At 42.3% G+C, this 72,089-nt stretch overlaps 1 protein-coding gene across 1 annotated transcript; it reads left to right on the forward strand.

Annotated features, from left to right (window-relative positions):
- The first annotated feature begins 3,869 nt into the window (after window positions 1-3,869).
- On the forward strand, window positions 3,870-47,852 carry LOC126204101 (odorant receptor 42a-like). Its single transcript, XM_049938518.1, has 4 exons — window positions 3,870-4,681; window positions 35,884-35,944; window positions 45,287-45,388; window positions 47,658-47,852. Exons 1-4 carry the CDS (start codon window positions 3,870-3,872, stop codon window positions 47,850-47,852), a joined length of 1,170 nt encoding a protein of 389 aa, XP_049794475.1.
- Window positions 47,853-72,089: the final 24,237 nt, after the last annotated feature.

Raw genomic sequence — 72,089 nt, forward strand, 5'->3', positions numbered from 1 at the left:
CAAAATTCAGATCTCTACATGTCTTCCTGAAACATTCTCCTACGATTTTCTAAGCCTTTGAGCCCCAGTGCATTCTGCCTAAAATTATTAATTTTTTTTGAAGTACCAATGCCTTTCGCATCAAACCACCGACGTTACTGCAAAACAGAGACTTCTAGTGGTACACTGAGGTGCTTCTACGAATATAGTACATTGTAGCAGTCAGTGTTCAAGCAACAGTCGGCGAGGAGATTGTGTTACGTGGCTGTAGGAGATCCTGACACGCATTTTTTAAATAGTGGCCATATTGAGGAGATCACTGACAGTGAAAATAAGTGTTTCTAAGTTACTGTAACGCAAATTTGAGTTTGTATTACAACTTTTACGAGTGTTACGGAAACGGAACGATTGGGACACCATGTAATTGTGATACTAAATTTGTTAATTTTTATGCGCATTTTTGCTTTTTATTTAGGATTGTCATTTGTGTTAGGCGTTATGAGTTCATGGACATTTAGAAGCGTGCGATTTTGTCTAGGAAAAATGCAAATTTGCTTTCAGATGTATCACGGTGAATGATGGGTGGTTCAAAACTGTACGTCCCAGTGGTTTCAAAATGAAATCGCCTCCTTAAAACAACTGATGATTTATCTTTTGCCAATTTAGTCTTATATTTGTTGCTTACAATGGTTACAAATATTCATTTTGCCAAAAATTTTACGTTTATATTCCAAAGTGCAACCTTGCATTTTCCCAATTTCCCTTTGTATTCATAGCTCACTGTGATAAAAACGTTATTTATGTAAAAAACAATAAACTATATATTTTTAATGGTGGTACTCAAAGGGCTAAATGATCTTGAATGATTGAGGGTACGGTCATATGTGTCTCTCGATCTTGTTGTGATTAATAGCCATGCTGTGGGTGAAGTAAGCAGAAGTTGAACAGAAATGGAATGAGACGAACAGCTGGCTATGTGTGTGTGTGTGTGTGTGTGTGTGTGTGAGAGAGAGAGAGAGAGAGAGAGAGAAAGAAAGAAAGAGTGGGCAGTGTGGAGGGGCAAGAAATATGAGATTCTCTAGAAATCATGTACTCTTCTGTAGGTGCCGGTTCACAGCTACATAAAAAATCGTCAAGTTGCACCTAGCAACATCTGAAAATATTTCGTTGCTTTCTGTTATTACTGCCGTCTGATTTGCTTCTTAAAAGGCACCGATATGAATATCCGCGTAAAGAAACAAAAAGAAGGAAGGAAGAGTAAGACTTAATATGCCTTAGATAACGAGAACGTTAGAGACCGAACACAAGATTCCATCGAGAAAGGGTGTCTGACGAAATCGACCGTTCCTTTGACATGGGGACCAGCCGATAATTTGCCTTAAAATGGCTTGAACCTTCGTGCTCCTGAATCAGAGTCCAGTAGCTTAATCACTTCACCACCTAGCGCGGTATAATAAATGACTGAGTTACTAGCCGACCAGATTTCCAGCTACAAACGATTTCCACTGAACACGTGAATAACGCTACATTATATCTTTAGTTAAATAAATCTGTGCAGTTAGATGGAGCAGGTAAACAAAAGAATAACATTTTATTTAGCTAACTCGTAGCAGTCCTCCATTATGTCCACATGATCAAAGACATGAAATACTTTCACTGAGAATATGGATTACTTTGTTTCTGAGTAGCTCCAATGCCCGGAGCTGCCCAGGATATCTCATGTCTGCCTCACGAAGTAATTATCCCAGTGCCTCTTTGATACTCATAGCGAATGCAAGCCGCATGGAAAACTGCAACTGCGTTTTTTTTTCTTTTTCTTTATTGCATTTCGATCCCTCCCTCCCCCCCCCCCCAAGAGGGGGGCGGCGGGTTGGCAGTGGTATAATACGCCGCTCTGCAGCCTACAGAAAAGTTAAAAAGCTGGATTGGGAGATATCATAACAATAAAAGCAGGTGAGAAAACGGTGACAGTTAAAAACTGAAACATGGCGAAAAAGTTGCGAAGAAAATATAAAAACAAAGGGTCGATGATGCTCATTAAAACACATAGCAAATAGACAGGAACAATTAAAAAACACGGTGACAGTCTGGTTTCTGTTCGCAACAGTTAAAAACACACATAGCGACAGTACGGTGGCAACACTTAAAAAGTGGACGCACAACACTGAAAACTCACGGAAAACACTGCGCTAGAGAGTACAAATCCATATGGGAGGGGGGGGGGGGGAGGGAAAGGACCTGGACAGAGGAGGGGGGAAAAAGGGGGGGAACCGATGGAGGAAGAGGACACAGAAGAAAAATAAAAAAGGGGGGCAACTGCGTTAAATCGAAGGGCATATTTAATCACTGTGTATCAACGGAATGCGAGGATAGAATACACTTTCACCAGAGGCATACCTATTGATGGTAGTGGCCGCTATATATGTTCCGTTGCATATTTAACAACGGCAACTAACCAGTAAGTAAAAGTCTGCAAACATGTTTCTGTCAAATTCTCGCTATCTAGTGACGTCTGATAGTACTATCTTCAAGATCGGTCTCGCTGCTGTAATTTATTCTCGCGACATGAATTACAGTCAGTTTACCACGATATATTCTTCTTTTAATTTTTCATTCATTTTCTTTAACTGGATATAGAAATTTGAAGTAAATCGGCCGAGAACATTGAAGTACATCGGTCAAGTACTTTTCGAGAGTTTTGGTGACAACGTTTCTCCTGTTACATTGTGTATATCAAACTATATATTTGTATAAAAGCTGGGGCATACTGTGCGCGGTGGTTAAGTGTTGTGCGTCTTTTCCTAAGTGTTGCGAACGGAAATCATACTGTCGCTGGGTGTGATTTTTATATCTCTTGAGAGCAGAAACCAGAGTGTCCCCGTGTTTTTATAATTGTCTGTCTATTATTTTGCCTGTCTGCTTCCTGTGTATTTTAATAGCATCGCCAACCCTTTGTTTTATGTTTTAACTTCCATAATTTTCCGCCATTTTACAATTTTAGTCACCGTTTTTATCGCTTGCTTTTAATGTTTATTATCTTCTTCTTACGGTTTAAAAATTCTGTAGGTTGAAGAGCGGCGTACTAAGCTGCTGCCAGCCCGCCCCCTTGGGGGGAAATCGAAACTCAATAAAGGAAGAAAAAAAAATGAGCGAGGTGGTGCAGTGGGGAAGCCCCTGGAATTGTTTCCGAGAGAAACTGCACTCACATCCCCGTCCGCCTATCCAGAGTTTTCGTGGTTCCCTTTAATCGTTTGAGGTCAGTGTGAGAATAGTGCCTACTAAGAGCCTGTGCCGAAAGGGTCGTCCGACCCCTCTTCAGTATGAGCGTTTGCTCCGTCTTTAATGACAATCTTAATTTATTCTTTACAGAATACTGTTAATCCGTACCATACTCATTTCATATTGGTAGCGAAATGCAGGAATATGTGCGTATTTCTTGAGATGGCCGAAAATTTCTCCTTTATCTGTTATGCAGTTACGTAAATTGAAATGTCGTAATTTTTAAAGATCGCATGCAGCGACCATGTTAAATGAAGTATCGAGGTACTGTAGAGTCTCGATTATTTACTTTTATTGACTTCTTGCGTTTGTTTATATTGTGTAACCAAGAGGTAAATATGCGAGAACGTCAGCTTTTGACTAACGCTGGGCCACTGTATAATTCACGTCTCGCGACGATAGCTACAATTTCAGGTGAAAATTTAAACTGTTACTTCCATATTTAATTACACGCTACATTCGACACGGATTTCTTAAGAGAATCCCGTGGCCTTGTGCCGCCTATCTCGCTAAGATCTGGACCCTCTCGTTTCGGCACTTTCGCAACTCCAAGACAGCAGTAGGTCTGACGGCGCCATTCGTGTTCGGTGGTACGTGGAATGCTCGGAGAGATGGAAGCAAACGGCTGGGAAAAGCGCCTATCCTGGCAAGATAGTGGACGATCGGTGCTCAAGATGAGCATCCGATTGTTGTTCCTGGGAGGGGTGTGGCCACTCAACGACTCGTGGCTCTTCCGAGCATATGGCGCCGTCATCTTCTCAATGGGCTTGGCGACCTGTGTGGACGGTGCACTGGCGGTGTATTTCACCTGGCGGCAGATGGAGGAGACGACGCTCGTCTTGACCAATACGTTCACGATCGGCAGCGGTGTCATGAAGATGGGCCTCTTCGTGCGAGACCGAAAGCTCTACAGCGCCCTGGTGCGCCGGCTGGATGCGCTTGTGTCATCGCAGGATGAGTACAGCGGTAAGGACCCACAGCTGGGAAAAGTCCTCGAGGACTCGAAGAGATACGCGGTGCGCTTCCCGCTCTCCGGCTTCCTCTTCATGCTGGTGCAGGCGTGCCTCTGGCTGCCGATGCCCGCCATAGCCTACCCCGGCCAACACCGCCTGCCATTCGTCCAGCACGATTGGTCGGGCAATGGCAGCTACCGCTATTACGAAATGTCCTACGCTCTCCAGTGCTGCTCGGCCTTCTGGCTGGGGAAGATCAGCATTATTCTCGACTGCCAGTTCGTGGCCATAATGGTGCTAGTCACCGCACAGCTCAAGATTCTCGCGGTACGCATGGAGAATCTGAGAACTGAGGCAAAATCAATAACAGAGTATCGTATCTGTAATGACAAGTCGCCGGAGGTCGAATATGACTGTAAAATGTACAAAGATTTGCGCTGGTGCATAGAAAGTCATCAGGAAATCCTCAGGTACGTAAGATACTGTAGTACAATTATACTGTGAGACACGAAAAGTTAAAAATGCAGCGTTAAAAATCCGCAAGTATGCAATAAGGATCCGGTGACCTCCACTGCACCTCAGATAATTAAAGCGCCCGATGGCTATTCACATACTGCGCATGAGCAGTGAGAAATTTCCTTTTGCCATCCAGGTTAATATTTTCTATGTTTCTCCAAAATAGTAATACGTTCATGAAGGAATATCATTCTAATAAAGCTAGTCGATCTTGATAATGTATTTGTAGTCCTCCTCCAGTTATATCGACGATTCCTCACAGGCAGAAAAAAATAAAAATAAAACAACTTGAACATTTTTTCTATGTTTCTCCAAAATAGTAATACGTTCATGAAGGAATATCATTCTAATAAAGCTAGTCGATCTTGATAATGTATTTGTAGTCCTCCTCCAGTTATATCGACGATTCCTCACAGGCAGAAAAAAATAAAAATAAAACAACTTGAACAGATTATTTACTGTTATTTGCTTCCCTTGCCTGTCAGGGCGAAGCTGGGTTAGTAGAGGTTGAACTGTCGCTCTTCAGCAGAATTTTTTTTCCAAAAATATTTAAATATAGTTTCAAAATATAAATATGATAAAATAGTACGTGTTTTTAAAATTATCGAATAAAACGTTGTACTATGAAGATTTTCGAAATTGTTTGTGGTCTTTTAAAAATTAAAATAAAAAAACTAATGGTATTCTCGTAATAAGAACGACCCACTGCACTTCGATGCAGTAACTAGTAGCAATGTGCACTGGGAAAGGATAAATTTTTAGTAGCAGAGTTAAATGGTTCAAATGGTTCTGAGCACTATGGAACTTAACATCTAAGGTCATCAATCCTCTAGAACTTAGAACTACTTAAACCTAACTAACCTAAGGACATCACACACATCCATGCCCGCGGCAGGATTCGAACCTGCGACCGTAGTGGTCGCGCAGTTCCAGACTGAAGCGCCTAGAACCACTCGGCCACACCGGCCGGCTAGCAGAGTTACCTGGTTCTGTGGTAACGGGCTTGGTGGATTGATATGTGGGAATGTGTAGCGTGAGTAAGTAGGGTTGGAAAAAGGGATGGTGAGGATGGACACCAGACCATGGTTATGTAGGGGAAAGAGAAGGAGAGAATGTGAAAGGAGGAGGGAGCGTTGATGTGAGAAACAATAACAAGGATTGGAATTGTCCTACAGAAGGAATACGTGAGGGACTATATTTATTTGTCTGAGGGGGAAACGCTGCGGCAATTGCTTTAGGAGAAGCCTAAAAGGTTTGTAGGTGTGTGGTTGGTGGGATGTAACATGCGGTAACGTGCCGGGATTGGTGGGTGGCAAAAGGGAAGGTGGGAATAGGATTGTTAGAGTCACATTCGGAGTAGGTGCGGGACATACAGATGTGTCCGACGTAGATGAGGAGGGGCGATAAAGTTCATGGTTTGGTAAAGTATATTTGATTGGTATGCGAAACTGCCTCATAGTGTTGTAGTACAGTATCGAAATGAAGTAATGGAAGCAGTCAGAAACGTGAATACATAGGGTTACCATTTTGTATGAAACTACTTCATTATTTTAGTGTGGACAATTAGAGAAACGGTGAGATTCAACAAAAGAATCTTTAGGATTTGTAAATTATTCACGAAGGTTTCGAAAGTACGTTCAATCTAGACTGCAAATATTTTTTGTCAGTCTTAGACTTTACCGAATTCGGTTAACGCAACACAATAGAATAAGAAAAGAGCTATTCGAGTAATCATAGGTTTCTTTACGAAGCGGGGGAGCGTTAAGGAAGTGCTCAAAAATCTACAGTGCCAGACAGTGTAGCAAAGAGACTGCATATTACTCATAAAACTCTTAGCGTATATTACACAGGCTAATCAAGGTACGTTGTTTCGTCGTTTAATACTCTTCCCATTCATCACTATTCGCGAATGGAAAATGGGGTGACGTGGAGGGGGGAGGGGAGGAAAAGGGCGGGGAGTGGGTAATAGTAACTGTACGTAATATACCCTCTACCACATATCTTGCCACAGCAATCGAAAACTTGTATGCATGTTATGGCACTCAGGATAACACTGTCAATCTTTCAGGAATGACAGGATGTAATCATTTCTGATTTCGTGTAAAAAATTTTGTTCATGAGACGTCTGCAAGGCCCTCAGAATGTTTGACAATAGTTGAATACGAATTCTATTAATTAAAGACGTACTAGAATAAATTTACATTGGAAATTCCAAAAATCCCCATTACATGTTTGGTACGTTCGCAGCATAGATCAACCAACTTCTTCAGGCACAACAAGTTTGTTTCATGCCATGAAATGTGTCACAAAATTGGACAATCAGCTACGCTTTGATGTCAGTTGGAGTAATGTGTACCAACCTACTGGCATGTATCCACAGAAAAATGAAATGAAGCATCGTTAAATCAGGCGTAGTCGCTTGCTACGCAACAGGTCTTGATCGACCTATCTAATCTTAACCAGTTTCAACTGTTCGCTGTGTTCGCGTGTACTTTTTGTGATGAGATGCTGAAACTCTCAATAGAAAAGATATAAAAATCTATACTGACGAAGTGAAAAGAGTAAACTGTCAGTACAGATTTTAGACTTATTGGAGAGTAAAATATTAAGCTATGTTAGTTGATGCACTAAGTACGTAGAGGACTTTGCAGAAACTGTGCTCAGTGATGAGTGCTCCTCCAAAATCTGGAACAGACCATTTGGACATCTAATCGCTGCAGATAAACTATATAATGTTCAAAGAAAATGAGATAAGCTATCACTCTCCAGAAGAGTGCCAAATAAGAATAAACCGATTCTAGAAAACATAGCACACACAACTTTTCAAGTATTGTCAGATAGTCTCACTTTGGCTTTACAGAGAAGAGACTCAATTCATTACAAGAAAAGCGATGGTGTGCGATAAGGATATGAATGCCTAATACAGAAACCGTAAAAATGTAAAGACTCTTATTTTTGAAGCTATCCACAGGGTGAGAGGGGCGATGTAAAATGCGTGAGAACTGTGTCATTTATTGTAGTTTTCCACAACGTGTTATTGTTGAATTGGGCTAAAAACAATTTTTGAATGAAATTACACAGTTATGTACTGTATTGCCTAATGACGACATCGGCTTCAAAAAATCTGTGCAATTACATGAGAATACATAATGTATTTACTGTGTAACGACAGGCAGTTGGACATTACTTTCGGTGGTGGTTGAGGGCAGGTGGAGGTCAGTATGCTGAGAACCACCACCCCCGAACGTGGGTGGATAGTCACTTGGTTCGTGGGTGTGTGTCTGGCGCCAAGTGGGCGTTAGTACAACAGTGTTAAAAAAACCAAACATTTATTGTTCAACAATACAAAAATGCTGAGATAATGTTTTTGGCTGCCCGCTGCGACAGGGCGGAAGCAGTGTATGCCCCACCAGCAATTCGCTGACACCAGGCCGTGTTCCGCGTGGACGCTGCAGTGATGACAAGGTTAGCAATAGGAGCTAAGGTGGCGAGACGACTCCGTACGTTAGCTATGCAGCCAGAGGCAGCCATCAGCCCAGTAGTAAGTGTGTGGAGCCACGCTGAGCAACACTACAACACCAGTGGAGTTTACCCACAGGAGCAAGAGGGGGGTAGTGGTATCTGAACGCCCTCATGGCAATGGATGAGCGATTGTAAGTCTGGGCCCATAAGGTAGGCCATAAAGTTACCCACTGGCTGCAGAGTCCTTCCCTTCAGACTCGGCGTGGGTGGTAGTACCATGGCTACCAGTGTGTAAGTCCCCAAGGAGGGCAGCACTGCGGCTACCAGCGTCTAAGTCCCGAGGGAGTGTCGAGCCTGCACACAGGAGCAGGAGATGGGCGGCAGAGACTGCACGCCCACATGGTGATGCGTGAGCAGCTGCACATCTGGGACGTAATGTAGGCCATCAAATTGCCCACTGGCAGCTACGTCCTTCACATCAGACTCGGCACAGATGGCAGTGCTGCAGCTACATCTAAGTCCACAGGGAGGGCAAATACCCAGGGAGGGCAGCGCTGTGGATTTTCTTTTTTTGGTCATCCGTCTACTGACTGGTTTGATGCGGCCCGCCACGAATTCCTTTCCTGTGCTAACCTCTTCATCTCAGAGTAGCACTTGTAACCTACGTCCTCAATTATTTGCTTGACGTATTCCAATCTCAGTCTTCCTCTACAGTTTTTGCCCTCTACAGCTCGCTCTAGTACCATGGAAGTCATTCCCTCATGTCTTAGCAGATGTCCTATCATCCTGTCCCTTCTCCTTATCAGTGTTTTCCACATATTCCTTTCCTCTCCGATTCTGCGTAGAACCTCCTCATTCCTTACCTTATCAGTCCACCTAATTTTCAACATTCGTCTATAGCACCACATCTCAAATGCTTCGATTCTCTTCTGTTCCGGTTTTCCCACAGTCCATGTTTGACTACCATACAATGCTGTACTACAGACGTACATCCTCAGAAATTTCTTCCTCAAATTAAGGCCGGTATTTGATATTAGTAGACTTCTCTTGGCCAGAAATGCCTTTTTTGCCATAGCGAGTCTGCTTTTGATGTCGTCCTTGCTCCGTCCGTCATTGGTTATTTTACTGCCTAGGTAGCAGAATTCCTTAACTTCATTGACTTGGTGACCATCAATCCTGATGTTAAGTTTCTCGCTGTTCTCATTTCTACTACTTCTCATTACCTTTGTCTTTCTCCGATTTACTCCCAAACCATACTGTGTACTCATTAGACTGTTCATTCCGTTCAGCAGATCATTTAATTGTTCTTCACTTTCACTCAGGATAGCAATGTCATCAGCGAATCGTATCATTGATATCCTTTCACCTTGTATTTTAATTCTACTCCTGAACCTTTCTTTTATTACCATCATTGCTTCCTCGATGTAAAGATTGAAGAGTAGGGGCGAAAGGTTACAGCCTTGTCTTACACCCTTCTTAATACGAGCACTTCGTTCTTGATCGTCCACTCTTATTATTCCCTCTTGGTTGTTGTACATACTGTATATGACCCGTCTCTCCGCTGTGGATATCAGTGCGTAAGATCCTAAGATGGATTGAGTCTGCCCACAGGAGCAGGAGGTGAGGGTGAGCAGTGGAGACTGCAGGCCCCCATGATGATGGATGAGCGGCTGCACGTCTGCGCCGTAAAGTAAGCCACCAAGAGACCCACTGGCGCCCAAGTCCTTCCCGTTGGACTGTGTGGGGATGGCAGTGCTGTGGCTGACAGCATCTGTGCCCCTGGGGGGGTTTTGCTCTTCCATAGTTGCTTATAGACAACTGGATGAGAAAATGATAGTCCATTATAGGTTCCTCCTGAAGGTTGCTCGGCTGCAGGCTAGGATATGTCCACTGAGAAACAAGCAGTATTTATATGGGATGGCCCATGCTTATTGTGCTGCCATACTGGTTTCATCGTCGCAACTCATAACGTCTCTGCGACATGGGCATGGGGAAATCAAAGGGCACCCGAATCTTAGCTGCTCTGTCTTTTTCCTGCGTCCGTAATTTGGCTCCAGGATTTCCCAGCTTCACTGTGGTGTGAGATAACGGGCTCGTGTTGCACATGTAATGTCTACAATATCAGCGGACTCCCCTTGCGCAAATTCCGTCCAGCTGTTACAGCCTGACCCTCATTCCTCTGTTTCTTGCGTTGCCAAGTAAAGTATCTGCATTTTTATTTGGCTGCAACAAGTACATTATTTCATGTTGCAATAAATCCTAGGCATGGAAAGAAATTAAAAGAAACCATTGTAGCTTTTTTGGTTCGTGAGGACTCAGAGGAAGCTTCCTGTAACAAGAATAAAACAAAGAGGATTGAAATTTTAGTAAGGAATAGGATGAGGTGTAGAGTAAGGAAAGGTAAAAGAATAACTGGTAAGAGAGAGAAAAATTAAAAAAAAACTGCGTAAATGTTACAGACTAAGAGAAACCGTGAACGAACTATGTGTTTCAGAAAGCAAAAACGCGTATGTATATTAATGTGAGGAATACGCTCAGAATACAGGAGAAGGTAAGACTGGTAAAGCTGCTCTCAACCCGTAGACTAGTTTGAATGTCACAGTGCTTTAGTAGGTATAATTTATATTGGAGATGTTATGCTACAGCCTTCCTCTGACTTTTCATCTGAGCAATAAAGTCAATTATAGAGGGACCTAACAGTTTCACGTTGACTCTGTGCCACTGTGGATGGTGCTGTTTTCACAGTAAAATAACCATCGCCAGAGATTGACTGGCAATACCCAAGGCCCTTTGCATCTTTTAGTAGAGCAACAAAACCACCCGCTTACCAGATGAAGAAATAACAGGGGAAACTCAAGAAACCCAACGACATATTAAACAAAATAAGAGCTTTTGAAGCACTTTTTCATATGTTTTGTGTTATGGAATCAGTAAAGGAAACGTACGGGTAGCGTCTTTGACTAGTAATCAAAACGTCACGATTTCACGGTTCGAATCCAAGCTGTACTTAAATGCTGAATAAGAATCGTCAACAACAGCGGCCGAAGACGTCCGACACTAGAAGTCACCCTGGTTCTCCAAAAGGCCTTACCAAATCGTGCGGAGAAGTGGACAGAGGTTCAAGGCACTCTATTGTCCTTGGTCTGGGAGACTGCCCCAGAAAGGCGGAAGAATCATTAATCATCAGCATGAGAATGCAGAAGACAGAGGAAACAACTGCTTTAAAGACACATTATTTGTATCCACAGAACATGTGGTCTGAAAACGGAAAAGTTTCGTGATGATCTCTCCATTGGTAAAAGATTCCAGATTACTTCCCCATTCGGATCTCTGGAAGAGCACTGTCAAGGGAGAGCTGACCATGAGAAAAATGTGGACAGACCAACGAAGGGACCACAGTCTACGAACTGGAGCATGGAATGTCGGAAGTTTGAACGTAGTAGGAAAGTGAGAAAATCTGAAAACGGAAACGCTCAGTCTAGATATGGTGGGTGTCAGTGAAATAAAACGGAAAGAAGATACGGATTTCTGGTCAGACGAATATAGGGTAATATTAACAGCACCAGAAAACGGTATAATGGGAGGAAGATTTGTTATGAGTATGAAGATAGGACAGAACGAACGAACGAGACTGGCTTCATTAGGGCTCCCCGTCCCATTGGTATTGTATTGTATTGTATGTTAACCGGAGACCTAGAAACGACGGAGAGGCTCCGTCCCCGCCATAGCTGCAGTGGTCCACAACCCCACGACGACTACCGCAGTCCACTTCACCGCTCCGTCGCCCCACACCGAACCCAGGGTTATTGTGCGGTTCGGCCCCTGGTGGACCCCCCAGGAAACGTCTCACACCAGACGAGTGTAACCTCTATGTTTGCGTGGTAGACTAATGGTGGTGTACGTGTACGTGGAGAACTTCTTTGCGCAGCAGTCGCCGACATAGTGTAACTGAGGCGGAATAGGGGGAACCAGTCCATATTCGCCGAGGCAGATGGAAACCCGACTAAAAACCATCCACAGACTGGCCGGTTCACCGGACCTCAACAGAAATCCACCGGGTGGATTCGTGCCGGGGACCAGGCGCTCCTTCCCGCCCGGAAAGCCGTGCATTAGACCGCACGCCAACCGGGCGGGCCGTCCCCTGGGTAGTCGAATCCTAGTAGGCTGTTCCTTCTTTGCCTCCATGTCTTCTGTGGTATGTGTGTGTGACGTTGCTTCCCTTGGACTTCGTGTTGCGTTTTTTCCTTTCTCAGGATTCATTTCTTGTTTGCTGCCTGCGGTGTAGTCAGCTGTGGCGGCCCATAGGCTGACATCGCTGCTTCCGGCGCGGACGGCGTTGGGAACGCTTTACTCCGACTGCTGCTGGGCAGCCGCGGGCTTGGTTGTCGGCAACTGTCTGCAGCATTTCGGCCAGGTGCGAGATCTTTTCGATTACTGCAGAGAGTGCGAAGACGAATGCAGACAGCTCTCCTCGCTCAACTGTTGCTGTGCCGTAGCTCTGCCGGCGTCGCCCTCGAGTTTGCCGGACTCCTCGCCGCCTGTGCGCCTGGACGCGGACGGTGGAGGGCGGTCGGCAGTCTCCTTTGCGTGTGGTCCACGTTGGCGAGCAACTGCGGCCCTAACGACTTCGCAGACGCGGCAACTCGCCACATGTGGGCCTCCACAGTTCGCACACTTGGGTGTGTGTGTCCTCGGGAGCAGTCAGCTGCTGCTGGCATGGGCGCCTGCGCACTTCACACACGTATCGGGCAAGGAGTAATGGCGAACCACAAGGCCCATCCCCTGACAGGAGAGTGAGCTAATGCAAACGATTGTTCTCATCAGACTCGATAACAATCCAACGCCGACAGCGATAGTTTAGGTACACATGCCCGCTCCGCAAGCAGGAGATAAGGGGATGGATAAAGGATGCGATAGAACTGAACGAGTAATTCAATATGTAAAGGTAGACGAAAATCAAGTACAGAGAGTTGGAAAGCGTTTTTAGGGGAAAGGGTTACGGGAGAATATAGTCTAGATAGTAAGAAGGAGAAAGGAGAAAGAGTAATTTATTGAGTTCTGCAATAAATATCAAATCGTAATAACGAATACTCTGTTCAAGAATCACAATAGGTCGCAAGAGGAGACACGGGAAGGTTCCAGCTGGAATACATCATGTTCAGTCAGAAATTCCGAAATCAGATATTGAATTGTAATGCATACAGAGAAGCAGATATACACAGATCACTTTTTAGCAATGGTGAAAAGTAGACTGAAGTTTGAGAGAATCGTAGGGAAGAATCATTGCGGAAGGAAGTGGGATACTGAAGTAGTGAGGAATGATGAGACGCCTTGGAGGTTCGCTGTGGGTAAGGCGATATGGAATGTCGCAGTAGGCAGTTCAATTGAAGAGCTGTGGACAGCCCTAAGAATGGTGGACACAGACGTTGCACAGTCAGACATAGATAAAAGAAAGATAACTCCACATAAATCTTGCTAACTGAAGAAATACTTCAGTTGATCGACGAAAGGAGGAAATACAAAAATGTTCTAGGAAACTCACGAATACTGCAATGTAAATCACGTAGGAGCGAAACAGATAGAAAGTGCAGGGCATCCAAGGCGAAATGTAGGTAGGAAAACTGCGAAGAAATCGAAAAAGAAATGATCGTCGGAAGGACTGAATTAGCATACAGAAAAATCAAAACAACATTCGGCGTAGTTAAAAGCATGGACGGGCACATTAAAAGTGCAGTGAGAGCTCCACTCTTAAACCCAGAGGAAAGAGAGGATGGGAGAAGAGAGTACACTGAAGGCCTCCGTGAAGGGAATAACTTACGTGATGGTTTGATAGATTAATAAACTGGAGTCGATAAGGAAGTCATAGACGATCCAGAATTACAGTCAGATTTTAATGATTTATTTAAGATCAAATGAAGCAGAAGTAATAGATAACATTCCATCAGAATGTCTAAAATCATTGGGGGAGACGGTAACCAAACGTCTATGAGAATGGTTTGTAGATTCTATGAAGACTAGTAACGTACCATCAGACATTCCGAAAAATATCATACACTTAATTCCTATGACAGCAAGGGTAGATGAGTGCGAAAACCATCACAAAATCAGCTTAACATCTCGTGCATCCAAGGTATTGACAAGAATAACATACGAAGAACGGAAAAGAAAATTGATGATCTGTCGGATGACGATTAGTTTGGCTTTAGGAAGATTTTTCGACCTATAAAAACGTATGACAGTGTGAAACGGTGAAAGATGCTCGAAATTCTGAGAAAAGTACGAATAACTACAGCGAAAGACTGGTGATAGAAATTATGTACAAAAAACAAGACGGTGTCTTCCTCTCCAGTTTTTGCCATCGACAGCTCGCTTTAGTACTATGGAAGTCATTCACTGATGTCTGAAGAGATGTCTTTTCGTCCTGTCCCTTCTCCTTGTCAGTTTTTTCCACATATTCCTTTTCTCTCCGATTCTGAGCAGAACCTCCTCATTCCTTATCCGTCCGCCTAATTTCCAACATTCGTCTGTAGCACCACAGCTCAAATGCCCCAATTTTCTTCTGTTCCAGTTTTACCAAAGTCGATGTTTCACTACCATACAATGCCGTGCCCCTAACATACATTGAAAGAAATTTAATTCTTAAATTAAGGCCTATGTTTGATAATAGTAGTATTCTCTTGGCCAAGTATCCCCTTTTTGCCAGTGACTGATTTTGATGTCCTGCTTGCTCCATCACTCATTGGCTATTTTGTTTCCAAGGCAGTAGAATTCCTTTAACTTCATGTACTTCGTGACCATAACCATAAATAGTGATGTTAAGTTTCTCGCTGTTCTCATCTGCGCTACTTCTCATTACTTTCGTCTTTCTACGTTTTACTCTGAATCCTTATTCTGTACTCATTGCATCCTAAACTACAAACAACCAATGACGGACGAAGCAAGGAGGACATGGAAAGCAGACTAGTACAGGCAAGGACAGTATTCCAAGAAAAGTCTACTAATATCAAATATCGGCCTTAATTTGAGGAAGAAATTTTTGAAAATGTAAGTTTGGGCCACAACATTATATGGTAGTGAATCGTGGACGGTGGGAAGGCCGGAGCAGAAGAGAAGCGAAGCGTTTGATGTGTGGTGCTGCAGAGAAACGTTGAAAATAAGGTGGAATGATAAAGTAAGGAATAAGGAGGTTTTCTGCAGAACCGGCGAAGAAAGGAACGTATGGAAGAACGGAGACTAGGACAAGTGTTAACAAATCAAGGAATAACGTCCATGGTCCTAGAGGGAGCAGCAGAGGGTAAGACTGTAGGGGAAGACGGGGGCTGAAATACGTCCATGAAATATCTATTTTTCCTCTCAACAGCAACTGAATCAGAGATATCAGATGTGCTAGCGAAAGAACGCACCTGTTGACACGGCAAATACAATAGTCTGGTACGTCATTGAACCTGCAGTATGTATTGGACGTCGGAGTAGTAGTTTGGTGGAGAATTGGCAAGACTTGTGATATCAGCGCAATTGATCGAGAATGGCCAATGTATGAGGTACAGTGTTTCCCACGTGTTATAATGTCAAAGTTGTTCCGTGGTTACCTCTATTTGGTGAAAGCCGTCGTCACCAGAGCCATCTGCCATGGGCAACAGCGTGTTGGTGAGAGGGGACGTCATGGAATATTACGAGTTGTAACAGTGGGTAGATGGGTCACGCAGCAGAAAATTAGTCGACAGTTCAGTGCTGGACGAATGGACGGTGAATATTCATATCATCCAAAGCAGTTCCAGACCATGGAGCACAGAAGACAATGTACGTCAGATTTACACTGGGTTACTGAACGAAACGAGGTTCAGGCAGTATAATACGGACAAAAATATCGCCAGTGAACTCTTGAAGGATGGAAAAAGTTTTCCGGATTAATGAAGCGCTGATGGTCGGATACAAGTACCTCACAAACCACTCAGTGCACTGTATTCCTCTTGGTAATACAACGTAATTAGTCCATAGCTGTGAACAAGATGTTTACATTTGACGACATGTAGATCATGATGCATCTGCCATAGTCCATTACTGATGAAATATGCAGAATTAAGAAATTAATCAGCTGAACGATAGTGTTTATTAGTTCGTTCGCCTGCTGTACTGATAACGCAACCTTTACTTTCAGCAACACAATGTCCATTCCCCAGCCATTTCAATTGTGTCGTAATATTTAAGGAAAATTCCACGAATGTGAATGGATTTTTGTAGTCTCTCACTAATTTCCTTAGGTCACATGTCATCAAACGTACCGAGGACTTCTGGACTGCCATCGAACGAGATATGAAATTGTTCTAAATACCTAATCCGACAGCTACCTCGATCAGTTAATTAGAGAATAGACGCGTGAAGATAACGCCTTAGAACTGCTGGTGACAGAGACCCGAAATTTTCTACTCAGTTCGCGCAGAACATGCAATGGTCATAAGGCCATTACAAAGGCCAAAGTTCAAGAGCATTGTAAAATATGCTTTAGTCAGATATGTGCCGAGCGAAGTTGTGATTGGTAGAAAAAACCCACCGAAGTCGACAGCCGTGTTAGAAAGCTGCTATGACAGCAGAGTTTCACAGAAAAAATTAAAAGTAGCCAAAGCGCGACAGACAAAGAAAATTTAAACGAACTCAAAATCAGTATATGGAGTGCCATGCGTGAAGCATTCGATGAATTTGAAAGTGAAATTCAAAGAAGTTTTGGTCTTATGTGAAATCAGTAATCGGTTCAATGCAATCTGTCCAGACACACTGCGACCATACTTTCACTGAAACGGAGGATGATACCGAAAAGGCCAGAACACTAAACGTCCTCTTGAAAAACTGTTTCACAGGAGAAGATCGCACTCTACTACCCCGTTAAAATCGTCGCAAGAACGACAAAATGGTTGTCATTGATTTAATGACCATGGGACAGAGAAGCAACTGAAATCGCCCGACAGAGGGATGCCACTGGTCCTGACGGAATACCGTTACTATTCTACATAGAGTATCAGAAACAATTTGCCCATTTTCTAGCAGCAGTGTGCCCACGGTAGCGAAGTGTTCCTGATGACTGGCGAAAAGCAGAGATCATTCCCGTTTTCAAGAAGGGTCCTCGAACAGACCTGTGAAACTATAGGCTTGTATCTATGATGTCGGTCTGCTGTAGAATTATGGAAAAAGATTTATTTTCGATGCTCTCGTATTATGACACTTCCGCAGACCGAAATTCCCCTCTGTCGGAATCGTCATAGTTTCCTAAGACAACGATCACTTGAAACCCAGGCTCCTCTTTTCGTCCACGGGACCCAGAAGACGGTAGATGCCGGCTCTCAGGTTGATGCCGTGTTCCTTGACCTCCATAAGGCATTCAATATCGTTCCGCACTGACACCTATTGAATATAATGCGAACGTACGGAGTATCAGACCAACTGTGTGACTGGATTGAAGAGTTCTAGCAAACATAAAAGTAACTCCGGGTGTGCCCCAAGGGAGTGTCACAGGTCTATTACTTTTCACATCATACATGTAAATGACATAGTAGACAACTTCGAACTTCCATGAGGCTTTTAGCGCACGATGTTGTTTTATAAAGAGATGTGAAACGCTAGAAAATTGTAATGAAATGCTGGAGGACCGCCGGCCGAAGTGGCCGAGCGGTTAAAGGCGCTGCAGTCTGGAACCGCAAGACCGCTACGGTCGCAGGTTCGAATCCTGCCTCGGGCATGGATGTTTGTGATGTCCTTAGGTTAGTTAGGTTTAACTAGTTCTAAGTTCTAGGGGACTGATGACCTCAGCAGTTGAGTCCCATAGTGCTCAGAGCCATTTTTGAGCTGGAGGACCAGCAGAGCGCACAACATAAACAAGTGTGACATACTGCGTATACATAGACAGATAGGCTCTTTATTGTATGATTAAACGATTGCAGAACAGTCACTGGAAGCAGGTACTTCCATAAAATATCTAGGATTATGCATGCGGAGTGATTTAAAGTGGAACAATCACGGAAAACCAATAAGGCAGATGCCGGACTGATATTCACTGGACGAATCTTCAGGAAATGTAGTCCGTCAACAAAGGAAGTAGCTTACAAAATACTCATTCGACTAATACTTGAATGTATCTCATCATTATGGGATCTGTACCAGACAGGACTGATAGAGGACGTAGAGAATATCCAAAGAAGAGCAGAGCATTTCGTTACAGATTCATTTAGCAACCACGAAAGCGTCACTGAGATGATCAACCAACCCTTGTGGTAGACGCTGCTAGAGCGATGATCTGCATTATACAATGGTTTACTGTTAAAGTTCCGGAAACAAACGTTCCAAGAAGAGTCAGCCAATATGTTGCTTTCTTTTACGTGTACCTCGCGAAAAGACCATGAAGACAAAGTTACAGAGATTCGAGCCCCCACTAAGACTTACCGGCAATCGTTCTTCGCGCGAACTATTGGCGGCTGGAGCGGGAAATGGAGGAAGTGACAATGGAACACGGAGTACCCTACACCACACACCTCATGCTTGAAGAGCATGGACCTAAATGTCTGCGCGACTTGGGCTCATCTTTCACCATTGTGCGTGGGTTGTTTGCGATGACTATTTTCTCATGTATGAGGATTGACCCCGGACTGTTTTGGTATCTTGTGCAGTTCATGATACGTAGATGCTGTCATCAGGACGAAACAGGATTACTAACGGTTGCTGTGTAGGTGTCACTACTTCACTTATTCCCATCTTAGCCTATGTATAGCAAGCTCCATCCTGTGTGCTGGTGCTCGACTCGGAGGTAGCCTGTCCGAATCTTGTTGGTGAAGGCAATTTCGACCACCAGTATTTGACCACAAGGGAAGAGGAGGTGGTGGCGTAAAGGTATGGTCGCCAAACTTGGCACCAATGTCCTGTATCAGATTCGTAACATCTACGCCGAGTCACGAGACGCGAAGGTATGTGACAGTGTTGAAGTTGATCCGTCCATGAGATGGGGGTGTTAAGCCAGGTGATCCCTTTGATCAGCGTGCAATACAAACGCGGCATCATATTACACTGAGCAGGTATAATTTAGGACATCATTCTCACAGTTAGAAAGGACCCATTGCGTGCAGAGAAAGAAAACCCCTTCTAGTTAGGTGGCTGAAGATACCCCTCAGGATCCACCAGCTAACAATTCTGCACGATTTTTTTCTTTCTTTTTACTGATACTGGTGCTGTGGAACTGCACTTAGGCGTCCAGGTTTCAATTGAATTAAACCTGTGAAGTTCTAGACTTCTCATAGATTTACCTATCGATCATCTAACCATTCCCAACAGAAATGTACTCTCGATAGTTAAGCAGTATCGCACAATGAGAGATGGCTTAGCATGACCAGTAATTAGACTACCAGTTGTCTGATATGCTTGTGCCAAGTTAGCATCCTGTGGAAGCTGATACCCAGATATCTGGCAGTGTTTCTTCATTCGAGGCTGCCACTCAGCACGTATATCTGACGCAAGCCATCAGATACTAGGCATTTTGTCAGAAGGAGTGATTCTTCTTTTTATTGCAGGTCAACGTTCATTTGATCTCCCACGACACTAGGCAACCACTGGTGATCTAGAGCCAGTGCAGGACAAGACTGGCCCAAGGAGACATGAACTCATGAACATGTTGGCAGATGAGCTGTGTACAGAATGCAGATCTGGGGAACGAACAACAAACGTTGTGGGACTCCTGCTGTGATCCTACCCCCTGAAGATAGCAAACGGAATGTGTTGTGCTCCATTTAGTGTTACAGGAGATGCAGATTCGCCTCTGGAATCTGCAGCACAAAGAGTTGGTAAGGTAGAACGTAATGTTACAATGAGTCGGAAGCCACTGCCGCGAAGAATTTACAACATTCAATCAGCAGACAACTCCCAGGAGCTGTTGAGTTATGGTGTCGGAGGCTAGTAACTGTTGTGATAGCAAATATAGGTCCTAGGATTCCAAGGCCTCACTGAACATGAGATAAAGCATCGTACTAAAGCACGTCGATCTTAGTTTATTAAGATATCAGTATGGCTGGTAGAGTAATGGAGGGATAGAGATGCTTGAAGAATGCGAGACACCTTAGGTGCAGTGTGTGGCCGAAAGACCCTGGAGAACTCCTTGCATATATTCTCTGTGTCGTATCAAGTATCGAAGGGTATAAAACTGGAGCCACAATGCGGAGCTCTGTCGGCGTAAGTCGGCGGAGAGACATGAGTAGGTTCCAAACCGGAGCAGAAAGGGGTGTGAATGCGATAAGGGGGATTTCACTTGTGATATTTGTGCCACAATCCAGTTTTAGCGATGAAGGTGAGACATCGGTGGCGATGTAGTTTGTATCTTCGCTGGGCAGTGATTCATAAACAGGAACACTTACCCGTCCGCTAGGCAGTGATACAGAAGTGAAGGCCACAGTTTGCATTAGCGGGCGCTCCGCACGTAAGTTCAGCTAAAAAGGAAGTCAGAGCAACGTGTCGGGCAGATTTTTTGTGAACGAGTCCCAATGAGGTTGCGAATTCAGGGTAGCAACATCTGTTCGCATACGCCTATGAACCTTATAATTATGCATCGTGGAGGTATTGTGTTGAGGATTTCGCCTTGTTTTCGGATTTCGAATTGGATACAATTGGGCACTCTGTGCGTCGTTGAGGATGACCTAGATTGTCGTCTATGAATAGTCTGGCTCGCAAATACCATCGTGGTGTAGCTCGCCCCATTATTCAACCTGGTAATAAGTTTGAACGTTACCACATTTTGGGCGTAAACGCTCACCGGCCAGTCAGTCATTATTTGTAGATTTGTGTACTTCATATTGAGCTCTGGTTTGCGAGATTCAGTCTTGATGCGAGTAGCGAACGACTTACATTAGTATATTAGTTTCTTAGGAAATACTAAAGAATAACCCTAACGGATCGCCGAAGTTTAACGTGTACTGTGCTGTCGGCTGTTGCAAAATGTTCGTCAGCCAATGTAGCGGACAATGACAGAACGTTATAACGAGAGGCAGTAGGAATCTGCTGTTATGACTGCCTTTCCACCCAAATGTCACCGATAACATAAAACTGAAGGAGCGACGTCGAACAGTGTGATAAAAGTAACTCTTCGGTTGTGAGTAGAGCCGTGGAAGAATGTTTTGTGGAATTAGTGAGAAGCAATACATGACGTGGCACTCGAACGGCATGCGTGGATGTAGCGAGCTGTATAGTACTTCACGAAACGTTTTATCTTGGGCTATGCTGCTGCAGAATGATCTCTAGAGTCGTGAAAATATTTTAGTAATCAGAAAGTGCCACGACTGTCCCTATAATTCGAAATATGGCACCGAACGATGTGGCTTAGTGGTAAGATAATGGAGTTGCATTTGGTAGGACAGTAGTTCAAATTACCATTAGACCATCCAGATTTATTTTTAAGAAAAAGAGTTCTGGTTGCAATAAATCAAACAATAATTATAGCAACCAAGACTGCTGTACCAGACAGCCATATGGAGTGGGACAAGTTCAGTCCAGATTTAGGTCTTGTGTGATTTCCCTAAATCGCTTAAGGCAAATGATATGAGCGTTTCTTTATAAGGGCGAGGACAATTTCTTTCACCATCCGATATTCCTCTATCCGAACTTGTTGGTTCAAATGGCTCTGAGCTCTATGGGACTTAACTTCTGAGGTCATCAGTCCCCTAGAACTTAGAACTACTGAAACCTAACTAACCTAAGGACATCACACACATCCATGCCCGAGGCAGGATTCGAACCTGCGACCGTAGCGGTCACGCGGTTCCAGACTGTAGCTCCTAGAACCGCTCGGCCACACCAGCTGGCCCGAACTTGTTCTCCGACTCTAATTATCTCGTGGTCGACGGGACGTTAAATCCTTCTCAAACCAGACATTTTGTACATCAATATAATGATTACACCGCTTGCGAAGCGTTGATAATTACAACCTGCCTCCACGAACATTGTGTGGTTTTTCTAGGCTGATGTGCTTAAAGCAAGACTCGTCACTGAAGACCTGAGATTGCCGCTAGTTGTTCCAGTTGACTCACCCACTACAATGTTCACGTCTCTGGTGTTTAAGGTATGGCGTCAGTGATAAACGAAACACGGCAACTTCAGATTTCAACCCAGCCTCTAGTAATCTGTTCCTGACATTTCGTGGTAAAAGTCTGCCTGTAATCTGTGTCCTTATTTCAGCTGTTGATATCCGTCTATTTCAGAGCCAGTCGAACAATCCTGCAAACTTCTCGTGGTGTAATCTTCCTGCAGGAGACTCAGCCTATTCTTGTTGCCATACTGTTGCCCTGAGACCACCCCACTTTGGTTGCGTTCGGTCAAGGTGTTCTTGGTGTAACATTTTGCATTTCCGTTAGTGCTTAACAACCGAGATAAACTTTAATCTTATTTGATCTTTTTTTTTTTGGTTCCTTAGTAGAAAGTCAGTTTGAGTTTTAAACAGCAATTACAAAGCTGATCTAAATGAAAACCTTAAAGTGCAATAAAATGCCTAAAAGTTGTATCAAAAACTTTACAATTGGAGGGAATTATCCTTGTGTTACCGCAAATGACCGAAATTTGGCAGCCTGTTGTTATGAAACAAACGGAAGCCGTGTCAGTGCGAAGGTGGCTGTCCAGTGGACCAGCGATCTGGGGTAATTTTCTAGTAGAGAAAGTGTTAAACGAGTAGAAGTGAAACGCAGGATGAAGTGACAGTATGGTGTAGGAGTATATCCATGCCAATTTTGCCTCCATAGCTTAGCGGTAGCGTTACCGCCTACCACGCAGGGGGCCAGGGTTCGATTCCCGGCAGAGGACTGGGTATTGTGTGTCCTTCATCATCATTTTCATCATTATTGACACGCAAGCCGCCGACGTGGCGCCATCTAAAAAGGACCCGCAATCAGGAGTAAACGACGAAGACTTCTGACTGCTGGTATTTAGTTGCTACAAGACAATGGTCAACTCCACACAAGATACGGAATTTAATGTCTCGAATGCCCACTTTACTCACCAGACCTCGCCCCAAGTGGCTACCATTTGTTCAGAGGACTTAAGGAAGCACTGGGAGGCAAGCATTTCACAAGTGATGAACACGTGAAAACTGCTGTGCACGAATGGTTGCGTTCACAGCCAAAAGAATTCTTCTCGTGAATTTTCCACTCGCTTCCGAAGCGGCGGAATGTTCACAATAACGACATCGGGACTACACTGCTATTTCTGTATTATCTCATTTGCACGATAATATATGATTAAAGTTTTCATTTGGGTCATCTTCATGTTAAGCAATACTACCCCTCTCAGACCTTGGATCTCAGATTAGTGAAACGTTTCTAGAATAGTTTGCTAGATTGTGTACTCTTTCACTTATGCATAACACTCGCCAAGAATTATTTCGATAAGCTGTAAGAAAGTATGGCAGCGTGGGATTTGTCATCACATCAGGTTTAGTGTCTACTGAGACGGAGCACAAGCTCAGTTGAAGAAATGTGTAAAAGGGAAGCCCAGACACACGATTACCACAGTGAGCTTTAATGAGTATGGAAAGGGAAGTGATCTGAACTCTGTCTCTCCCAAATACAGACACACGGTTTCGACTTCTCTGACTCAACTAGGCTATTTGTTGGTGTGTAACTTCAAGGGAACATTCCCAGTTCTAAGTAAACGATCATGATAAAACTTGGCTGGTATATAGAGGGGTAAAAATAATTAAATACGTATTTTTTTCCTTTTCGCCCAATTTCACCTCTGAAGGGTAAAACAAGCTTATAACGATTTGAAATTTTGCAAAATACCCTGTCACAATCAAGGGCACATGTAGAAAAAAATCAAATTGCGTAATTTACTGAATTGATTCTTTAAGAATAACATCGCAAAGTTTCATAACCGACTTCTGGCTAGAAATATGTTTTAAAAAAGTTTGTTTGGGCGTCTCTACGCGAGAAATTTTTTGTGCGTTGATTTTTCGTTCATACAATCGAAGCGAATTGCAGATGAGTCTAGAAGGCTGTGAGAAAGATAATCTTTGCTTGTTCCTTTGTTTACAAGGTCTTTTTTTAAATATTGTGTGCTACAAACTTATTTCATTTTTCTTTTTGCAGTTATCAACCTGTTTTGCTGGAAATGGATTGTAACAGTGGGTGCGTAATCAAAAAAGGAAGGAAATATCGATTTTGATGTGTAACAGGTACACGACATTTAAATAACAGTATTACAGTGGGCTGTTCCTAAGTGTGAAGAACAATTTTTGACCAAGTCACTGAGTTCATCTAGACTAAAAATAGTGAAGAAATGCTGTGTACAGTGCCAAAGACGAGTTTTGGAGTGGATTTTGGTTAAATGACTTGGAAATATTTACCTGTATGATAATGTTTCATGTGCACGTGGTAATTGTGGGTCAAAGCGCTTTAGACTGTATGATTACAGTGACAGAATTGGCAGTGTAAAGTTTTAAAATATGATGTTCAATTCAAAATTTCTGCTATCCATGGGGAAATGTATGAGGCGAATACAAGTCTGTGTTGCAGGCAGAGAAGACACAAATTTGTTTTGTGGCTGGCGCATATAAGTGACTAGATTCAGTAATTACAACAGAATACTCCTGAGTGCTCTTGAAGTTGAGTGCAAGAAGGACATGAAAGCAGCTGTTGAGGAAGCTGTAGATATTAGAAGGACAGTATGTAGTTAAGGCAGATCTGTGTGTCTTTTGAGATTGAACCTGGCTGAAGAGGGGCCATAAATCACTTCATGGTATGTCATCTGCCGTTAGTGTGGATGCAGGGAAAATCTTGGACTTACAAGTAATGTGCAAATGTTGCTCTCAGTGTGACATAAGAAAGAACAATGATGGCAGTGAAGAAGAAATGTGGGAGCAGGACCACAAGAAAGTGTGTAGCAAGAATTACCATGGGTCAAGTGGTGGGGTGGAAGCTGATGGGGTGAAACTGATCTTCGAAAGACCAGTTGAACAACATGGTGTTGGGTCGTGGAGATTCCAGTGCTTTTAAGACTACTTTAGAAAGTAATCCTTATGGCTCACAAACTAATGTTGAAAAACTGGAATGTGTGGGGCATTTTCAAACCAGAATGGGAGGTAGACTTCTCAGACTGAAAAAATAAATGAAATGCAAGAAAGTAGAAGATGGAGAGCCAGTGAGAGGTACTAAAGACTGACGACAAGGAAATTCACACGTTACGAATATATAACGGAATCGATCAGGTATAACTTACACACTCGTAGTGAGAAAACAATGCAGCAAGCCATGTGGACAATAGTCTTTCACAAACCTTACACAGACGATAATCCTCAACGTCCCTTTTGTGAAATACTGTGATGCAAACATCTTCAGGCACAAACTAGTGGAAAGCCATACACCCATAAACATGGTTTGTCACTTGCCGTTTTAGATGTTATAAAACCAACTTTCAGGTATGTAACCAGTCTGGACTGCTGAAAAAATGTGTACATGGGCAAACACAGAATACAAATGAAGCTACAATGATCGTCCAAAAACAGATTTTGTGTCGTCAATTCTTGTGAGGATAGCGACATGTGATGTTTGTCTAGCATTCAGCGGTGGAAATGTAGGAAGGATTAAGCACCCGCAGAGGTTAGCTTTCTGCCCGGGTGCATTCACATTGAAGATTCTCAGAAGCATCAATGAAGCGAGACTGGACAAAGCTCAGTCAGTAGAACAAAAAAAAAAAAAAAATGCAAAAGTTGGCTAGGCAAAGGAGCAGATGAAGAGTTGACTCTAGGAAGACGAGGATGAGAATGAAGCTTATGGATATGCGCAGCATTAGTCACTAAAAATATTGTCAAAATTGAAAAAAATAATTAAATGCGAATTGCGGTAAACTGACTTCTTTGAGGTAAAATGTACCTTTCTCAGAAACTATAAACGCTAACATCCTGAAATTTGGCATAGTTTCTAAGAATTACTTACCGAATAATCCTGTGCAGCAATTTTACGTTATCTTTTCTCTGATAAAAGTTTTCCTATATAATTTGAGAAAAATAGAGCAGTCCTGGCTAACACAAAACAGAAAAATTAATTTCATAGCAACTATGGTCTTTAACAAAAATCTGTTCCACACGTTTTATTAGCGTCTTATGCAGATGTAAACAGTGAAATTCAGTTTTATTGCTTGATTAGTTTATGAGAAAAGGTACATTATAGAAACAATGATAATTAAAATGCAAATCCTTATAAAATGTATGTCGATTCGATGCGCATTTTCAAACAAAAATTACACAGAATATCAATTATGTTGTTCATAATACTGATTTAGCTGTAATATTTTTGGAGATATATATATGTTCAAGTACAAGAATGCATTTTGCCCTATGTCTGTCCTTAACTATTTTTCAAAAATTAGAACTTTTCTTACAACACAAATTAAAGGAAGTTTCACACCATATCCATCCTTCTATAATAAAACTGGTTTCTGGAATTCTATGTCTGGAAAATAAGTTTTACTCAATGTGCTGTCAGAGTATTTTCAAAATGCCTAATTAAAATATCTAAAAGTTCAAAAGTTCATTTTTTTCATGTATTTTAAATTCTTACTTTACTTTTGAAGTTCATTTGTTTTGCTTTCTAGTATACTGTTTCATGTATGTGTATTTTGTTTAAAGAAAATAATAAGTAACTCATTATTATGAAGCAAAATTATGGCAATAATGATAATATGTAATGAAATAATTAAAACATAACATCTTTTTACCCCATGCACATAAAATGAACGAAATTTCTTCACATAATATGCACGACGGACAACACAATAAAAAACAACATTCGGCAGGGTTTGAAAATTATGAGAGGGATCCTCTAACTATCATGCTTTGCACCAGGCGCTTTTTAGTGCATTGGAAAACCTTGGCGAATAGGACTGATTAAGTAGTAGTGACTGCAACTTGATTATATTGTTTTTCAGGTGGAGACCGACATCATAATCAACCAGCAGAACTATATCTGATAATCTTCTCACATATTTTTTCCACCATCGAATGCCGTATGCTTCCAATGGCTTTATCTATCCCATTGAGGCTTTTGGGATCATTAGATGAGCAAGGTCATTGCCGTCAGGTACGACACTCAAAACTTTTTTTTCACAATAAACTCCTTTTCATCGTTTTAAAAGAAATTAATGGATAGTTTGGGCCAATAATTCAAGAACCTCTTGTTGAAGCTCCAAATGTTCATAATCGTCAAGGACAACTATATCTGAAAATCTTCTGACATATTTCTTCCACCATCTAATGCCATACACTTCCAATGGCTTTACCTGTCCCATCGAGCCTTTTTGGGATCATTAGATAAGCAACGTCCTTGTCGACAGCTAAGTGTCTCGAAACTTTCTTTCACAATAGATCCCCTTATCACCGTTTTAAAAGAAATTAATGGAGAGTTTCGGCCAATAATTCAAGATACTCTTGTGTTCTTGTTATGGAACCGAAATCTGCTAAACTAACGTCCAACCAAGCAAAAACACATTTGACAGAAGTTTTCTTTCCCAGTGCTAGAGAAAAGCCTGTATTATTGTCAAATCCTTGGAGTGGTCAATGTGAAAGCACCTTACGACAAGGAACTTGTTGATTTTGTGATCCCAAAGGATCGCGGGGACAGGTACAGTCGCAGCCATCGGACGTATACGACATTGGATGATGGAAGAACTTTGTGAGAAAATCTGCAGATCTGGTTCTGCTGAATGAGCATGACGTCAATCTCTACTTGACGAACAATATAATCAAAAGGCACTTACTACTAGATAATCAGTTCTATACGCCAAAGTTTCTGATGTACTGAAAAATACCTAGTACAAATCAGGATTTTTAGAGGACCACTTGCCACAATTTGCAAAGCCTGCTGAATATCATATTTCGTTATGTTGTCCATAGTGTATATTATGTCAAGAAATTTTGTACATTTATTGCGCTTTTTTGTAAGAAAAAGTTACTTTTTAAGCATTTCTTTTCAGATTATCATTACTGTAACTATTATGTATCACAATAATGAATTACTTCTTATTTTGTATTAACGAAATGCACGTACGTACTAGAAAGCAGAAAACATAATTGTAAAATTTAAAATTAGAGTTTTAAGTATACAAAAATAAACAAAACAAATGATAAGAATAATAACGGACTTTTGAATTTTTTTAATTAGGCATGTGGATAATATGCCGACAGCACAGTGAGTACAGCCTATTTTCCAAAAATGGAGTTTCAGACACCACCTTTATTACACTTGATTGGATATGGAGTGAAACCTTCTTTAATTTATGTTGTAAAATGTTTCAATTTTTGAAAATTGATTAATGTTGGTGAGACATTTAGCAAAATTTAAAATATTACGAAAGTTGATTGCAGTTGAGGAACAGTTGCAGTGAGCTCAAAATACGAGGTGAGGTGCTGCAGATCATCTAATATGCAATCTCAGATGGAAGATTCCGCCAACGTAATGTACGGACACCGTAGGCGTGACTACGATACCATGTATTTTGGAGTGCTCGAAGGAAGTATGATGGGGCTACTGTCGTTCTCTGTATACATTAACGATCTGACGAACTGCGTGACCAGAAACTGCGACTCTTTCTGATGATGTTGTAGTGTATGGGAAAGTGACATATTTTGACTCATACATTTTTTTTACTAATACCGGTATAATACAAGGCTGCAATATCTCTCCACTATTGTTCAATGCATATAGTGAGCGCATTGTGAGGGACTTTCTTAAAGACTGGTATGTTGGCATTGTTCTAGGTCGTAACAAAATTAACAATCTCAGGTATACAGATGACTCACTGATGACTGCAACAGACGAATAACAACAGAAAAGCACCATGCGAAAGTTGGAGGAGGAGGAGATTAGTGGTTAACGTCGCGTCGACAACGAGGTCATTAGAGACGGAGCGCAAGCTCGGGTGAGGGAAGGATGGGGAAGGAAATCGGCCGTGCCCTTTCAAAGGAACCATCCCGGCATTTGTCTGAAGCGATTTAGGGAAATCACAGAAAACCTAAATCAGGATGGCCGGAGACGGGATTGAACCGTCGTCCTCACGAATGCGAGTCCATTGTGCTAACCACTACGCCACCTCGCTCGGTCATGCGAAAGTTGGTCAAACGATGCAGAGAATAAGGTCTTGAAATCAACAACACAAAGACCAAAGGGATTATTGTATATCACCCTAGTGACGACAGATCTGACATCACAAGAATTGCTAGCTACGAGTTCGTCAGTTGCTTCGAGTACTGCCACTAATACTGGAGACTGTGGATCTGAGATCCGTGAACACATTTAGATTGCGAGAAATTCTACTTCAAATCTTGCTCGCATCCGGAAGGACACCTCCATCACTGCCAAGACAAAGCTCACCCTCGTTCAGACTATAATTGTGGTGTCACCGCCAGACACCACACTTGCTAGGTGGTAGCTTTAAATCGGCCGCGGTCCATTAGTACGAGGGCCGTTCAGAAAGTAACCTCCGGTTGATTTAAAAAAATACACCAAGTTAAATAAAAATATTTTAATATATACATCTTACAACTACATCTTTGCACTATTTTTCTACATAGTCTCCATAGCGATTGAGGCACTTATCGTATCTCTTCACAAGCTTTGAAATTACTTCTGCATAAAAATCACCCGCTTGTGCCTGGAGCCAGCCTGTGACCGCATCTTTGAGCTCTTCGTCGTCATCAAACCGCTGTGACCCGAGCCATTTCTTCAAATGCATGAAGAGGTGATAATCACTTGGCGCCAGGTCTGGGCTGTAAGGTGGATGGTTGATAACGTCCCACTTGAAGGACTCAAGAAGGGCCGTTGTTCTGCGAGCAGAGTGAGGACGGGCGTTATCGTGCAAAAAAACGATACCGGAAGTCAGCATACCACAGCGTTTGTTCTGTATAGGCCGTCGTAACTTTTTTATTGTTTCACAGTACACGTCTTGATTAATGGTCGTACCACGTTCCATGAATTCAACCAACAACACCCCTTTGGCATCCCAAAACACCGTTGCCATCAGTTTTCTGGCAGAAAAATCTTGCGAGGCTTTTCTTGGTTTGGTAGGCGAATTTGAATGTGCCCACATCTTTGATTGTTCTTTTGTCTCAGGGTTCACGTACTTAATCCAGGTTTCATCACCGGTCACGATTCTGTTTAACAATGGTTCTCCTTCGTCCTCATAACGTGACAGAAAGTCTAATGCAGAGGCCATTCTTTGAGTTTTGTGGTGGTCGGTAAGAATTTTGGGCACCCATCGTGCACAGAACTTACGGTAACCCAATCTTGCTGTCACTATCTCGTACAAGAGAGTCTTAGAAATCTGCGGAAAACCAGTAGACAACTCCAACATTGAGAAACGTCGATTTTCACGAACTTTTGCATCAACTGTCTGAACGAGTTCGTCAGTCACCAATGATGGTCTACCACTCCTCTCTTCATCATGAACGTTTTCTCGTCCACTTTTAAATAAACGTACCCATTCACGGACAACTCCTTCACTCATAACTCTTGGTCCGTACACGGCACAAAGCTCACGATGAATAGCTGCTGCAGAATATCCTTTGGCTGTAAAAAACCATATGACAGCACGCACTTCACATTTGGCGGGGTTTTCTATTGCAGCACACATTTCAAACTGCCACAAAAACTAAACTAGCGCAGGTACGACGTTCACTCGACCACGGCTTGATGCCGACTGACCTGTTGAGTGCGTGAACGCACAGATGGCGTCGCTACTCCCCCCACAACCCGCACTGTGACCAATCGGAGGTTACTTTCTGAACCGCCCTCATACATGTCGGACCCGCGTGTCGCCACTGTCAGGATCGCAGACCGAGCGCCACCACACGGCAGGTCTCGAGAGACGTACTAGCACTCGCCCCAGTTGTACGACGACGTTGCTAGCGACTACACTGACGAAGCCTTTCTCTCATTTGCCGAGAGACAGTTAGAATAGCCTTCAGCTAAGTCCATCGCTACGACCTAGCAAGGCGCCATTAGCCTTAGATAGCTTGTATCTAAAGAGCCTCACTTGTATCGCCACAATCTCCAGATGTCTCATCAAGAACGATGTATACAAAGGATGGATTAAAGTTAAGTATTCGAGAAGCTACGTACATTTCTTTATAGCATTCATTACGTATCCTGTTTTAGACCTCACTCCATCCTTCGTGAGTTAGCGCGTGCATCTTGGCCGCCTCTTTCAATTAGTGTACGTAGTGTTGGCAAGTCTGCCGACACTACACTAATCTTCCCATCGTGACCAACGCGGCAGAAAATTGGGCGATGAAGAAAGCGGATCGCCTCTGCTCTAATGAATCGTTCCTGAGGCAGCTCAGCATCAGAACAAGACTATCAACTCTTGTCAACCAAAATCAGCGGAAATAAAACTGGAGAGGTTGAAAAGTAAACCAACCAGTTGCAAGTAAAGCTTGATTGAAACCCTTGACCAAGGTTTCGGCAATTTTAAAATTGTCTTCTTCAGAAGGTATATTGGACGTTGTTACGTCATGTCTATTATAACCCTTCCCAAGAACTCAATTTTAAAATTGTTGAGAGTTGGGTGAATAAGTCCAAGAAACCTTTATTTGCAAATGGTTGGCTGATTTTTCAACCTCTCAAAGTTTACTGTCGCACAGATGCTGATATTAAAGTCAGGTTTATTATTCAAATTGGAATATTTTGGTCACATTGCCAGAAGGTAAGAAGTAATGGAAAGAAAAGTCACGGAGGGAAATGTCGACAGCCGAAGAGAAGCGCTTCATTGCCGTGGATAAATCAGGTTAAGAGCCTAAGAGGAATGAGCTTGCAGCAAGCGAGTAGTCATGTCCAAGGCCGAGGTTTGTGGAGGCAGGTCATCAAGGGGCTTACACGTGATGCCACTTCACTCTTGCATAGGGTTAGAGCGAACAATTTTTAATACTCTCGAAATTAGCTCAGTCATTCTGCTCCTCCGACTCCATATTTGGAGTATGGCTTGTAGTTCGCCGGATCGTGTCGGGAGCTGGTGCACTGTTTCTTCTGCCTCACAGTCTCATATGCCACAAAATAATCTGCTTTTGACCTAGAGCGTTGCCAGCAAGAAAATTATTAATTTCATTTGTTGTCTGACTGTGAGTTTCGTATCCAAGAATTATGGTGGGATACAATTTCATGGGCTGTTTAAGGGGGTCTGGAAGAAAACAGAACAGAAGTAAGCAGGTGGAAATGACAAATGCCAGCCTACTATGTTTGTGTTTAATGAGTTATTGCGAGCAACCTGTAGCCAGCAAATAAATTATAAAGGTCTAATAATTATTTGCTGGTCTTTCTATATTTCTGTCTCTACAATCACTGGCTGTCTGACGCAGCACTAAATCTTTCTCAAAGCATGTCTGCTGTATCCATTTCATTACATCTGCACCATAGCTGTCTGTTCCTTTTATCTTTTACAAAGGAAGCTGAACTCTGTTTTTCTCATTGGTTCGGAAACCACTAGATCCTGTTGTCCGAACACTTCAGAGTCTGAAGGAACGTTCTAACAGTACAGTTGTGTAATTATGTGATGTCCACCGATAGATTGGTATTTTGCGGATGGACAAAATGCTGCTGTGACAATCGCACCTAATCTTTCTAGTGTGACTGACCACTGATGTGGCAGAATGCGCCGCAATAAACAACGCACTAACCAAAACTGTGCAAGCTGACGGTGGCTTAGAACAAGCGGATGATTTCCTGGATAGCAGATGTGGTCGTAGAAGGACATCCACGGATCTGACTGATCGAAACAACTATTCTATTAGACTAGTCAACCTCGTAAAGAGTTTCTTTGCTCCGTGTCCTGATGTGTGAGCCCTGCCTACTGCTTCGGTAGGAACCGCGTTTTGACTGGGGCTGCCTGTCTGTGACTTGGTCTGTGAGTGAGCTTCTGTTCGTATTGTCACGAAATGAAGCATGAAACAGTGACATCAGCTGCTCTCAGGAGGTTACGGTCTGTGAATCAGTCTCGCAGGAGCATTGCTAGTACTCAGGGATGGCTCGAACTAGTGTTCTAAACGCGGGTCCCTTTACAGATGAAATGCACGTTCCTAATATTCTCCCAATAAATCGAAATTGACCATTCGTCTTAGCTACTATCGTCCTTACATCGCAATGTTAAGCCTAGATATTTAATTGACGCGACTGTGTTAAGCTGTATACTGCTGATGCTGTATTCGAATTTTTCGGCGTTGTTTTCCTACTCATCTGCATTAATTTACTATGTTCTACGTTCCGAGAAAGCAGCCATTTATATGTAAAGAAACTGTGTTAAATTACGCTGCCCGACCAAAAAGTAGAGAACTCAGGAGACCTAACTGCAAGAATATTTTGTTTCAAGACGACGCTTACAAATAATGGACACATTTCTGTGTCTTATCAGTAATATACTGCAATTATCTTTAATAGAGTTCATGAACACAGAATACTTTCAACCTAAAAAACTAAAATATGTTTAAAAAAGAGCCAAATTCATGCTATCTACTACACCTCATTATTCTTTTCATTTATGAGAATACACTGCCGGAAGAAATTAGCACACCTGAAAGATGGCGTTGATTTTGATCTGATGAAAGCATATACCACCTGGGGGAGGTCGGGGGGGGGGGAGGGGTGGTAGTAGATGTACTGATAATGGTTTCACCATTGTCCGCCAACAGATAGCACACTGATATAGCTACCAGAGGGCCATCTGTGACTACCCTGTTGTAGGAAATGCTCAAAGTCAGACGCATCGGTGTGGTGCAGATGTGTCAAGCAAGCAGGTAACCACGTGCTTCCTACAGCCAGGTGGGCGAGTTTAAAAGGACAGATTGTGGCCTCCCGAGTGGCATGGTGGTCCTTTCGGAGAACCACCGCACAAGTTGGATGTGCTGCTTCAGTTGTGCAATGATGTTGGTACCAGTGGCCACTTGAATATTCTCACACCCCTAGTCTACGTTCTGGACGCCAACACAGTACAGATGCCAGCCAGGATCATCCTATTGCAAGGGCAATAGTGGCAGATCGTACACTACCAGCACAGACAAGAGGGCATGTGTGCCCAGATGTGTCGACACGAACAGCTGCGAATCAGTTATTAGCAGTGAGACTACAGGCATGCACACACATGGCCCATTTTCCACTCACGTCACAGTATTAACGTGCACGACTCGACTGGTACCGTCAGGGGACCACTTGATAGAAAAATGGAATGTGGTCTTCAGTGATGAACTCAGATTCTGCCTGCACGCAAGTGATGGTTGTTTGCACATACAACGTAGACCTGGTGAGCGCTGTCTCGTAGAGCGCATTCGTCCAAGACATGCTGGCCCAGCTCCAGGTCTTATAGTCTGGAGTGCGATAAGCTGCAACTCCCGTTCACCTTTGATGTTTTTGGAGAGGACACTAATTAGCGAACGGTACGTACAGAATGTTGTTGGGCCCGTTCTTTTGCCTTTCTTGTAACACGACGGTTCCAACAGGATACTGCTCGTCCACACACTGCCCGTGAAACTCAACGTGCTCCCCAAGATGTGCAGCAACTTACCTGGCCAGCACTACCTCCAAACTTGTCTCCAGTCGAGCACGTGTGGGATGTGATGGGACGAGAAGTGACTCGTACGACTCGTCAGCCAACAACTCTTACAAAACTACGTGAACAGGTCGAGCAGGCGTAGCGTAACGCATCCCAGAACAGTATGCCCATTTGCACTATCGATTGGATGCCAAAGTCAGAGCCAGCTTTGTCGCCATGGGAGGCTACACCACTTATTAGTATCGGTGTTTCAGAATAGGTCGACACACGGTACCTCAGAACCACTTGTGTTGTTGATCTGTAATCATTCCATGTACTCGATACACTCGTTCCATCAATAAATCTTGAGTCAATTTTAAACGTCTAAAACGGGGTAATATTTCTTTCCAGCAGTGTGTAAATTGAGAAAGAAAGAGTTAAAAAAATTATTTATGTAAATAAAAGAATTTGTTTGTATTTTCGAAATGTAATCGCAATGTCTGATTACCATAGGTGCGCCGGCCGCGGTGGCAGAGCGGTTCTAGGCACTTCAGTCCGGATGCGCGTGACTGCTGCGGTCGCAGGTTCGAATCCTGCCTCGGGAATGGATGTGTGTGATGTCCTTAGGTTAGTTAGGTTTAAGTAGTTCTAAGTTCTAGGGGACATGACCTCAGATGTTAAGTCCCATAGTGCTCAGAGCCATTAGAACCATTTGAACCATAGCTGCTTGTTGTAATTATTTAAATGTTTTTAATATTGGAGAACATAACCTTTTTGCCACAGACAACAAATATGGAAGTCTAATATAGGTGAAAGGGTATTTCTTCGTGTGTATAGAGAGTAAAGTTGATGACTTGTTGCACGCGTGTAGCGTATGTGTTTGTGTGATTGTGGACGTCTGAACGTGACTGGACGCTGCTGGCTCCCTCATTTCAGTTTCCGACAGTGGGGCTTCTTCCCAGTGCCCTTCCAAGCTCACCGTTGGCGATGGCGGCGGAAGACGCTGGCGTTGTGCGCCAGTGGGAGACTCGGAATGTCCAGTCGTTACGCTCCATCTCCTCATCGTTGTCTGGGAACGATACATAACTTCTGTACTAATTTGTTTTGCTTGTCTGGGAACGAAGGATGGAACATTATTCCTATGCACACTAAAATGACAAACCTCTTGGTGTTCCAGGTTTGTCAGCTGCCTGCAACAAGTAATGAGCCCACTCGCGATGACGCAGTTCATTTGCAGCGTAATTGTCATCTGTGTGGTTCTCTTTCAAGCGACATATGTAAGACAATTGTGTTACAGTACTCTGCCTGCCAAGAGAGCGAAGCACCCAGAAGACACGGTCGGTTGTCATTATAAGTTCGTACGAGTACACAAGATCGACGGGTGTGTAAATGACTAGCTTAGCTTCCGCTGCTTTGCTCTCGTAGACTGTATGGCCTGCAGAGATTTTTTGTTTTGTTTTTATTTAATCGAATTTTTGTGTTGTACATAAACTGCAACACCTTCTAAGCTTTTCACACTAGTTAAGGCTATATAAACGTGGTCTTTTCCGAATCTTGTTCTGACCAAAAAGCGATTCTGGTAGCTGGAGTTCAAAGTTTTTGTTAATCATGCTCTTTGCCGTCTTGTGGAGATATTTCCATAGCAACTTTCATCATTTTTTTATATCTAACCCAAAAGTAAAATACAAAGTTCCATAAAATTAGCTTTAAAACTTTTCCAATGTGGTGAAACATTTTCTTAAAAATTTTCAACACCCATTGCGCCAGCCGGAGTGGCCGAGCGGTTCTAGGCGCTACAGTCTGGAACTGCGCGAGCGCTATGGTCGCAGGTTCGAATCCTGCCTCGGGCATGGATGTGGGTGCTGTCCTTAGGTTAGTTAGGTTTAAGTAGTTTTAAGTTCTAGGGGACTGATGACCTCATCAGTTAAGTCCTATAGTACTCAGAGCCATTTTGAACCAACACCCATTGCACTCCCTTGGCGGTTGAATTTCCGGAAACAGTGAAACACATTTTTTTAAAATTTATAACTGTGAAGTCAAATACCATTCGTCATAGATGTAGCCTTAAAAATTTTTTAGTAGTTCTTTACTAATTATTTATTCTGAAAAAAACTTTCACCCACTATTTTAGCCCCCTAGTGGTTGAATTTCCGAAAATGATAAAACACGTATTTTTTTAGTATCTGACTGAGAAACCAAATACCAGTTTTCCTAGTTCTAGCTTCAAAACTCCCTTAATAGCGACATACATTCAAAAAGCCCTTAATTCCCTATTTCACCCTCTTAGGAGGGCAATTTCGGACAGTACCTCCTTAAACGATGCCTAGAATATAAGATCCACACCCTGTCCTAACAAGTTTATATCCTCAGCGTTTTCTGTTGGGTGATGTATTTCACCCTCTTAGGGGTTGAATTTCTGAAAACAAAGAAACTTGTATTTTTTCATCTCCAACCGAGAATTCAGACACCAGCTATCAAAGATTTAGCTTTAAAAATGGTTTCGCAAAGAAATATTTTCTCAAAACCTTTCACCCCTTCTTTCACAGCCTTAGACGTTGAGTTTCCAAAAAGAGTGACATGTGTTTGTTTTATTTCTAACAGAGAGGCCAAATACGAATTTTGATAGATGTAGCTTCAGAAATGCTTGCACAATGAAATATTTCCATAAAACCTTCATCCCCAGTTTCACCTCCGTAGGGACTGGATTTCCACAAACGGTGAAATATGATTTTTTGTTTATAACTGATAAGCCAAATATAAATTTTCATAGATTTAGCTTTAAACATGCTTTCATAATAAAATATTTTCATAAAAACCCTCATCCCCTATTTCACCCCTTTAGGGGTTCAATTTTCAAAAATACTGAATCACGTATTTTTTTATTTGTTACCGAAAAGTCAGATATGCAGCTTTAAAAATATTTTAGCAGCTCTTTACTGATGATATACTTTCAGAAAAAGCTTTCACCCACCATTCATCCCCATAAGGTTAAATTTGCAAAAATGCCGAGAAACCAAATACCAATTTTCATAGGTCTAGCTTCAAAATTGTTTTAATGGCGACGTCTTCGAAAAAACGTTTTGTCCTCTAGTTCACCAACCCTAGAGATGAAACTTCGAAAAGTTCCTTCCTAAACGACCCATGCAGTATAAGGTCCACAACTTCTCCAAATTTCAAGTTGTTATCCTTAGTGTTTTGGACAGGATGATGATTAGTCAGTCAGTCAGTCAGAAAATTCGATTTATATACAAAGACAGAGGCTGTAGTTCTCTGGGACAACTGGAATGACCGCGAGAGCGCCCAAGAGTCGTTCGTATTTAGTGTTGTTACCAAGTCAGAAAGGGATATAAGGGATGTGAACAGTGTAAGATGATGAGTGATTGCTGTGAAGGACACAGATATGCTGCACACCAGTCTGAGACTGCGTAGCCCCACCTGGCAGATTTCGAAGTGCGCCTCATTGCAAGTCTCCATTCCGTCGGCTGATCGATTCGTGCAGAGCTATAAAGCGGATATACTCGTACTGTGTCTGATTTTCAGATTAAAATGTGATTATCATGATTATTTTTTAACCTCTGTGTATTTATTAGGACTACATACTAATTATTACAAGGCATTTTGTAAAATGCAGAAAAAGTAATGGAAACGTTTTAGGTGGCCAGAGTTGCCATGGATTTGGGCAGACATTGACCGACTTCCACGACGTATTCCAATTGTGGTCAATATTTCAAAATTAAATGAAACTTTTACCACCCAGAAAAAAAAACATTGATCTAAAGTTTTCTTAAATGCTTTATTACGCCTCATGAAAGAACAAAGATATTATGGTACATTAATCATACAGTGTGTTCCACAATCAAAATTATAAATGTAATGAAAGTTACTACGATGGAGTACCACACTCACAGCTACAAATTTAGTTGAGCATAATACCTCAATTTTTATCCATCTTTAACCTAAATCCTTGTTTCAAAACGATCGATGCAGCTATAACTAAGGTGTCCTGTTCTTCATTTATCGGGTCATTATCTGGCACGTGGGACAAAACAAACTGCATTCGTTATTTTCGGACTTATTTGAAATTACACTCCTGGAAATGGAAAAAAGAACACATTGACACCGGTGTGTCAGATCCACCATACTTGCTCCGGACACTGCGAGAGGGCTGTACAAGCAATGATCACACGCACGGCACAGCGGACACACCAGGAACCGCGGTGTTGGCCGTCGAATGGCGCTAGCTGCGCAGCATTTGTGCACCGCCGCCGTCAGTGTCAGCCAGTTTGCCGTGGCATACGGAGCTCCATCGCAGTCTTTAACACTGGTAGCATGCCGCGACAGCGTGGACGTGAACCGTATGTGCAGTTGACGGACTTTGAGCGAGGGCGTATAGTGGGCATGCGGGAGGCCGGGTGGACGTACCGCCGAATTGCTCAACACGTGGGACGTGAGGTCTCCACAGTACATCGATGTTGTCGCCAGTGGTCGGCGGAAGGTGCACGTGCCCGTCGACCTGGTACCGGACCGCAGCGACGCACGGATGCACGCCAAGACCGTAGGATCCTACGCAGTGCCGTTGGGGACCGCACCGCCACTTCCCAGCAAATTAGGGACACTGTTGCTCCTGGGGTATCCGCGAGGACCATTCGCAACCGTCTCCATGAAGCTGGGCTACGGTCCCGCACACCGTTAGGCCGTCTTACGCTCACACCCCAAAATCGTGCAGCCCGCCTCCAGTGGTGTCGCGACAGGCGTGAATGGAGGCACGAATGGAGACGTGTCGTCTTCAGCGATGAGAGTCGCTTCTGCCTTGGTGCCAATGTTGGTCGTATGCGTGTTTGGCGCCGTGCAGGTGAGCGCCACAATCAGGACTGCATACGACCGAGGCAAACAGGGCCAACACCCGGCATCATGGTGTGGGGAGCGATCTCCTACACTGGCCGTACACCACTGGTGATCGTCGAGGGGACACTGAATAGTGCACGGTACATCCAAACCGTCATCGAACCCATCGTTCTACCATTCCTAGACCGGCAAGGGAACTTGCTGTTCCAACAGGACAATGCACGTCCGCATGTATCCCGTGCCACCCAACGTGCTCTAGAAGGTGTAAGTCAACTACCCTGGCCAGCAAGATCTCCGGATCTGTCCCCCATTGAGCATGTTTGGGACTGGATGAAGCGTCGTCTCACGCGGTCTGCACGTCCAGCACGAACGCTGGCCCAACTGAGGCGCCAGGTGGAAATGGCATGGCAAGCCGTTCCACAGGACTACATCCAGCATCTCTACGATCGTCTCCATGGGAGAATAGCAGCCTGCATTGCTGCGAAAGGTGGATATACACTGTACTAGTGCCGACATTGTGCATGCTCTGTTGCCTGTGTCTGTGCGCCTGTGGTTCTGTCAGTGTGATCATGTGATGTATCTGACCCCAGGAATGTGTCAATAAAGTTTCCCCTTCCTGGGACAATGAATTCACGGTGTTCTTATTTCAATTTCCAGGAGTGTATATGTCACATCTGAATCACTGCCTGAAGCACAACAGCTTGAGATGTGAGCAATCTATGATTGACGTTTACTTTCCTTAACAGTTACAAATGAGCCTTCGGCTGTATATAGATGGTTATGTTTGTGTTCCTTAGCTGCACGCTATCATTGGCATCAACACTATTTAATTCATGTTTACCGTCAGCCGCTTTTATTTTAAACTCAAATATCGACCGGTTTCTATCTTGGACCATCTTCACGGATAGAGGTTAAAATGGTTTAAGCGACAACATTACATTTGTCATTACTTACATAGAGCTTGCCATGAATATGTGCATACGACACAGGACGTTTAGAAGCAAACATACTGATAACAAGGCGTGTACATAGACCTCTGGCTCTGTGTACACGTGATATTAGAATGTTTGCTTCTGAACGTCCTCTGCCGTATATTCATAATCATGACCTGCTCTATACATTATTGAATTAATGACGAATGTAATGTTGTGGCTTGAACTATTTTAACCGCATCAACGAAGCTGGCCCATGACCGAAACCGGTTGATATTTGGGTTTAAAATAAAAGCGACTGTTGATCAAACATGCATTTTATACAATACTTGACGGTTGTTGATAGTCACTTTCCAAAACTATTTATTAAACTGTGTATATGGGGTAAGAATGACCAACACTCCAAGTAAACCCGAAACAGAGAAATTTAGCACATGACAACAGAAGTTGTATTATGCTGTCATACACACATACATGAACAAAAAACAATCACTGATTTGTTTTGAGAATTAATCGCGGAACATACATGATATAGCTGAAAACACCGATAATTTTGCAGTTAAATAGGACTAATATCGGTGGATTTTGCACAACCAGATTGTAACACACTTTTTCGTATACAGTTACAAGTCGCAGTAGGTTCGTCAACTGTAGCGTAAGAAAATTGGCATTCCATGGCATCATCTAGCGTATATTGATAGAAGTTTGACCCCAAACAGTATGTACTAAACATCCTACTGGGAGCCATCAGAGAGCTGTAAGACATTTGGTGTATCAGTGATCAAATAGCAATGGCAGTCAATGTATACCTGGTTTACCATACCCACGGTATGTGGATTAGTCAGCAGTGACAGTGTCCCGATGTTGAACTGTATGGAAACGTGAGGGCAGATATAGTAGACGTGACGGTTCTGGTCGATAACATCTGACCAACTTAAGGGAAGATCACAGTATTGCTCTCCAAGCCCATCGTGACCCTTTCACATCTGCATGTGCCATCCGAAAGCAATCAACGGGCTTACGGCAACATTCTGTGTATCCCGCACCGATGGTTGGACCAACTCAAGGGAAGATCACAGTGTTGCTCGCCAAGCTCAACGTGACCCTTTCACATCTGCATGTGCCATCCGAAAGCAATCAACGGGCTTATGGCAACATTCTGTGTATCCCGCACCGATGGTTGGACCAACTCAAGGGAAGATCACAGTATTGCTCTCCAAGCCCATCGTGACCCTTTCACATCTGCATGTGACATCCGAAAGCAATCAACGGGCTTACGGCAACATTCTGTGTATCCCACACTGATGGTTGGACCAACTCAAGGGAAGATCACAGTATTGCTCTCCAAGCCCATCGTGACCCTTTCACATCTGCATGTGCCATCCGAAAGCAATTAATGGGCTTACGGCAACATTCTGTGTATCCCGCACCGATGGTTGGACCAACTCAAGGGAAGATCAGAGTATTGGTCTCCAAGCTCATCGTGACCCTTTCACATCTGCATGTGCCATCTGAAAGCAATCAATGGGCTTACGGCAACATTTTGTGTATCCCGCACCGATGGTTGGACCAAGTCAAGGGAAGATCACAGTATTGCTCTCCAAGCTCATCGTGACCCTTTCACATCTGCATGTGCCACCCGAAAGCAATCAACGGGCTTACGGCAACATTCTGTGTATCCCACACCGATGGTTGGACCAACTCAAGGGAAGATCACAGTATTGCTCTCCAAGCCCATCGTGACCCTTTCACATCTGCATGTGCCATCCGAAAGCAATTAACGGGCTTACGGCAACATTCTGTGTATTGCGCACCGATGGTTGGACCAACTCAAGGGAAGATCACAGTATTGCTCTCCAAGCTCATCGTGTCCCTTTCACATCTGCATTTGCCATCCGAAAGCAATCAACGGGCTTACGGCAACATTCTGTGTATCGCGCACCGATGGTTGGACCAACTCAAGGGAAGATCACAGTATTGCTCTCGAAGCCCATCGTGACCCTTTCACATCTGCATGTGCCATCCGAAAGCAATCAACGGGCTTACGGCAACATTCTGTGTATCCCGCACCGATGGTTGGACCAACTCAAGGGAAGATCACAGTATTGCTCTCCAAGCTCAACGTGACCCTTTCACATCTGCATGTGCCATCCGAAAGCAATCAACGGGCTTACGGCAACATTCTGTGTATCCCACACCGATGGTTGGACCAGCTCAAGGGAAGATCACAGTATTGCTCTCCAAGCCCATCGTGACCCTTTCACATCTGCATGTGCCATCCGAAAGCAATTAACGGGCTTACAGCAACATTCTGTGTATCACGCACCGATGGTTGGACCAACTCAAGGGAAGATCACAGTATTGCTCTCCAAGCTCATCGTGATCCTTTCACATCTGCATGTGCCATCCGAAAGTAATCAACGGGCTTACGGCAACATTCTGTGTACCCTGCACCGATGGTTGGAGACAAACAAAGTCGGACACGAGAATTACGGTCCCTTGTGCAGGATGTCAGTAACATAATAACCGACTCGCTTCCATCCATTTAATTAATTCACCTAGCTGGGCAATGGATCTACCTTCTTCAGTGCATACGCACACACTTCCCTTGAAAATCTCAGAGTAGCCAATATGGAGAAAATGGACAGGGGCTGCATGTAGGTGGCGCTCGATGGGAGTGTGAATTGGCCCTGAGGCGAGCCAAGATAGTTCCGTAGTTATGACAACGCTGTGTCTAGCATGGTGAAGTGGTTTACGCACCTGCCTACTAAACAGGAAATCCCGGGTTCGAATGCTGCTCCGGTACACGTTTTCATTCGTTGCCACTGATTCTGCGTAATGTTTAAATGAAAGTGACAGCAGTGATCCCCTCCCTTTCCTTTTCTCCCCTCTCCACCCTAGATTTAGTTATGTATAGACTCGGTTGCGCTTGGCTTGGTGCCGTTAGCGGGAATCATGGCCTGCTGATGAATGGAGTCGGATTGTTTCTAGCGTTTAATCCTCGTTTCGTAATACGCTGGATAACCATCGTCGGCAAGGGCAGCGACCGGGACAGAAGTCCCACTCTTTTAGTTTATTGGAGAGGCACAACGATGTTACTCCTGGCGTCACGGTACAGGGAGCCATCGAGTGTAACTTGGGGTCACGCGTGTTTCTGAGGGATGCCAGAAGGGCACGTCACGGACATCCTGCGGAGTCATGTGTTTCCTGTCAAGCAACAGTGTCATTTTTCAGTAGGACAACGCTCGTCCACGCAAGGCACGCGTCTCAGTGAACTGTCTGGGTGAAGTTAAGCTACTCCTGTGGACAGCAGCATCCCCATATGTGACTGATTCGGAACGTGTGTGGGACCAGCTCGAATGGCAACTCAGTCCTTCTGCCAGTAACCAGGATATCAAGGCCCAGTTGTAACATCTGTAGGCCGGATTCCAAACCATATGTGACGGAGTGGGTGCAACGTCATACTGTTAAGTAGGCTTTTGCGACATAATTCTTTATAAATTTGACACGATTTTGAAATCACTGGAGTCACATATCGTGTTAAACCCTGATTTTTCATTTCGTTTCCGTTCCCCCTTCTGGGTGCTTCACTTTTTTTGTCAGACAGTGTTTTTCAAAAGAAATGTTACTTCGATGTTTGATAGTAACTGCTTGTTTCTACTTTGTTATTATTTATTTTTGCACTTATCAAAACAGCTTATGAAATGTGATGACTGTTTCGTAACCGTGACTAATCGGAATAATACAATATATCCTCCTTATCAAACAAATCACGTTACTGCATAAGGGGCAGTCAAATTAAAATGAGAAAGATGGAAGAATTATTTCAAAAATAATCACCATAACTGTTAATATATTTATCCACTGTGAGACAAGATGGCCAAAACCCTCATGGAAAATTGGTTGCTGTTGCCTACGGAACCATGACTGGACCCAGGCTTCCACTTATTCGTCTGAAGAAAATCGACGGCCACGAATGTCTTTCTTCAGGGCACCAAAAATATGGAAATTGCAAGGTAGAAATTGGTACTGTATGGAGGATGTGTAAGGGCTTACCAGTGAAACTTCTGCAGCAAAGTTGAAAGAACATTAGCGTCATTTGGATGAGTCCACATGTTACATACCATTTTGAGCGTTGAAACGCAGTGTAGTGCTGTTTTTGACCAATTTTTCAGTTTCCTATGATACACATATATCGAAAGTCTTCTGTTAATTAAAGCTGGAAGATGTTGTGCAGAAACTGCATTAATTATATGGGTGTGTGTGTATATTGAACCAGGGACCTAGAAACGACAAAGAGACTTCGTCCTCGCCGTAGCCCTCAGAGGTTCACAACCCCACAACAGGTTACAGCAGTCCACTCACCCCACCGCCGCCCCACACGGAACCCAGGGTTATTGTGCAGTTCGGCCCCCAGTGGACCCCCTCGGGAACATCTCATACCAGACAAGCGTAACCCCAAATGTTTGCATGGTAGAGTAATTATGGTGTATTCATACGTGGAGACAGTGTTTTTGCAGCAATCGCCGACATAGTGTAACTGAGGCGGAACAAGGGGAATCAGCCCGCATTTGCCGAGGTAAATGGAAAACCGCCTTCAAAACCATCTACAGGCTGGCCAGCACACCAGACCTCGACACTAATCTGCCGGGTAGATTCGTCCCGAGGACCGGCACGCCTTCTCGCTCGGGAAACAGCGCATTAGACCGCGCGGCTAGCCGGGTGGGCTAAATATATGGGTACTGTTAGTTTATAAAAGACAGATACTTTCACTGAATCTTTTCAATGTATTCTCATTTGCAGAGCCAAGACTTCGCGACAGTTCTGAAGTGTGTGGTCTTCCTTCCAGTGCCGTGTGGACAGGTCTTCATTTACTGCTGGGCAGCTGACAACATGACTGAGCAGGTGGGTTCTGGGAACGGGGAATAACGAAAGAAGCTGCGTATACATCCGTATCTGTTGTGCTGCTGTTGTAGGAGGTGGATATGAGCTAGACATTTTATACTAGGAACGCAGAGGCATACCGTTGCATGGGTAAAATTACTGTGTTCTTCGTTGCAAGGTTGCACGCAAATAACAGTGATGAATCTCCCGTCGTTTGCCACTATTTCATTAGCTCTCTCTCTCTCTCTCTCTCTCTTACACACACACACACACACAAGCTGAAATTCAACATAAACATAGTCTGATTCGTATGAGAGTACGAAGTCCGTAGTGACGCTCGTCACGATGGTCACACTAGCACCATCTCCACTGGAGCAACACCAGTCCTCTGCTGGAGTGTCATCTCTGATGGCTGCTTGTGCGATGTGCGTGGTGGCTGCTGGAGCGACATCGCGTTGAGATGCGGCGCCATGTAGCTGTGCAGTAGTGAAGTGCGGAGTGAAGTACCATCGTCGGTGGCGATCCAGACTACTTGTTGTAAGACAGGAATTTTCGTGGGATCACTTATTGTTTATTACACTTATTATCTATTACGCTTTTGGAACCAACTTTTCAGTACTATATCCGAACGGGACGGTATACATCAATGTGAAATACCGCAATGATAGAGTGACGCTGCTCAGTATACATATCAAATGCAAATAATACACCGACGACACGAGAAGCATTAAACCATAACGTAGCAGATCGATATTAATCAAACTTCGAGGCGATGTTCATCATATTATGGGAATTAAACGATTAAAATTTCATCCCATTTGGAACTGATGAGGTGTATTAACCACTGGCACGAATACGTTGTATTAGTTGTGACTCGGAAGCAAATAACCTCTAAATTTCATCATGAGTAATTTCCTGCCGTACCTGGAACCAGTGGTGTGTCAGTAAATGTGATGGTTGGAGACTGACACGAAGTAGACGTTCCCTGCGGATGACAAATTAGGGGATCTTTCAGGCCAATCGAAGCTCCATACATTCCAGAAAGAGTTTGTGGTGTGAACTGCCGTCTTGCACTGCCCTGTTAGAATAGGCCATTTGGTACACTGGTCATAAGGTTGTGCCAAAGGGACGTACCATTATTATCATATGCAATAGAGCATTCAACCTTCCTTGAATGATTACCAAATAAGTCCCATCCAATAGCTCTCCATACTCTGATTTAACAGCTGGTGAGGTATGGGTCGCGAGAATACTGTTTCCTGTGACCATGCACCAGGTCGTCAACATATAACGTCGGCCAGCTGCACCACCGACCGGCAACCGGCCTAAGCTGTGGCGCGGCACATGTTTGACCTGCTATTCACCTGGACGACGTGGTATCCCAATACGGCCATCGACGTGACACATAACAAGAAACGTGATTCATCCGACCATACGAAACGTTTCCATTGGTACACGGAACCTTCTTGAAGATCCCCTGCTCACTGCATTTGTAACTGACGTTGACATTGAATCTACTTGGGAACAATTCCGTCTGTTGTTCAACAATGTGCGCTGAACGGTGTTCTCCAAAACCCTTGTGTCTGCACCATTGTTGTACTCCATCGTCAGATGTGTCACAGATCGTCTGCTGTACGGAATGAGAGAGCCTCCGACCTGTATGTTCTGTGATGAGTCGTGGATGTCCCATTACCCTGTCGCCTACTCGCTCTTCCACCACCCTTCAGTGGCTTTCCATGCATGCTCATGACACTAGCGCTCCAAAAGCCGACTAGCTTCACTGCTTGAGAGTTGCACGCTCCCAGGCGCCGAACCATAACAATCGTCCCTTTTATAAACTTCGCTTATGCCAGTTAATTTCGCCATTGTTGGCCGTATCCTCGCTAGAATGATTCACCGTTCGCCTGTGCTCCGCTTACAATCTTTCTTTACGACGCCACGTGTCTGCAACGCCACCAGACGTTATCCAGTCTCATGACGGGCTGCGATCTAAATGTTTTTACTAGCAGTGTGAGTAGGCTGCTGTTACTACATCAGTTCATCTAAACTGTGAACAATTTGGGGATAAAATCTTATATACTTGTAATATTAGAGATATTAGAACTCGAAGAAAAGAATTCAAGGAATAATTCTACTCTCGCTTTGTCAACGTGTGAAACAGGACTTCGGAGTATGTAGTAGGTGCAGATGTAGACTGCAACAAAGTTACGCATCAGTGAATTTATATGTAGTGTCATCATTAAAAATTCGTGACAGAAAGTTTCGTTACAAGATGCTGTATTGTTGACAGGCTAAAGCAGTATCTAACGCGGCGTACCACTGTTCGTGGGTGGACGCGGGCTCCCGCTTCAAACGCAGCCTGCTGCTGGTCATCGGCCGCGCTCAGAAGCGACTGGTGCTCACTGCCGGCCACCTCTACACCATCGACAGGGCTGCCTTTCTTTCGGTTGGTGTGAGAGTTATTTCTCATTTATGTTACGTATAGCTTGACAACCCATCCGTGTATTGTACTTGCCCTTCATTATGGTGAGTACTCGCACTTTTGTTTACCAAGGAAGACTTGATTTTGAGAAAAAAACGTCAACTAAACTCTTGTTTGGCGATTCTTTGATACGTTCCCGTACAATGATTTTCCAATCATGGCATCATTCTATACAAAATTCTCGCCTGTGTCTCCTGAAACGTTAAGGGAAGTTGTAGAGCATCAGCAAACGAATTATTTGTTCTTATTTATGAACGTTCCAAAGTTAGCAGCGAAATATAAATACTGTATGCTGAATGCAGCATTATCACTACTGAATTACACGTTAAATCTCACACAAACCTAGCCAAGTAGCCATCTAATGTCAATAACGCTATTTGTTAATAACCTATAGTGCCGATATGGTTTCGTACCGACGGGCTGATCCTCAGATCACTGTTTAATTTTAAATTAAAATCAGCTTATACTGTTCATGCGATATGTGCTGATTTTCGTTGCGGCGGAAGTTCATTGGAATGGTGGTACGGGGAAAAAAAGTAGGAAAGATGACTACTTTAGTGCCACTGGATCTAACAAGAAACTGAAGCTACATAAACAACTTTCTAAGATAAGAAATGAGTTGTGTTCCATACATCGAAAGCCCGGCGTCATTTTATAACACTACTGGCTAGTACTGAAGAAGATTATCTTACTGCGAAATTATAACGAATTTTCGACACTATTTTAACTTTGGAAATGTAGACAGTGTAGAGTACCACACATATACCAAAATATTTCAGGCACGCGGATGTTTATACACAAAATGGCGACTCACGAAGACAAAGTAGTGTGAAAGAAGGTTACGGCAGATACTTCGCAATGCATTAATATTTCATTATAAGTAATACACACTGTATGAGATAATTATAAATAAAACATATAAATAAAGAAAACTTTTCATTATAAAAATGTAGCGCAAATATACTTTTTGTGGTGTACTTATCAAGGTAAAGGAAGACAAAATTTATTATTAAGAGGCAACCATGCAGGGATAAATGTTATGGCAGTACTTACTACGGCAACGTTATGGTAACCATTGTATTTGATATAATAGACAATGATGATATACAATTGTAAATGTTATGACAAGAAATTAAATTAACAGTGTAGCAGTTTTTTGAAAGTGTAAATCAATATAACTCTCGTATGAACTTATTACAAATGGATTACAGTGTTACACATTTGGTGCAGGTTATAGTTTGGGCTAAGGCGATTGTTAACTGTCGGTCTCATTGACTGTCATGCTTACATAGCTTCCTTTGCGCACGAAGCTAACGTAATTGTACGTTCATGACGTGATTCCTCTCTTATTTTTGTCATCTTTAAAAATAAAATCGCCGTGAGCGATTTTATGCTTTTAATTGTCATTGAAATTTTGCAAAGGACTTTTTCCTGACCTCTCAAATACTATTATCTGGAATGAACTTTTCCACTTTGCAAATGTAAACTCCGTCATTAATAACAACGACCATACTGCGCTTTTCCGCCTTTGTGGCGATAACTTTATTCATTTCGATGTTAATATTAAGATCTTTAACAGTTTTGCTGCTATAAGGACACATTTGCCTTTCCCGTTGGCCACTATGAAGCGCCTTGTTTGTTACAATGACTATCTCAGCCTGTTTAATCTAGGTACTTTTGAATACTCACAAGTACTTTTTGCTTCGGCTATGATGTTCGTAACTGAATGTTGACTTACATATGCAGCTACACTAAACTGTAGACCAGTGGTTCCCATCATATGGGTAACTGCCCTGGAGGGGTAAAATAAAATTTTTTGGCGTAAAAACAAAACGGCTCGACTGTGTTTAGCTCAGGAAATTAAATTATTTTTGAACGATCACTACTGTTGTTACAGTTTCCAAATATTGGTTACATAAGCTACCAACATTTTTTTTTTAAATACGAACATTAATGCGTCACACTGTGTTGTCAGGGTTACAGCTTGTGAGAGGAAAATATGATAAATATCTTATTCACATAGTCCACCTACCACACACATACTTCGTATGACACAGAAATTGAGACATATACGTGGTGGTCAGAAACAGTCCGAAAAGCTTGTAAGTGTGTTGCCGGGTAGGTTGTGCTGGGAAACAATTGTTAAGAAAAAAATTCGATACGTCGCGCCGGTTCCGTGTTAATTAGCATTGAAGTTAGTCAATCAGGCGCCGTTGCGCGCACAAATTCAAGCGGCCTGCCAAAGACTTTGCCGCTAAACGCGTTCTTCGTTTGGTTTCCTGAAACCGAACAAGAGACCGGTACAAAAATTCGACATTGGACGGCAGTAATTATCGAACCTAAGCCAAAGACAGAGAAGTCTAGTGTCCTATTAACCTACGGTATGAGAACAACTGACGTTAATCGTATCCGTCCGGCTACTTGAATTTGTGTGCTTATCTTCAATGATAATTAACTTCAATGTTAATGAACTCAAAGACGCTACAACGTTTTGTCTTTTTTTCTTAACAATAATTTCTCATCACTGTTTACCCTGCGACACCTTCACAAGTTTTCCAGACTATTTCTGACCATCCTGTATATTACATAGGCTTAAATATCTCATGAAAATGTCTTTTGCGAGTTGTAGGTGGTTTCTGCAATGGATCAGATATGGCTTCATTCTTCACTTTGCAACAGATAAATGAAGCTGTTGACAGTAGAACAGGGTAATGACTACTATGCTGCTGTAGGGTCTTGATAGTATTATTATTATTGTTGTTATAATTATCGATAGTGGCAGGCGTAAACATCCTGTGTTCTTCCAACTTCTACCAGTTTAAAGTAATGAGTCCAGCAATCAGGTGATTCAGGAACGGTGATTATAGTGTACATTTTAACGTGGTTGATTTTAACTTGGGATTTAAGGTATGGGTGAAGTGAACGTGGCCAGGGAAAGGAGTGGTGCAGAGGAAGCATGTTTTGTAACGAGCGTCTATCCTCATACCTACCATTCTTTACAAAGGAGTTGTAGACAGCAATCGTGGTGCACTGAGTATGGCTTCATACCTACAAACGCATGAAAAAGAAAAAACAAGTTGTTTGAAATAAGCAGTACCAAATTTATCATTAGTTCGTGTTTTAATAAAACGCTTACAAAAACTTCATAACATTCATTTTTCGGTATTGTAGAAGTAACTGTTCAAAAAAAAATTTTTTTTTCATGCTACTACATTTTAATTGCGCCACTAAGTTGATGAGTTAGCTTTACTACCCCACCAGCGAACTTACGTTTATTCACAACATGTGACCTGTTCACGTTCATGACGTGGGGTGCATGTAACTGCCTCAGTTTTCGGTGATTTCTTAGAAACATGGACTTCTTCTCATTCTCGACCTCTGTCCTCAGAATATCAGAAATACACGACAATTGAAAAGAGATTCAAATGTTCTAAAGCCACCTGAAATGTCGTTGTTTCTAGCGTTATATCCGTATCTCACTAGCTAAATACTCGTACAGGAGGAAAAGATGAGCCGCAGCATGAAATGAGACTGAGGATAATATTTCTTGACGTCGCGAGAAATGCTTGGAACTGACGTATTGTCTTTACAAAACTAGAATCCGATCGTGAATTATCTTTCTTGAGGAATACCGCAAGGTGTGAAAGTAGTTTAATGATATAGAGACAAAGTAATCGATTTTTAGGTCTAGGTCATATGGCCACTGGTTATAGTGTTGTCCGTGTTGCGGCTACAAATCGCGAACGGCCGTGTAGGAGGTGCTAGAATGAAACTGCATTAGACCAAGACCTCCACTTGTGCCGGTCGATGGTTGCCCTCGGGATGGATTCCTTACAATGGTAATAGTTTTGGTACAGTTTTTAAATGTTGTTTATTGAAGATGTACCCACGTACATTTAATAGTGAAAGATTTTGCCCAGCCCATTACGTAATCTCATCTCATCTTCCAGAAAAAGAAAAACACTTCAGTTTTCTCCAGAAATTCCGTGCGAATCCAAGAAGTCACTGATTCTTTTCCAGAAGTGATGTGTTGATGATTCGTGATTATTGATAAAAGTTGTGTTAGTTCTAGAACTTGCAGATTAACATTCCCGTTCTCCATCACTCGCACATGGGCATCCCATAACCATAATGTTGCCTACGTGTATTTGATCTGATTTCAACTAATCTCTTTGTCGCAAATAAACGTTGAAGTCTGGGTTTATAGGCATAGTGCCTCATTCTTACTACTTAAGTATCTTAATTTTCAGTAAGCTATTTTCTACTCCTTTATGTGAAACTGATGAAATTTATTGTTAGGTTCTTTTGATCTGTAGAAAAACGAATACTCGTAATGCATAATTAATCTACATGTAGTATTTTAAATTTTCAGGCACAAAATGATAAGTACATTGTAACCACGATATTCTGAACATGATGGATATTGGTTAATATCTCCAAATAAAGAACTAATTTGAGGTAGCATATCAAGAGAAGGGAAAATATTGGAGAACATGGACTGAGGGAACGAAGTGAAAGTGAAAACCTCCTGATAGAAGTTCGCACAGGTCATAATTTAATCATTGCAAGCATTTCTTTTTAGAATCAAGAAACAAGATTAGGCCTATACACCTGGAAAAGACCTTCAGAACCGTAATATTTCTGACAGATTATGGTAAGACAACAATTTCTGAAACCATATTTTAAACTATAAGACTTTTCCACGGTTCGATGTGGGCTCTGCCCAAAATTTATTGATTATGAACTGCAGATTAAAGCTGAACTAATTTCAAATAGGTAAGAACTTAAGGCGATGGGATTTAGTTAAACTGAAAGTTTCATAGGGAGCATTAGCCAACGAGTGACGGAAAGAGGGATAAGACATGGAATAGAAGAAAAATGCGGTGGCTTTGAGAGATGAAATGCTAAAGACATCAGACGATCAAACAAGGAAAAAGACAAAGCCCAATACAGCTCCTGGGATAACACACGATATATTGGATTTAACTAAAGGAAAAAGAATATATAAAACTTCAGAAAATGAAGCAGGCAAAAGAAAGTACAAGCGACTGCAAGTGAGCCTGGTAGAAAGTATGCCGAAATATTACCCCTGTACTACACGACATTCGCTAAGAATTATTGAGATCCTTCGGCGAACCAGCCATGACAAAACTAATTCATCTATTGTGGAAGATGTATTAAACAAGTGAAATAACCTGTCTTGAAGGAGAATGTAATAACTATAATTCAAACGAAAAAGGCAGGAGCTGATAGGTGTAAATATTACCGAACTATCAGCTTTATAGTAACACAACAGTGGAAAACCTAATAGAAACTGACCTTGGAGATCATGTGTTTGGGTTCTGGAGAAATGTAACACTGGTGACACCAGTATCTTAGAATACTGGTTGAGGTCAAACAACCCTCAAGTTCATAGCTTTTGTAGTTTTAGAGAAAATTTGTGAGAATGTTAATTGGACTACATTCTTTGAAATAATGAAGGTAGTGTGGATAAAATATAGGTAGCGAACTGTTTTCTACAACTTGTACAGAAACAAGACTGTAATCTCAAAGGACAAGAAAAGAAAGTTGCTGTAGTGAAGGGATACAGACGGTGTTGTAGCGTAACCTCGATCCAGAAAGAGATTTTCACTCTGCAGCGGAGTGTACACTGATACGAAAATTGCTGGCAATTTAAAACTGAGTGCCGGACCGAGACTCGAACTAGGGACCTTTGCCTTTCACGGGCAAGTGCTCTACCACTTGCACTTACCCGTGAAAGGCAAAGGTCCCGAGTTCGAGTCTCGGTCCGGCACTCAGTTTTAATCTGCCAGAAGTTTCATATCAGCACACACTCCGCTGCAGAGTGAAAATCTCATTCTGGAAACATACCCCAGGCTGTGGCTAAGCCATGTCACCGCAGTATCCTTTCATTCAGGAGTGCCAGTTCTGCAAGGTTCGTGGGAGGACTTTTGTAAAATTTGGAAAGGAGGAGACGATGTACTGGCAGAAGTAAAGCTCTGAGGACGGGGCGTGAGTCGTGCTTGGGTAGCTCAGATGGTACAGCACTTGCCAGCGAAGGGAAAAGGTCCTGAGTTCGAGTCTCGGTTCGGCTCACAGTTTTAATCTGCCAGGAAGTTTCATATCCCCAATGTTAAACCATCTGTACGTGAGCAAACAGTAAAGGAAATCAACAAGAAGTTTTGAAAAGGGATTTTAGTTTAGAGAGGAGAAGTAAAAGCTTCGCCGTTTGCTGATGGCGCTGCGATTCCGTCTGAACCTGCCAAGAACTTGTAAGTACAATTAAACGGAATGACAGCGTCTTCGGAAGAGATTGTAAGATACATATCAACACACGTAAAACAGCGGTAATAGAATGTAGTCGAAGTATCTGTCATACTGAGGGCATTAGATTAGGAATTGAGTGACGAAAGTATTAGATAGCGTTGCTACTCCGCTAACAAACTGGCGGATAATGACTGAAATAGGGAGGATAAAAAATGCAGAGTGGCGACAGCAAGAAAACAATTTCTTAAAAAAGAAAAGAAATTTATTAACAGTAAAGGTTACGAGTGTTTTCCTGGATATACTTGTCTGCAGTGCAACTTGGACGGAAGAAGAGAGAAATCATTTTGAATCAGTGATGCTGGAGAGGAATGCTGAGGATTACATGGATGGTTCGAGTACCTAAGAAGAACTTTCGAAGGGACTGGAAAAAAGAAATTTATGGCATAATCTGACTAAAAGAAGAGGTGAGCTGCTAGGACACATGCTGAGGAAGCAACGAGTCGTCAGTTTGACAAATGCATGTGTTTGTGTGTGTCGGGGGTGGGGGAAGGAGGGGTGGAGGGGTGGAGGGGGGGGAAGGTGGTGGAAGGGGGATTGTAGAGGGAAGCCAAAGCCAGAATACAGTGAGCAGTTTCAGACAAATGTGTGTTGCAGAGGTAGCTATGCAGAGATGAAGAGACTTGCATAGGGTACAGTAGCATGGAGAGCTATATGGAACTAGTCTTAGGACTGAACAACACATCATCATCAGTCCATGCACTTTCCATGATGCCTTACTAATGAGACTCATTGCAGTCATACTCGAAAAATAACGAGTACGATACTAAAATGTAAAAGAAGTATTCATTTACGCGGCACCAATGAAATAAATAAGTGAATAAAACATGTTTACACAATAATTTTTGATGGATGTATAGTTTAAAAGACAACCGCCGAGACACACCCCGAAATTAACAGAATATTTTAAAGTATTATTCCATACAACAAGTGTACAAGGTGAAGTCAACCTCGACCGATATAATTTCGGATGATGTTCCGGTTTTTCTTCTTTTAATTTTTTTGTCTCCGGTGTTGCGTTACAGAATAAGAATTTAATTATAGTTTATTCGATTCGTTACCCCAGTTACCTTCGCAGCAGTAAAGGAAGCCGTAATATGCAATCACCAAAACATTAACCTCGAAAGAAGAGGAATGCAACAACCGTCAAATGCAAAAGATCAATGCTATGGGGATACGAGTATCTCAGCAAAGCATAGTTGTGCCGTTCTTCTATTTCATTCTGTGAAACCATTCACGAAGCACATATTGGCCACCTCTTCACTAGAAAATCTGTCCATCACTGCTAACGTGAAACTAACACTGTTAAAATAATAGACTGGAGAGTGAACCAAGTAGGTGTTTTTTTTTTGTCATTTGAGTTATCAGTCTTCTGATTGGTTTGATGCGGTCCACCACGAATTCCTCTCCTGGGACAACCTCTTCATCTCAGAGTAGCACATGCCACCTACTTCCTCAATTATTTGTTGGATGTATTCCACCTAGTACCGTGGAAGTTATTCCCTGATGTCTTAATAGATGTCCTATCGTCCAGACCCTTCTTCTTGTCAGTGTTTACCACATATTCCTTTTCTCTCCGATTCTGTGCAGAACCTCCTCATTCCTTACTTTATCACTCAACCATATATTCAACAATCGTCTGTAGCACCACATCTCAACCGCTTAGATTCTCTTCTGCTGCCCGTTTTCCTCAGCCTATGTTCACTGCCATACAGTGCTGTGCTCCAGACGTAAATTCTGAAGTTTCTTCCTCAAATTAAGGCCTATGTTTGATACTAATAGACTTCTCTTAGTCAATAATGCACTTTTGGCCAGTGCTAGTCAGCTTTTAACGATCTCCTTGTTCTGTCCGTCATGTGTTATTTTGCTGCCTAGGAAGTAGAAATTCTCAACTTCATCTTCTTCGTGATCTTCAATCCTGTTGCTAATTTCTCGCTGATCTCATTTCTGCTACTTCTCATTACTTTCGTATTTCTTCGATTTACTCTGAATCCATATTCGGTTCTCATTACAACCTTCATCCCCCCATGTAATTCTTCTTCAGTTTCACTGGGGATAGCTGTGTCATCAGTGAATCTTATCATTGATATCCTTTCACTTAGAATTTTAATTCCACTTTTGAAGCTTTTTTTATTTCCGTCATTGCTTCTTCGATGTTTATATTGAACAGTAGAGGCGAGCCGGCCGAAGTGGCCGTGCGGTTAAAGGCGCTGTAGTCTGGAACCGCAAGACCGCTACGGTCGCAGGTTCGAATCCTGCCTCGGGCATGGATGTTTGTGATGTTCTTAGGTTAGTTAGGTTTAACTAGTTCTAAGTTCTAGGGGACTAATAACCTCAGCAGTTGAGTCCCATAGTGCTCAGAGCCCACCCCACCAGTAGAGGCGAAAGACTACATCCCTGTCATACACCCTTTTCAATTCGAGTACTTTGTTCTTCGTCTTCCACTCTTATTATTCAAAAAAATGGTTCAAATGGCTCTGAGCACTATGGGACTCAACTGCTGAGGTCATTAGTCCCCTAGAACTTAGAACTAGTTAAACCTAACTAACCTAAGGACATCACACACATCCATGCCCGAGGCAGGATTCGAACCTGCGACCGTAGCGGTCTCGCGGTTCCAGACTGCAGCGCCAGAACCGCGCGGCCACTTCGGCCGGCTCTTATTATTCCCTCTCGGTTCTTCTAAATGTTGTATATTATCCATCTCTCCCGATAGCTTACCACTGTTTTTCTCAGAATTCCGCACACCTTGCACCATTTAACGTTATCGAACGTTTTTTCCAGGTCGACAAGTCCTATGAACGTGTCTTGATGTTTCTTTCGTCTTTCTTCTATTATTAACCGCCTCTCTGGCCGTTACCTTTCCTAAAGCGGAAATGATCGTCATCTGACACATCCTCAATTTTCTTTTACATTCTTCTGTGTATTATTGTTGCAGGAAACTTGGAAGCATGAGCTGTTACGCTGATTGTCCGATAATTCTCGCTCGCACTTGTCAGCTCTTGACATCTTCGGAATTATGTGGGTGATACTTTTTCCAAAGTCAGATGATACATCGTCAGACTCATACATTCTACACACCAACGTAAATAGTCTTTTGTCGCCACTCCCCCAATGATTTTAGTAATTATGTTGGAAAGTTATATATCTCGTCTGCTTTATTTGATCTTAAGTCTTCCTAAGCTCTTTTAAATTCTGATTCTTATACTGGATCCATAATCTCTTCTAAATCGACTTTTGCTCCTACATCTATCACATCAGACGAATCTTCCTCCGCATAGGGGCCTTCAATGTACTCTTTTCCCCTATCCACTCCTCATCTGCATTTAAGAGTGGACTTGCACTCTTAATGTTACCATCCTTGCTCTTAATTTCACCGAAGGTTATTTTGACTTTTCTATATGCTGAATCAGTCCTTCCGACAATCAGTTGTTTTTCGATTTTTTCACACTTTTCATGCAGCCATGTCCTCTTAGCTTTCCTGCACTTACTATTATTTCATTCCTCAACGGCTTGTATATCTGTATCCCCGAATTTCCCTGAACATATTTGTACTTCCTTCTTTCATCAATCAACTGAAGTATTTCTTCTATTACCCGTGTTTTCTTTGCAGTTACCCTCTTTGTCCCTATGTTTTTCTTTCCAACTTTTGTGATTGCCCTGTTTAGAGATGTCCAATCATCTTCAACTGTACTGCCACGAGGAGGCTGGTATTACAGTTGTACCACTAATGAATGAAAAGAGTTTAATGCCAAAGAAAACACAAAGCGCAAACAGTCGGCTTTCGCATTGTTATGCACATATTTTGAGTGCAATAAATATACAAAGAAAATTAAGATAAGAAATCAAACAAAATACTCGTTCAGTTAAACTCTAAGGAGAACCTGGATAACACAGAACTATTGTACCAAAATTTCTTTCTTTCTTGGGGCCTTGGTCCCGCTTTGCAACGTGGGGTCGGTCGTGTTATTACGGATTTGGCAGTGTTAGTTGCAGAGGGTGGCTGGATGCCCTTCCTGCCGCCACCCCGAAGCCCCTGGGATGTAAGTAGTGTACCCCATCTGTCTGCGTATCGTGTAAGCCATGAAATAGTGCGAACGTCTGCATATGTCTTTGAGTCGTGTAACTGTGGCGGAATATGGGAACCGGCCAAGTATTCATCTAGTGGGATGTAGAAAACCGCCTCATAACCATATCTATCGTAGTTAATCCGCTGGGCGGATGCAATCTGGGGCCTACGAGCCTACCAGAGTCCAGGAAATAGCGCATTAGCTCTCTTGGTTACCCTGGAAGGTGTCTCTTGTACCAAAATATTGAGAAAGTATTTCTAAGCAACCTGTACGGCTCAGGTTCATCCTCTATAAACACATGAAGCAAAAATAGTATACTAAACAACTTCGTTAGACTGAAGTCAGCAAAATTTCATTTCCTGTTTACCACCGAGATGACTACTGCCACGCTTCGAGGCTACGTTAAACCATTTGACGCTGTGCCTTGCAAGACGATGGTGTGGGGGGGGGGAGAGGGGGTTAGGGGGGGGGGGGAAGATTGCCTACCTACTCCTTGTTCCTCCCTCTCTACCCTTTCATCACAACCTCTGCTGTGGAAACGATTTCTAGCTACCACTTACATCCAATGTACCTTGGATATGTTGCCCACAGTTCACAGTTTTTGCTTTCTACGGTTCTCCCTAGTGTCGCAGAAGCCATTTCTCGAAGTCTTGACACATGCCTTGTCATCCTGTCCTTTCCTAGAGTCGGCGTTTCACATATTTCTTTCTTGCAGGTGCCTCATATACTCGATTTCTTGTCAGTGTACTTGTTTTCCAGCTTCCTTCTCAGCCACGTCGATTCCCTTCTTTTCAGGTGTTCGCAGTACATGATTCATTCCCCGATAATGTTATGCTGTAGACATACTTTCTCAGAAATTTCACCTTCTAATCAAAGATTATGTTAGATACCAGAAGACTCTTTTTTTAGCGAGTTATTCCCTCTTAGCTTGTGCTAATCTGTTCATTTGCTCGTTGCTTCATCCACCGTGCTTTACTTTCCTTGCAAAGTAGCAGAATTTCTTCAATTCGCCTGCTGTGTGGTTCCCTATTTTACAGTTAAATTTATTGATAATCTCAATTTGGTACTCCTCTATGAATTCGTAGTTCTTGGACTTGCTTTCAGTCCATATTCTCTGTTCGTTAATCTGTTAATTCCATAACAGGAATAGCAATTTTTTCTCACTTTAAATGAGGACAGCAGTTCCATCTGCGGATGTTATCACAGATATCCCAAATCTAGGGTATATTATTTTTCCCTATTACCCCATAGGACAACTGTTGATTCACGAATTCCTCTAACACTGGTTGCAGTAACCGTGGTACTCTACTTGATCTTCAGTAAACCGGTGCTTCATTTCCCGTTGGAATCCTGCGGTGCGTGACGGTGTAGCAGGCAACGCTCCTTGTGGATAAAAGAGACATTGAAACTCTAGCAGTAGGTCTTCCTTGTACTCTCTATCCTATTCAAATGCTTCAATTTTTCACGTAATGCAGTTCTAGCAGCATCCTGTGCCCTTCAATGGCCTACAACTCTGTATGGCAATCTTCCAAATCCGGATTCTCCAATGTGGCCTACTAAGTCTCTTTCCATTACTTCACTTCCTCGGTGCCAAAATTATCAATATTGACGGGTACTACCTTGCCTCCGTCCCTCTTCTGTATGCATAGAATACTTCCCTGTACTAACAACATACTGCATCCAATATTTCATTATCCTTCATGGGTTCCACACTACATAACACTTAAACTGATAAGTCAGGCTCCGCATTCACCCTTAGCGACTTTCCGGTGCCTCCTGACAAACAATCATGCAGTCAAGCCTTAATGTCATTGCTCATTGTTTAAATGGATTGTCTCGTGTACCAGATCACAGTCTATCAACACTGACCTCAGGTTCCCCTAACCAGAATACATTGTCACTGAGTTCCAAAATATGTCATCGAAGGTCAATTATTGCATGTTTTTGTTAAAGAAAATATAACGCTACGATCATGCGCTAACACTCCTTCACATGAGACACCATCTTCACACACTGCCTAAACTGGGTAGTTTCAAACGAAAAATTTATCACTGCTGACGCCAGTGGTCTTACGTCACTATCCACTACTCTACGTAACTTGCACTTTTGTGGTTCCATCACCTCCTATGTACTGTTATCCTCGAGGCCACTGATACATGTGCAGCCTCTCAGTGGGCGAGGTGGCGTAGTGGTTAGTACACTGGACTCACATTCGGAAGGACGACGATTCAAACCCGCGTTCGGCATCCTGATTTAGATTTTGCTTGATTTTCCTAAATTGCTTCAGGCAAATGCCTGGATACTTCCTTTGAAAGGGGACAGCCGACTTCCTTCCCCGTTCTTTCCTAATCCGACGGGACCAATGACCTCACTGTTTGGTCCCCTTCCACAAATCAACTAACAAACCAACGAACCAGCTTCCCTGTCCAACAAAACTTTATATATTCTCTGTCATTTATTATACCCATTACTCCACAATGTATCACTGCATTAATTTTTACTGAATTGATTTTTATCGGGTCCTCCCATCAGTGGCCCTGGGGTTCGCACTTAAGGTGGGGTAGGACGTTAAACGGGCCGACTTGGAGCAGCAGAGGCACCATAGGACATTTTAATTTCTGTTGTCTGTACTCTTACAAATAAATTCATAAAACTTTGTCAGCATGAACAGGAAGGATTCAGGATTCACACTCATAGCAGTGAAAGTTCAAAAATATAACAAAAAATTTTTTTTACATGTGAAATTTGATCATTTTTCACTTACTGTTAGCTGCATTTGTTGCTGTAGGCACAAAAAATGGTTCAAATGGCTCTGAGCACTATGGGACCTAACATATGAGGTCATAGTCCCTTAGAACTTAGAACTACTTAAACCTAACTAACCTAAGGACAACACACACATCCATGCCCGAGGCAGGATTCGAACCTGCGACCGTAGCGGTCGCGCGGTTCCAGACTGAAGCGCCTAGAACCGCTCGGCCACACAGGGGGGCGCTATAGGTACACTTTTCTTCATACGCAAGAGAGATTCTTCGATGAATTTTGCACTGCTTATTAAGCACAAACTACTTAATGCAACACTCTAGAGTTTTACAAATCTATTAAAATCTGTGGTAAAAATTGAGATAATTAACTATAAAATATGAGTTTTTTCTAAACATGAAGTTTAAAATGTAATAGCGCATTCATTTTCTCATAAATTAAATAAATTCACACATGTAAGTGTGGTTTGCATGCTGTACAAAATTCATCAAAGAATATCGCTTACTTACGAGGAAAAGTGTACCTATAGCAACAAATTCCGCCAGTAGTAAGTGAAAAAAATGATGAAATTTCACATGCAAAAAAATTTATTTTGTTATGTTTTTGAACTTCCACCGCTATCAGTGTGAATCCTGAATCCTTCCTGGTCCTGCTGACAAAGTTTTATGAATTTATTTGTAAAAGTATAAGTGGAAATTACAATGTCCTGTGGTACCTCTCCTGCTACAGGTCGGCCCGTTTGACGTTCTACCCACCTTAAGTTTAATCGACTCTTGCTACACTCCAGACCACCTATACCATTGCTGTCGATGACCTCTCCTCCCCTACTACCATTCCCCTTAAAGTTATGGTAACCTCTGGTATCCCCATTACTTATTCATGGCTGGTAGCACTGCCTTTATACTTGCTCTGTTCGGCCACAGTCAAAACACTTTACATTTGATGCAAACACATCTCTTTAATCCCTCATTCCCATCGACCTATCAATTTCCTCGTACTCCAGGGGTAATTTCAGCCCTATATGAAGATCTTTAGTCCCCCCTTGCCCACCCTCCTTGACATTTCCGTTGCTAAGCCACTCAGAAAAGCACCTAGTGCCCACTTCTCAGCCTCTTGGAGTACCACGTTGTTCACCTCCTCATTCTGCGATAGTTCATAGTGTGCACATTCATCTTTTTAATTATATCCTCTATGTCTTCCACTGCCTGATTGTGCCTTCTCGACAACATACCCAACTGCTCAAGAAAAACCGTCCATGGTGCTGCTCCTGCTCCAACCCCTATTTCAGTTGATCAAAAATTTTCACATTGTATAATGCTTTTGTTTACCTCACGAACAACTTCGTCTCTCCAACTAAATGCCATTTGCAGTCTGGAATAATTGTTTATCTACCAATCATCTACGTCAGCCAATGTCTGGAGATGCTGTACAAACACTAACTCATCCTCAGACGTCCTACCAGAGAAGGGGAAAGAAGGTTAGCAACAGCTGGATCCACTCCTAAATTATGCGATTTCAGTGTCTCTACTTCATCACATTTTTCTGCCAAACTCTTACATAAAGTTACCTCGTTTGCACTCAGTAATTCTATAGCCTCATGCCTGGTGACAAATTGTGCCTCAGATTTTGCCATTGCCTCTTCTTTACTGCCTCCGAAAACAAGGGGAAGCAACAAAAATTACTACTGGTAGAACACTATGTAGCTACTCTTATTACCACCATACTTCCACTGCCTATTAATGAGACATCTGGACTTTCGACATTGCCTAGCTGTGTGCCGCAAACAGTTACAAGCAAAACAATTTATCCCAATAGATTCAGCATAACGGACAGAAAGCCTATGTAAATTACACTGAGTACAGCGCTCAGGCTCCAGTCCCCATCCCTGGTATTATACCTACACTACGAAAAATCGACTGGTACGTTTCACAACAATAACTGTCATATAATTAGGCCACCTAAACTGCGACCCCATGACAGTCACCACACAAGCATAAAATGGTCTCACTCACCCTAAACGAAGATTCTGTGGGCATGCTGGAGATGAGTCAGCGGTGATGACAGACTGTTGGGTCCAGGCGAAACACTGTTGACAGTCACAAATGATTTTTATTCTTCAATTCATGCTGTAGTGAGGTAGGCAAGCCTCTCTTCCTTGTCCATGTCTGGGACTGATGACTAGATGGTGGCTTCTGCCCATAGCTGCTGAGACAGTGCCCTAGGTTGCTGATGACAGGACATGGCCAATGACATCAGCAGAGCTAGGTGTTGTGGTGCGATGGCATTCCACTCGGGAAACGGGCCCCCTGCTCTGCACGCGCCAGTAGTGGTAGTATGTGGAGTCTGATGGGCACAGGGTTGAACCCGCTGCCCTCAGACCGGAGTCGGATGACGGTTGGCACTGTTGCACACATTCCATTAGGTTGCTGCAGGTTTGGATAACAAGTCGGTGGGACTCTGGCACCAAGTCTCATGAAGGACTTAGTGCTGGTGGGAGGCACAGACCAGTCTGTAACTGATAACTGCAGTTGGCGGAGTCCGGTCGCCTCGCTGTCTGGTGTAGCTCTGGCGTTGTGGTGGTGCTGCTGGCTTATGGCGAGGGGTAGTGTTGTCTGCCTTGTCATTCAGACATTTATATGCCTCTGGTGCCCATTGTTGCGCTATAGCCCGCCATCTAGTCACGTCGTCATAACGAGAGACCCACCCTAGCGTGATGACATCACCCCCCCCCCCTTGCTACACGATTACTATTGTGTTATGCCATTTACTGCTGTGCTCGATTATCGATGCTTTGCAGTCTACTGTCGTGTAGGTTACTGTGACTCACATGTCACCACACTGGCTGCCACCGACCCGCAGCTGTTAATGTAATGCTCCACGGTGACTTCCGTGCTACTTCTCCTGACTTTTGCTAAAGACTTATACCTTTCTGTCCAAAGTATGGGTAGTGGCATCGCACTATTATTCAACAATAAAAAAATTACTTTGCCTGGAGGTAGTCGAAGTATTCAGATGCTGTGGCAGTGTTGCTGACGAAAATTTTATAACCGTTGCTCTTCAAGTTAGATGCTCTACGAATCTCTTCTTAGCGTCGAACTGTTAACCGTGAGCATGTAAGTATATGCCAAGGATCCAAAGAAGTTGGCAGATGTATGAGATCCAAAACCATTATTCGTGCATATTTTACATTTTCAGATCTAGGTAGAAAACTCAGTCACAAGGAAAAAGCTGTCGTGAATAAATATAACGAAGTGGGTGTATACTGCATTACATGCAATGGTTGCTCTAAGAAATTTATAGGACAAACCAGTAGGTCATTTCGAATAAGATTTCAGTAACACCTTACCTTAAACAATCCACGCTCTGCATTAACAGCGCACTTACAGGAAATGGGGTGCAGCATCACAAGTCCTTCAGAAAATTAAAAAATACTTCACGAAAAAGAAAAAAGTTGTATTTTGAATATATTAGAGGAAATGGAAATTTTTAGACGTAAAAAAATAAACGCACAGTTCACGTTGAATAATCGGTTGGAATTAAAGCACAATAGCATTCTGGCTAATTTTGATAGTTTGTATGATTAGGTGCTTGTATGAAATAAAATTATGTACTGTTTTCGCTTGTAAAGATAGCTACCCAGGACTCCTAATCATAAGCGAGGCCTATGAGAAAGACAGGCCAAGGGCACGTACATCACGAAGGTAGGCCTGAGGTCGCTCACTCGTTCAACTTAGCAGGCAAACTGCATTTCTACGTCTGTTAACTCGTAAATAGATTCTACTGGAATCCACTATTATGGATCTTACTGTTACGAGGATTATTCGGAAAGTAAGGAACGATCGGTCGCGAAATGGAAAATAGAGTGACAATCTGATGAAGCTTTGCGCAGATGCGTTGGGCACTGTGTCTATTACGTCCATCGATCGTATCATGTCGCTCTTTTCAGTTCTGAGTTCACAGTGAGAAAGTAAAGATGGCTAGAAATTAGCGTCTCCCGCCAAGTATTAGAGCCTGCAGAAAGATTTCACCTGAATCTATGCAACCCACATACCATAACTGTCATAGGGTGCGTTCTACATGACAGTTCTTGGCCGCACTCTGCAGGGGCAATGAAGATGCTCCTGCAGCGTTATCGATGGGAAGTGTTTGATCACCGACAATACAGGCCGTAATTGGCTACCCCTGAGGTTCATCTCTGCTCAAATGAAGCACTGGCCATGAAGACAACATTTTGACACAGACAATAAGCTGCAGTCCAGAGTAGAAAATTGTCGAAAAGCATTGGCGGCTGTCTTCTATAATAAGGGAACTGAAAAGTTGGTACAATGCTACGACAGATGTCTAAGTCTGAGCGGCGACTGTGCAGAGAAGTAGCTGGAAGGTGTAGCTAACCGTTGCAAACAAAACAGTTCTGATTTCCACTGTGGTTTCCATTTCGCGACCTATCGTTCCTTACTTTCCGAATAGCCCTCGTATTAGTCTTACAACGATAGGAAGTCTATAGGCCTACTAATAATTTGTTACGGCTGTACTGGGGTACAATACAATTAAAATCATGCCAAACTGATTATCAGTTGCATAAGGCACCACACCTTCAATGAAATGGGGACTGTTACGCAGAAGAGACTAAATGCTATAAACAAACAGTTATGCCATTTACGTTGAGAATTGATTTTAATTTTTTTGGTACCACTAAAAATCAGTAGGACTTCTTAATAGCAGATTCCAGTAGAAGATGCAATTCTCGTTAATACGTAAACACCCAGTTGCGAGTTAACAGGGTCAGAAACGCATTTTTCCAGCTGATTTAAGCCAGGGAGCGAGCTCAGACCTACTACCTACGTAACGTACGCGCCGCGGCCTGTCTTTCTCGTGGGCCTCGGTCGTAAGTATATGACGTCACACTGTCCACATGGATAATTTCCGTTCCGACATCCAAGTACTCTGTCTTTGTCGTTCGTGCGGGTAGCTTTTGCCCTGAGCTGCACTGAGCTGCCCTGCTGTCATACTGGTAACACACTGCCACCTGAGTCTTTCCACATAGTAATTTGCGTGTGCCGCGACTAATCATGCTAAAAGTCCCAATTCTTTATCGCCAATCCGGCCTCTCTTTTTTAAAAAAGAATTTCACTGTACACTCACTGAAAAATATTTTCTTTTCTTTTTACGATGCAGGTAAATTTTAAAGAATGTGGCACTTTACCTTTCGTTCGTCATAGAATTGTCGATATTCTCTGAATAGTAGATTTTGACTAGGAGCCATGGGTGCGCCTATGATCTTTTAACGTTGTGCGTATACTTTAGACACTTCTGTACTAATTTTAATATCCGAAAAATGCGGTGACACTGTACTTTGCATTTTACCGTGTAGGTTCACCTGATGATGGGGCTTAAAGCCACGAAACTGGTCGTGTTTTAATAAACAACAATTTTACTAGCTGCAAACGGAGTTCTTCCTAATATCATGCCTTTCAACTGCCGCGGTTGCCCCGAATGTAAAATAGTTTTTGATAAAATGTCAAGCACAGCAAAGAGGGCGTATTACAAATTTTGAAATTTAACCAAGACAATACTGATTACAAAAGCTAGAATACATTTTAACAAGAAATGTATTAAACGGCGCTGTATCCCGAACTATGTTTAACATATGCTGAATAGTACCAGACAGAACTAAACAGGGGTTACTGAACGTATACAGAGAAGGACAGCACGAATGGTCACAGGTTTGTTTAATCCATGGGAGAGTGTGACAGAGATTCTGAAGGAAATGAACTGGAAGACTCTTGAAGACAGATGTAAACTATCCCGAGAAAGTCTATCAACAAAGTTTCAAGAACCGGCTTTAAACGATTACTTTAGCGATCTAACGATTGGTTACAATTAAACTATCCCTATTAAACACGTTATAACACGTAAACTATTTACAGTATGAGTCCAAACGTGGCAGCATTAATGTCAAGGACATCAAGGACATGGGGGAGGGGGGGGGGGAGAGAAATAATGCCGAATGAATCCAATTGAAAAACTTTTAATGTGCTGCTATGGTATATAATACCATTACATTCCGGTACCATTAATGCTACAAAAGGGGCTACAAAAGGATATTGCTTTTGGGTGACTATAGTCCTGAAATAGAAATGTATTACGGCAATACTAAGTCCACAAAAGAACCAATATAACTGGTATGAGATTTATTAGTCTATGTCAGATCCAACCAACATCGACATTCTTTACAAACCCCACAAGAAAAGCCATATCATAGATATCTCCAAACATGATACTGGGACATTATGAATATGGAAGTAATGGGGAATCTGATTCCGATAACTACCTCACGAAAATTGCGGTAAAACTACTTCTTAATAAAATACAAAGAAAATCACAAAAACTAATGAAATATAATGTAGACAAACTTACTATAACAAAAGAATCAGTTCAAAAATATTAAAATGAATTAAAATGGCTAAAATGGCAACTGGCAAGAATTATTTAAGGAAATTAGTAATGTAGTACGCAAACATATGGTCCAATCAAAAGCAAAAATTAAAACGTAATGGAATGAAACGTGTGATGAAGCTTTAACAGAGAAGCCAAAAATTGGAACTGGTGAGGAAAAATTGACATTTTAATCAGTTTAATCGGCAAAGAAATGAAACAGTGACGATAATCACAAGAACTGTTTTTAGAACAGGGAACTTGTAGAAATTGCGGAAAAGTCTTCAGTAATTAATATCTATGATTTTTATCGGATTTTTAAGGGCATACCTAAGCCCAAGTGGCTGTTTAATACATGAAAATGACAGACTCAGCATAACCAATGCTGGAAATGGAAATACTACATAATATTTTGATCAGCTTCTTAATAGTCCCACCTCCAACTATCAAAGGAATTGAAGTAATTATAACTTTAAAAGATAATAAAAATAGTGATGAAGACTCTGTTACTATGGAACTTTTGAAATGGTCTCTGCCATAAGTAAAAGTATCATCTGGAACTAATACTGGAAGAAATATGGAAAAAAGAAAACAATCCCAGCGGAGTGGACAATAGCCCTTATATATTCATTACATAAGAAATGAAATAAATAAGGCATTAACAACTACAGAGTACTTTGTTTGCTACCTGTTGCATATAACATACTTTCTGTGATTTTACTCAGCAGAGTAGAAAAAGCATTGTACAGTAATTTAGATGAATATCAGTGTAATTTAAGGAAGGGCAGGTCATTTTGTGAACAAATATTTAATCTGAAGTAATTCATTAAACACTGATAATTGAATTAGAAAGATATTTCAATAATATTTTCTGATTTCTTTTAAAAAAAAAGTTTCTGAGCCTGTCGTTCTGTTGACAAACATTAAAAATATTCTGATAATTTACTGCAAAGTCTAAATTAGCAAATGAAATTAAAAGACACTTACAGAGACGGTATGTAAAGTGATATTTATGGGAGAATTATCTCAGACATTGGAAATAAATAAAGGAGCATGCCAAGGTAATGTCCCACAACGAATTATTTTTAAATTTGTTGTAGGAAAAGTGAATGAGAATCTGGAATGAAAAAAAGGAGTATATATAATAATACACCAATATGGCTGGGAAGAGGAAACAAATATGATACTAAAATAAACTGGAATAAATGTTGCTGTATTTTCTGAAAATGTACCATCTGCTATGGCACAAATTAATTTTTAGAGTAGCCAGAAGGACTAGCTGAAGAATTTCTGCAGAAGCAATCTAATTTTTAACAAAATCTCTTAAAGCAGGTATTCGCCAAATAGAGAAGGTTTAAAGAATATATTGGGAAGAAACTCCAAGAAATGATTTGAAAAAATGTGCTATAGGGTAAAGAATACTTATATTGGGTAGGGCATATGTTACATACAGAAACCTTTACAGTAAAATGTGCCTGTCTAAACCTGTGAAAACAAGGCATTACAGTACAGTGGTAAAGCCATAATGTTTATATGCTAGTGGATGTCTACCTTAAAACTATAATTCAGATAAATTAAAAATAATGAATCGTTAGGATAATACTAGGTCCCAAAAATTTATGGAGGTTCAAAATTATGAAGTGATGAAATTTACTGAAATGCAGAAAGGATATCAAAAGTAATGAGCAAAAGAAATTTTTTGGTAATGTATATCGAATGCAAAAAGAAGATTGATAATAAAAGATCTTATAATTTTTGTGGGATAAAAGTCAACAAGTTTAATTTTGAACCTTTATCCATCAAGATGGTTCTATGTTCGCTACTTGCGACACCTTTAACCATTTTATCGCTTAGTGCCTTTTCTCAAAGGGCACAATTTCATACATAGTTAAAAAAATATCTGCTGCAACGGGAATATAAACAATTCCCCTCCCCCCTCCCCCACCCCAAATTTTTAATAGTGGTAAAAAAATCAATAGTAACTAATTCTAACACATCATTATGTAAAATAGATTTCAATGGACCCTTATTTTTCAAATTTGGAACTCTTGCCTTTTGCCACTTGCCATACATTTTATATATCCCTGCACCTTCCTTACCATTTCTTCCTTCTCAACTGGACAAACTAAGTACCAATTGCTAGTTTCAATTCGTTATTTGTTGTTCTTTTCTTCTCTTTCAATACTCTTCTATGTTTTTAGTATTATTTCGTTTTCTGTCTTCTGACCACTTCAGACTAGTTTCTTCTACTGTCATTGCTATCTTTCTCATAAATAAGCCATAATGATGGAAGCAATTTTTCAGTGCGTTACTTACCAGTTTGTAACAGATGTTATTTATCTCTTTGTTTTTCAATGTGATGCAAGTTTCCTATAAATGTAGTATTTGTTACGATTTTAATTTTGTTCTCAGGTATATTTTAAGACATCAGTTGCAATTATTTTGGTTTATCCACTTCTGAATGTACATTTTCTTATGTATGAATATATTTACTTAATTTGTCAGACAATGATTTATGAAAAGAATCAATGACTTAGGAATGAGGTCAGTGATTCAGAAACAAGGTTAACGAGATAACTGATAATTTTCGTAGAATTATTGAAACATTAGGTAGCATGATTTCGTCCAGTACATTTTAAGTGTCAAATATGTATAATCGGCCAATTTATTCACTATTAATAAATTAGTTACATCCTTTATTTCACCATTAATTATTCTTCCTCCTGCATTGAGGGCTTCTAGTGACGCTGTTCCAGTTTCAGTTCAAATTAATTTTTTTCTTTGCTTCTCATACAGCCCTATGAAATATCTCAAACTAAGAGTAAAATTCTTTATTTCTACTTTCAAAATGTGTGCTACTTGTTTCTATTCTGTTATTTCCACAGTAATTACTTCCACAGTTATTACTCTTATCTGGTGTTGAGATTTTACTGTCTAGTCATTAGCATTTGTACCTGACAATCCGTATTTTCCCAGAGGATGCACCATAATTTGTTTCTTGTATGCTTCATTCAGGTGATAGTGGTAGTTGGGCGACGTTCCAAATGTGATCTCAGCTGCCTAAATTGTCTTTCACATACAATATCCTTCTGAGTGAGATATGCAAGTAAAGAACACGACCTGTTCCGCGTTCAGTTTTGCCTCTACATTTCTCCTAGTTTGTAAAGTGAAAGGTTAATGTGGGAGCAGCCATTAGGCTCATGCTAAGCTACTTCTTCAGGTTGTCATTTCTTCCAAGGACAGTAGCAAATGTAGGAGAGCGTCTGCACACTTTGGAAAGTAGGGGAAAGATACTGACAGACCTGTACTGCAATGTAAAGCTCGGTCATGTGTCACCACAGCAGGGCAGTCGGTAAGAATCTTTCCAGCGAAAGACAGTGTTTCATGTTCGAGTCATAGTCTGACACATTTTTGCGATAACAGGAAGCTGCATCGCAGTGGGTTATTGGTATTTGAATATCTGTTGCCTGCAGCATGGTTACCACAATGTTCAGCTCGCATTGCACTCGGCCGCCACATAACATGTTGAGAGTGTTGGTTTCTGTTGTTGATCTCTCACTACCTCTGCCCTTACTGACTCTTCGATGTGCCGATTTGTACCTCATCTGTCTAGACTGGATCACTTCATGGTTGCCAAATTTATAGACTGAATGTCTCAGCAATCAGTGCTGTGCCTAATATTGCCCATTCCTGCTCTGAAAGCAATAAGCACATTATCTTTGGGCTTATGTCGTTAGTTGCAAGGTTGGATATTGCATTACAGGTAGTAATCAAGAGCGTACCTAGGGTCTGGTTTGACCTACGGCAGTGGTGTAGCTAACGATAGTATCGAAGCTGAAACGTCCCCTTAGAAAATGTATGAATGACTGTGCTAGTAAACCTCTTACGTTAGCCGGCCAGAGTGGCCGAGCGGTTCTAGGCGCTACAGTCTGGAACAGCGCGACCGCTACGGTCGCAGGTTCGAATCCTACCTCGGGCATGGATGTGTGTGATGTCCTTAGGTTAGTTAGGTTTAAGTAGTTCTAGGGGACTGATGACCTCAGAAGTTAAGTCCCATAGTGCTCAGAGCCATTTGAACCTCTTACGTTATTTGATTTTCAAACAGCTGAGCAAAACTGAACGTACTCAGACATTTTTATCTTTACTTATTCTGATCAACAGTAAACTGACACACAGTATTTTTTTTAGCGCAACGCAATCTGAATTTCAATAATCCCTACAAAAAATTGCCTTGACTAACAATAACTTACACCTTTCATGAATCACTTACCTCACAAAAATCTTCGTTACTCAAACTACTGCAATACAGCGTGCGCCAATACTGCCAGCTAAATAAAAGATTCTAACTACTGAAGGCACTAACTACTGATAGGCATAGTTATCAAATGAAAGATTTTGATGGAGAACAAACAATGTATTTACCTTAATAGTGTTCAAAAGTCATAATATATATATCAGTTCATGACATCCGCTCTTACAAATTTTGTTTTCCTGACGGACACACGTCCAGATCGTCCGCTTTCGAAACACTGCCATCTCTCTCCCCACATCCACCACTGCTGGCGGCTCACCTCCAACTGCGCAACGCTAAGCGCTGTTCACATCCAACTGCCCAACACTACAATAGCAAATATTCCAGCAATGCAAA

This window comes from Schistocerca nitens, chromosome 9 (assembly GCF_023898315.1).
Source record: "Schistocerca nitens isolate TAMUIC-IGC-003100 chromosome 9, iqSchNite1.1, whole genome shotgun sequence".
NCBI classification, from domain to species: Eukaryota; Metazoa; Arthropoda; class Insecta; order Orthoptera; family Acrididae; genus Schistocerca; species Schistocerca nitens.

What these genes read in the sequence shown, in the direction of transcription:
- LOC126204101 (XM_049938518.1), top strand. Translation starts at nt 3,870, where the DNA reads ATGGAAGCAAACGGCTGGGAAAAGCGCCTATCCTGGCAAGATAGTGGA. An exon ending in AGTCATCAGGAAATCCTCAG is followed by an intron (nt 4,682 to 35,883) that starts GTACGTAAGATA and finishes TTGGTGTTCCAG; the next exon opens with GTTTGTCAGCTGCCTGCAAC. An exon ending in TGACGCAGTTCATTTGCAGC is followed by an intron (nt 35,945 to 45,286) that starts GTAATTGTCATC and finishes TCTCATTTGCAG; the next exon opens with AGCCAAGACTTCGCGACAGT.